The sequence below is a fragment of the Anser cygnoides genome, chromosome 12 (genome assembly GCF_040182565.1).
Source record: "Anser cygnoides isolate HZ-2024a breed goose chromosome 12, Taihu_goose_T2T_genome, whole genome shotgun sequence".
NCBI classification, from domain to species: Eukaryota; Metazoa; Chordata; class Aves; order Anseriformes; family Anatidae; genus Anser; species Anser cygnoides.
The window spans coordinates 5,722,542-5,794,630 of record NC_089884.1 but is presented as its reverse complement, the minus strand read 5'-3'; positions in this window follow the sequence as shown (position 1 = coordinate 5,794,630).

The window sequence follows — 72,089 nt, the reverse complement described above, 5'->3', positions numbered from 1 at the left end:
ATGGTGACTGTGTATTACATTTTCAATGCACATCCTCAGACATATTAGGACATGAAGTGAACCTGACAGGGAGAAGAATATTTCCTTTCTCCTCTGAGATGCCCCAGGAGGGCTTTCTGCAGGTGACCTCCTCAGACCTTGGCTCTACATTAGAGTTATTGTCCTGAGAGAAGATTCAGTTAAAACACCCAATTCATTTCATATAGTGCTCTTGAGTTTATTCTTAGTGGCAGCTAACTTGTAAAATTTTATTATAGATTCTTCTTTGGTTTGCTTGATGGAAAACAATTATTCTATCATCACGTCTAAATGCAGTTGCATGAATCTCTGATATACCTTGCTGGACCAAGCAATTTTCTTTCCATTACTATTTTCAGATGAAATGCTAATTTCACTTTAAAAGAAGTATATAAATATACTGAATTAGATTTCACATTTCTAAATGGCTGTGTTCAAATAGGTCTGATAGCCTAAAATAAGCCTTATGACTTCTGAATACAACCTGTTGACCAAATAACTGTTATTATTATTATTATCACCATTATTGTTATTATTTTAGCAGCATATTGATGTCTCTTAGAAGAGCAGAGCTCGCTGTGGTAGGCAATACACAAATGCTTGGTAGGCTTCATCTGTGCCCAAAACTGCTCCTACTATTTGCAGACAGAAAGACATAGTGCCGGAGAGTCCTGCCCTACGAAGGGGAGCTGAAGTACAGAAAAAGATGCAACTTCTGCAGAAACAAATAAGGATCTGTGAAGAAGCAGAGCTGCCTGCACAGCCTTGCACAGGCAGCAGCTCTCGCTCCAGCAGCGGCATGGACCTGTCGGTGCAGCAGTGCCCCTGCTCTACAAGCTCTGCTCTCTGAACAGGCTGATGCGGCTGTGCTGCTTACGGAGGCAGCCTATCTGGGGATCTCTGCACGTAATTACAGAGGGCAGGTGTACCCCACACGACTCGGTGGGTTTGAGAAGGGCTCTGCTGCCACCTAGAACCAAGACTACTAAATCCCAGCTGAGAACAGGAGCTCTAAGTGTACAGGTGCAGGGCTTCTTAGGGGAATTTTCTTCACAATAGCCCTGACTTTTACTTGGGGAAAGACATCCATGACAACAGAGCTAAACCCGTACCTTTTATTTACATGTATGTTTTGAGAAGATTGTGCAGCATAACTGACCTTGAGATATATTGCTCTACAGGAACTTTGGCAATGAGCTATTCTTTCCAATACAATAAAATTCTCAGTGCTGTGGCCCCAACCTAGTTTCATGGCATTGCCCTTACGCCTGCCCAAGAACAGCAACCCACCAGCTGAGGCAAGAAGCTAAAGCCACCCCTCTCTCTTCCCTTAATACCGTGAGTTCTCTAAGATAAGAGAAATAAAAGTGGATAGTATCACTGAAACTTTTTAAAACTTCCCTGGAATTAGAGAAAAAAAACAAAACCAAAACCACACACACACACGATAGCCTAGATGCTGCAGTAGGTGCACTGCCCCCGAATCAAAGGTGTTTTCAGAAATGAACAACTGTGAGTTAGACGGACCTGCTCTCTGGAAAAACCAGAGCATTTCTGTTAGCTGTTATGTGCCCTCGTGCTTCCACACAGACACACACATTAGAAGTCTGATACAGATTCAGAAATAATAGAACATTTCCCTTGCTTTCAGTGGCTCCAAGTAAGGATGGTCACTGCTCACAGGAGGCTGAACCTGAAATATCTGCAATGTTATGTAGCCCATGCAGCAAGCCTTTTCTTATAAATCTCTGGGTGACCGGCATTTAAATTGAGGCTCACCACTTATCCCAAAATTTGCTGCTTGCAAGTTGCTGTTTCTAGTAGAAGTCTCTCTTGCAAAACGATTTGCTATCTACTGAAAAATTCACAGATTCTTATAGAGCCATTATTCACGTATTTGTTACATATCAAGTGAAAAATACAAGCCACCAGAAATATTATACAGGTTCTTTAGTGTTCAACAGTCCAACTGCTCTGATGAGGTGGCAGATGCAATCTAGGAAATTGAAGTAAAGCTAGTACTGAGGATTTGTATTCAGAATCTGGCTGAAAGCACAAGGAATATTTGAAGCAGCTCTGTGCAAAGCCCATTCACAGGGATGAACCTTGTTTTGTAGCAAATATCATGGTGGGGTTAAAGTCTCTTTAAAAAAACAAAACCATTCTCCTAGAGGAGAAGGTATGGGATATGATTTTATTTAAGGCTTAGTAGAAACGCCTAGGATATCATTCATTGTTTTTCATGCTTGCATATACACTTGAACGTCAATTTAGAGGCATGTAGAATTATATGATCCCATGGAAATTAACATGGTAATGAATATTAACACGGTAATTAATAATATACTTAAGAGTGTGTCATGCAGCTGAGTGAGCCAAGAACGAACCAAATGTATTGTACCAACTAACCCCCCACAGTTACAAGACAGAAATGAACAGCATTTTGTAATTATACACAGTGACATATTTTCTCATATCTACTGCCAAAAAAAATATCACTTTCTGGAATTAAAAGAGAGAGCAGCAAATAGAAACAGCTATGTCATCAGTAATTGCAAACATGTTTTCAGCTCCAGCTTCTGATAACTATCCAAAGACGTTCTTTTAATTGGTTAAATTGACAACTGTCCAAAAACACAGGGCCATGTTCATTCCTAACAAGTCAAACAGAGAAATCAGAGTCCCGGAGAACTACCTCAAACATTTTGCAAGGAGACAGGAATTAGCAAATGAGTAGCACAACCCAAAAGTGAATGGTGTCGCTTGTAAAGGGGCACTTTAGATATTGCAAGACTCTATTAACTTTGCCCCATGGGGCCTGAGCAGGTTGCCCATGAGACGTGGAGGACAGATTGACTTACCGTATTTAAAATGTAACCACCTCTCACAGGAATGCTAAGAGGATTGCTTAAGACAAGTCTTCTTAATACAGGAGCTCTCTAGCATGCAATAAAACAAGCTGGTGAAATCCAAAACACCTTTTCAGCTGACACAGATTCGGAGAATTTGGTTCTAGAGCTTTACAATTAAAACATGTCTTTGTAGAGCATTATTCTCAGATAGGTGCAGGTAAGATCTCAGTCTGAGGTGGTGCCTCATGTGCTTCAGCAGTAGGGAGAAGCTGATGACCCCATACACAAACCCTCACCCCACTCAGAAGTAAACTGCCCAGTGAAAGTAAGATCTACAAAGTGATCCAAAGGTGGAGGGAGACTCTGCCAGATCTCCTCTGCAGCCAAAAAGATATTTCACCAGCCTGATCATGTTTGAACATTCATCCTTACTTAACAAGGATTATTGCTCGATAACATCACAGGCAAGCAGGAAAGCAAGGTCCCTTATCTGAAGAAATTTTGTCTTTCAAGTAACAAACCATATCCATGTTAAACAACAAAGCCAGAAGAAGACCAGAGATTCTGCTTCTCCTGGACTGAATAGGAATTAGGACACCGAATATTTCCAATATTCTGAGTCTAGGGAACCCAGAAACACAAAATATCTGCATTATAGATGACATACACATAACAAATAAATAAATACATAAAACAGTGATAATAGCTTTAGTTCCAGCTAGAACTGACCTAGGACAGCAAAAAAGAAAACCTCTTTACTAACCTGGTTAAACAACCAGGTATTAAAAACCTGCATGATCTATAAATGTATGTCCACTCATTACAGAAGTATGTTACATACATCCTTTATCATTATTTTGCCATTTGCTGCTGAAGGTTGTGGGAGAAGTAAGCTACAAGTGACTTTGCAGGTCCTAGCCTTTAGGTTCAAAGACATCCTCATATTCTTGCTCTGTTGAAATCAGCATTTCTCCCTATGATTAGCTGCCACCTCTCTCTCCTTGTGGTGATTAAGCTACTAAAAACACTATACTCAAAGAATGCTGAATAAAACTTTTAGGGCCCCAAGAGTTGCTGTAGAGATAGCTTTGTGTACATCTGAAAGTATGTGTAAATATATATTTGGACAGTTGTTAAAAACATGTATAATTTTTCCCAAACACCACAGCTCTTTCCAAACAGTATCGTTTAATGGCACAATGCATAGTTAAAGATTTTTAACAGCCTGTTTTATTTATGGTTATTTACTCAATAGAGTATATCAAGCCTTCACAACCTTTGTGGGCAGTTGTGAAAACTAAGTGGGCATTCACTCATTATTTTTTTTAAGTGTGTCATTTACACAGTGAATGGATCCGCAGAAATCATTGCAATCAGTAATGATTGCACTCAGAAAAAAACAAGGGTTGTGTATTACCTGGAGAGAGCTACAGTGATACTGCCACATCTACAGGGGACGATTCTGCTTTCAGGATGCTGGTGTAAATCCAAAGTATGTCCATTAAACCCGTGCTCTTACTCTGGATTTTTCTTCTTGGGAGCATAATTCCACTCTTTCTAGCCTGAAAAGAGAGAAGGAGGCAGAACCCACTGTTAGTAAGATTTCCAATAATTCATTTTTAAATATTGCATGAATAAGCATTTACTAAAGGCTGTCTGAAAATTCTGTACCTCTCTATTTTAGCTGGCTTCTTCCATATAAAACTTGACCTGAAATTTCCTTTCTCAAGTTTTACAGCATGCTCAATACAAACGTGGTGATACATGTTTGTAAAGAAAGAATCTGACAAGTAGCACACCACAAGTTCTTCCCGTATAAATTATTTTGAATCATGCTTCCCATTGAGTAGATCAGTCACAAAAATCTGGTTTCTATTTGAGGACTGTCACTACTCTGTTGGTAGTATCCAGGTCATCTCATAGTATTGCACCTCAGTTTTCTTCCTCTGCAATTTGTTTTGAGATATAATAGTGCAAAGAGTTCTCTGAAAAGTATAAATGGTTATGATCGTTTTTGGCATTGTTGCTGTTGTTAAGCAAAGGTCTTTAAATGCTTGTGCTACTCTTCTATCTTGTGCAGATACTACAATAGTATCCCAGATACTATTGCATTACAAACAAAACTGGAAAACGTTCAGAGCACTTAAGAGATTTGCAGAGACTCAGCCTGAAGAGTGTAAAGTGCATCAAATGATTTACCACAGGCCTATCTATATATCACAGATATCAAATTCAACTTTGAATGTGAGAAGGGAAAAAATGAGAGAGCTGAAATTCATATACTGTAATTAAATGGAAAACACATGCAAACTGTAGCAGAAAAATAATGGAAACATGAATCGTGAATATTGCATCTGTCTGTTATTATGGTAGGAGTGGCAATGATTAGTAGAAATAGGGTTGCAAAATGATTTCTTATATAATATCACTTCCTGTGCCCATAGGGGAACTGTAATAAAGACGACTCACCCTTAGGCAAGGGCAAAGGCAGAAGGCACAGTCCTTTCTGCTGGGAAAGAGAAGCCCTCAGTTGCACAGAAGCCTTGCCAGCCAAAGGAGGTGCTGGTTTCTCATCCTTTGAAGGTACCAGCAACCGGTCTTGGAACCGTAATCTACCCATCTGAGATAACAACACCAGTGCCAGGGACCTACAGCCTAGATGATCCCAGTCAACAAGAGTCTGCCTCAGAATTGTCAAGCACAAAGGAGGAATGTTATGTATGCTTTAAAAGCCTTAAAATGTTGACTTTTGTGGACAGCACTATGCAAATCCAATGATGCCTAAACATGTATGTTTACATATACACTGGGAACTTGCCATTATGCACACATATTGAATGGCTCCACTGAGAGCAGTGACAATATTGCCCATGCTCAGCAGAATTCATGAGTGTTGTGCCACACCTTTTAATGGATCAAGTGTGAAACACCTCGGTTAACAGACGGGGGTGTCTATCAGGGTACTAGTACATACAAAAATTCAACAGGTAGCTGTTGGCCATTAATATGTACTTGTGATGTTCTGCACTTTTGCTTTAAGATTTTAACCCCAAGGTCTTCCAGAAGTAGAACTTAACACGTTGCCTAAGAGCACAAGATAAACCAGTGGCAAGCTTGAGCTAGCAATCTGGGTGGAGGATCTCCCCCCTCCACCCAAGCCTGACTCATTGCAGCTCCCTGTAGTCAAAATATGAAGGGGCAAGATCTTTGTAGCTGGTTGATGCAAGCAATCTGTTGGCTGCCTTTACGAAGTGCTGAAATAGGGGACCTTTGTGGGGATGTCTGAAGTTTGCAGCACTGACGATCCACGTTAGGGCTTCTGTCCACCCAAAGCGAGGGTGGGCTGTGGTAGATTTGACTGGCACCCCAAGAGGGCTGTCTGTGTGGCTTTGCTTACTTCCAAAACAGTGCAAGGGAGAAGAAGATGAACTGGCTTTATGAATTCTCTGCTACCTCCTGATTCTAAGACATGCATCACCCAGGCACATCACTGCAATGCCCAGCATGTAGGTCCAGTCCTTACACGTACACTGCTATGAGCGCTGCTGCATTAACTTTACAAACATATACCCTCCTGGACTTCTTATTTGGTGTGCTGGGTTTGAAAGGTGCAAGGAAGAGGGCATTTTTCTGCAAACGGAATTTTTCTTAAGAGGAGCGGTCACCTTTTGCTATTACAAATACAAGAGCAATAACAATATATACAGGCCTGAGCAATAATGGAGATTCTGGCAGATATTTTTTCCCCGTCATAAGCACACTAGGCCTAAGGCAAGGTTTTCCTTTATTAAATAAAGAAAATGGAAAGGTAGGGAGGAAAAAAAAAACTGTGTTGCCTCTCAAATTACACAACCTGCTAAATATTTAGGATATTCTTTCCCACAAACATTTCAAATGGATGACAAAGAGGTTTGTCTTCTTGACAGTTCACATCCTCTTGCGGCCAAACTCATTCCTCTGGAAGCTCACTGAAGTCAATGATATAGCAGCAGGGATGACAGATGAAGCTCACAATCCACGTTTTAGTGGTACCTATCTGCAGTTCATACAAATCAGCTCAAAATTAAGATGCAAGTGAAGACACTAAAGGCTCAGGTTGAGTACACGACTAAGTTAGCAGAAGCAGTCTAAAATCTGTGGCAAACGTGTGTGTTTATTCCACTCCCAGTTTCTTGGCTAGAAGAGAAAGGCTTGAACTATATAACAGTAACTAACACTGTTTTTCAATGCTTGCTTACAGTGACATGTATTCCTGCCTTCTTTTTTCTTTTTGTTTTCAGTCGCTGTAGTGAATGGCAATCATGTTCTCTCATTGCATGGCTGGCTATCTTTGCTGTAAAGAGCAAAGTGACAAGTATTTACAGTTGACAAGTAATGGGTCACCCAGCAACATGTCCTAGCTTTGCAAATCATCAATCCAAAACACTTTCAACTTCCTTCAAAACACGAAGAAAACTTCTCCAGCCTTTTAAACTGGAAATAGGAAATCTGCTTTTCACAACAGGCAGGCCTCAGGTGCAGTAGCTCAATCAATCTCAGTTTATCAGCGAGCTGGAAGTTCACCTCAAGTCCAAATGAAAGCCAGTAAACCATCATCAGAACAAGTAAAAATGAAAGCAGAAAACACAAGAAGCCATAGCTGTAACCATCCACTCAGAATCAACCTACCAGCTCTCAAGAAAATAGCTGCTACATTAAAAGCTTTCTCATGTTAGGCCACTTGTTCTCATAATAATTAAGATACAATGCTTTAATAAAAGAGTTTCATTTACATTCCGATAGTCAAGCTGGCACTTAACTTGATTTGGGGCTGTTCTCAATTAAGAACTGTTTATGGCCTCCAAAATCCCTTCTTGGATGCTCTTGAGGTTCTGCACCAGAAAGAGGAGGGGAAATCTGGCAAATCATAACAGAGATGTGAGAACTGTGCTGGGGAAAAAAAAAAAAAAAAGCAGTAACTCCCTAGAATCTGGATTCTGAACCCAGTCAAAGCCAAGCTGCACTGAAACGTAAAAAGTTTGCCAACTTCCTAAATTCTAGTATCATGATTTACATTTATAGCACTTATTTTCCAGTATATATTGATTTTACATGGGGTAGAACAATCTTTTTAGGGCAAACTGAAAATTTGCAAGTTTTTCACCTGCAATTTCCCAGTCTTATCTACTACGCTAAAACTCCCCCATCCAACCTGCTGTGAGCTGGATCCCCAAGTCACACAGGTACCCTTTGAAAATCCTCTCCCTGCTCACAGCATCGCCACAGACATGCTAGCACAGTACAGATGAGCATGTTCCATGTCACACTGGCCTCCCAGCACCCTGCCTGTGTTTGCAGCGGGATCTCGCTACCTAATGACGTCTCTAAAGCCCAGCAGCATGCGGTACACACCCTGTTATATCACACTGCTCCGACTGCTTTGCAGCAGGGGAGAGGTGAGGACATGACAAAGAAGAAGCAACTGTTCTTCCTTACTTCAAAAGACAACACAATGCCACTAATAATTCTTCACACTTAAGTAATAGCCAGCTTTATAAACAGTAATTAAAGATGCCTTCTGGTGTACCTGCAAAGGAAACATTATTTTTGTTCTCCACAAGGACCACATTTTCTTAAGTGACTTTTCATTAAAGAAGACGGCCTTGAGCATAAAAGGCTTAATTTTCAGAGGGACAAGCAGCTACAGGATGTATTGTATAGTCTTCTAACAACGTCACATCAGCTAAAAGTTAAAATCTGAGATTTCAAGCAGAAAACCTCCCAGTCTTTCATCTCAGAATCCTTCTGCACACTGCTAATCAGCAACATTGAAAGAGGGGCAGGACTCATGCAGCAAAGCGGTATGAAATCTGTTAAAAATTTTTACATATACATACAAAAACACTCGCTTAATCCTCTGACATTTCATTGAGTATGCCTGCCAGGGGATGAATTAAACCAGCATTCTGAAATTGGCGAAGTGGGTTGTTCATCTGCCTGCATTTCTATTTTCCGTTTTCATCTTCGAACTGGCCGGGGCTTCTAGCACTCACCATTTACTTTCTCCAGAAATTAAGCCTTCTCTGAGTGCTAGCTGGAAGTGAAAATCGGTGACAGTTACAGCCCTGCCCACTCCAAAACCCCAGTGAAACCTGGGTGAGCCCAGAGACGCCAAGTCACCGCTCTGTCTAATTACAAACCCGAGGCAGATTAACCTTTGATGACTAAATTAATCTTCTAAATAAAATGAATATGCATCAGCCTGCAAATTAGGATTAAATGCTTAGTAGAATCTTTATGTGATCAAGCAGGTTTTGTGGTGCAGATGTTAACCATTAACATGAAGCAATAAAATCATTCTTTTTTCTTATAATAACACCTAACAATTCTAAAGCCACCTTTCATCTGAGAATCTCAAAGGGTTTCATGCACATAATTAATTAACCCTCTCAGCATCCAAGACAAGAGCATAATAATGTCCCCGTTCAACAGCTGAAGGAACAGGCGGAGGAAAGCCCTAGCTCACGTGCCTCGGCCGGTGCGCAACGGGGATGTTACACGCTTTGAAGAAAAAGGGAAGACTGGGTTTACACTGGCTTCACTTCTACCCTCACGTAGTGCTTCTGCCGGGCCTGTAGGGTGGCTTCTCCGCAAGCCCTGAAGCAGGAGCACACACCTCTCCCCAGCCCCTGAGGCCGGGCAGGGCCCCAGCAGGCCGCTGGCAGACAGCACCTGTAGGCCGCGCACCTGTAGGCCGCGCACCGCCGAGGCCGCCGGCCACGGAGCTGGCACAGCCCTCTGCTTTCCACTAGAAAAGGCAATCAAACTCATCTCAGCACTGACAAGATGAAAACAAACATTGCACTTTGTGATCTGCTACGAAATTCTGAAATAAATCATTTCGGGGGGGGGGGGGGGGGGAATCTTTTCTGAAGAAAAATTTGTTTCTTTGTGATTTTTCCCTTGGGCGCAGGAGACTACTGTGCTCTTAACACATCTGTTCCCTGCATTCTTACATCTGCGTGGAGTAAAATGCTTGCATGGTGGTGAGGAGGAGGAGATGTGGTCCTGCTTCTTTTGTGCTCTCCCAGAAGAGCAAATAGTTGCAGGGGATCAAGGTAACCTGCTGCTGTCCCCTTTCTGAGCTCCTCTTTCCAATGGAATATTCATTTCCAGGAGATTTAAAATGAGGAACTTACACAAATGCACATATCATGATTTTTCAGCCTTACTATCCCTGATTTTAATTTATAAGTTTCAAACATTGCGACTAACTAAACTGTAAAATTAAGTTTTGATTCGATCTATTCGAATAAAAAAATAATGTAAAAGTATTAATGAGGTATGGACAGCCATGTGAGACTTCATATTCACAATAACCCCATTTGTTGACATGTTTTGTTGCCCAAACATAACAGCTTCTCCTGGTATGTAAGCATTTCTTCTGATGCAAACTACCTGCCAAGGTATTTTTACTTGTTTCAAAGGGTTCTGGGTAAGTTTGTAAGGTCAGCTTAAATTTCTTGGCTTCTAAAAGGAAGCTTAAGTAGGAATACATGGTTATTTTAGAATATTGACATCACAGATATAATGTAGTCACACAACTTTCACTGTAAGTTGGACGGTTAAAGGCATTTGTTGTTTTGATACAATGGCTGCTAAAATCCATGGAAAAATTCTAAGGACTTCAATAAGCTTTGGATTGGGCACATTATTACTAAGACTGTAATTCTTGATACCCCTTGTAACATCCCAGCCTATGTGAGAAACTTAGAAAAAGCAATTAACATTCCTCCATCGACTTTTGTATTTACATTTTAAATTTACCATTTAAGACTTTAATTCTCTATAAAACTGCTTAAATATACATAACTTCAGTGTTATTTAAATGTTTTATGATCCTTCTGAAATGATCAGCTAATTAAAATCACTTACCTAATTTAGTACCTAAAATTTACCTTCCTTTATTTGGGAGGAATTGGATTTAATGTGCAGCTTTTGTTCATTTCCTTTCTCAGAAAATCTTAATTTGGAAGGAAAATCATGATTACATGCTGGGGAGGAGCATGTCTTCTAGGCTGCAAACTTAAACGAGTGGTAATCATTAGCTACCGTGTATGACATGGTGAATATAATTAAGAAATAAATTTATTACAGAAACTTGGAATTATCAATTAAAAAGTAGTCAGTGCAGTCCCACAAGGTCCGATATGATTACCTACGTTATCTGGGCTGTCACTTCCAATGTTGGTTTGAATCTCAAAGACCTCTGAGGGGTGCTCTGTGTGTCAAGTTAAATAAGTCAGACAACCTTAGTGGAAAAATGCAGCGATACAAGCGGGTGCAAACACAACTCTTTTAGAGGAAAATAAAGATGTCAGCTTCAGCTTGAGTACAATTGGCAAACTGTTTTTCCTTCCTACTGTACTTCTAAGTGTACCGACAGGACAAGTCAATCTGTGGCTGTGGCACAGTCTGTTTGATGGGTTATGAGGGGCAGAACCTCAGGGGCATTAAAGGACGCTGCGGCCTGTTATATGTTTTCCTAATTTCTGCCTTTGCAGACTGATTTTTCCCTCTTCAGAGATTTCTCAGGTTTAAGGCCAGAAAATACCATTAAATTACCTAGTTTGACCTTGTATATATGCTAGGACACTAAGCTACTCTCACTGACCCATCCTCCATGAACCCTCCTGCTCCTCTTCCCTAGGCCACCTCTCATAATACTGATCTACAAATGTATCTCAATTATGAGGCCATAAAACGGCGTGAAAAAAAATAATAGCTCCTCCTATCAGCCTTTCTCTCCAAGATCGCAACTCTAGAAAAATGATTCTGTTGCTCACTCTGAAACTGAATCAAAAAATTGGCACGCTCTGATGAACCAGATTTTGCTTCTTGTGTTGAGTGTATCACATCTCTATTGCTCTGGGCTCTAGCTCGGATGAGAAATAAAATGAATAGAAAATGCCACCTCATCATATTTTTGACCTGATCGAGGTAGATGGACCTTAAATACTTCGTGTTCAGCTATGGAGGTTGTGTACATCTATTTATGAAATCAGATGCAAACAGAACAAAGTTAAAACACAAGTTGTTTATCCACAGGCTTACAACAAAATCTTAATCTTTTCTAGCACTACATAATGTCTTTAAACCAATACACATCAAAAAACTTAACATCCTCCTCAGAACTCCAGTATCCGTCTATGCAGTAAAAATTCTGACATTTACCAAAAACAGGGGGGAAAATAACAGTCCAAAACGTATGCTACCATCATTTAGGATACAATTTGAAAACTGTCTCTTGGCTCTGAATCAAAGACTACCATAGACACAGGAATGTTGACAGATAGTGATTGTCTCCTCTTTTAAAATTGCACTGACAGCATCAACACCATTCTTCCATTTGGTATCAAGGAGTGTCAGTAAGAGTGAAATACAGCTTACCTTAACGCATCATGCAAAATACAGCATCTCTGTGTTTCCCTGGATTCACCCCCTGTGAGCATTCCAAAATGTGCTCAACAAAATCACATGAAACTCAGATGATTTCAGATCATGTTACGAAGTCAAAACACAGAACAGATTCACAGAAAGATTTGCTAAGGTTCACCAACTTGTTGAGTGAACCTGGGCCCGGTTCCAAGCAAATCTGGATTGATTAATGTTTTCTTTAAATCAACATCACCTGATGTTCTTTGCTACTGATGTGAATCTCAGCTTTTACTTTTCTCTTTGAAATTTTGGATCGGTTTAAGTCCAGAGCTGAAAACAGCACGTGGGATGCAGATCTGTCTACATACTAACTAAAGAGCATGTAGCATTGTTTTCTGCAAAGCAATGAAATATTGCAAAACCAGCTCCCTACCTACCTCATTAGTATTTTGCAATATTATTAGCCTTTTGGTGAGGACCAGGAGTATTTTTTTTCAAACTGTTCATGCATTTAAAAACAGAACAGTAAACAAACTCTTTCTATATCTCAGACATGGGACCAAATTGAGATATACTCAGCTACACAAAATAGCACCTCTTTCTACTAATGGACCCCCTGAAATCGATGGAACTACTTATGGAGTAATATACCATTACCCACTGTGAATATGAGCTACTGTGAATAAGCTTTGGAAACCATATTCCAGCTACAGTTGTGCTTGGTGGCTTGCAGTATTCCAGCACTTGCTAAATATAAATAAATGAAATAAAGTGGGAGATAGTGATACTCTGATTCCTGTTAGCACTGGCTATACATTTGTTCCAAGTGTCTGAGCAATCAGAACACTACATAAATACCTTGCCATGCCTGTGGGATCCCATGCTAAGTTATAATCCATCACTGAAGCAGGCAGCCACTCTTGGAGACATGCTAAAACATTTCTGAGGTTGAGTGTAATTCATTGCTATGCTGTCTGGTTGCATGTTTATTTCATCTTGCAGGAAGAAGTGGCTACATGTGGAGTGGTTGTGTGCTGTAAATTTCACTTAAAATTTGTGTCATATTAAACAATTATTGACCAAGGGCTCTGTAATTTATCAGCTGATTTATCTTCTCCTTTCTACAAGAACTCTTTGTCAATAACCTTTACTTTCAGTAATGCTACATTCACACATAGCTTAGCTGTATTTATATCATTATTTGAAAGCTGCAGGACTGAGCCAGGTAACACCATTCAGATTAAAAAAAAAAAAAAAAAATCTGTCCCCTTGTTTCCTTACTATATGCATGCATGCGTTTATACAAAGAAAAAAAAAAAAAAAAGGAAACTGCTTATCACATAGTTGCTTTATTTGTTTTCTTCATTTCTGACTCCTGCTTTCAGACGAACAAAAACTGAGGAAAATGTTAAAGAACTGCCAAAGTTTCTGTTGGAATAGAAAAGGAACAGCAATATTGTAAGACACACTGTTCCCTCAATTTCTTCTGGCCAATTTGTAGTCCCAGCAGACCTACACAAACTTTGAACAGGCACAGAGGCCTGGCAGCACTGACATGAGCCGAAGTCCTCTAGCCTTGTGAAATTCAACCACTGCAACTTCACAGTCAGCTTTGGCAAAATGCAGGGAAGATCAACCCAGAAGAAAAAGATATTTAAAACTGACTGGATCCTCAAGGAGAATTTTTGTCAGCAACTGAAAAAGTCCATCAAGCTCCCCATCAGGGAACTTTCCAGGAGGTTAATTTTTCCCTTACTTGCTTGTATTGCACTGGAGACCATCACCAGTGTCCCTGCTCTTTCCTGTTACTACCAGTTTAAACATTGGTGTCCACTAAGAATCTAAAAAAGGGAATCTTTAATGTTCAGGCTGTAAATATACCACTGAGTCCCAAGAGCCTAAGATATGTCAAAGGCATGAAATGATGACCATGAAAGGGAACTCCACGTTTGTGTTTGCTCAGTAGAAGAACTGCAGGGCTGACCTGTGGACTGATGTGGCTGTTTAATATGGTCCCTGCAAACCGTTCAATAACATCAGAACTGCTGTATAATCCTCTTACCGTTATCATTGACATTATTTCATGTTCTACTAATTCCAGCCCATCTGCGGGAGAAATACTTGCCTCTCTGGCAACCCAATACACAGGGCCAAATTTTTTAAAAGGCTGCAGCTAGAATCTTCCACATTCTTTCAGAACAAGATTTTTTTATTATTATTTTTTTCCATGGGAACATTTTTGTATACCACTATAATCTGAGTCTCATCTCAATTGTACTTTTATGTGTCAGGAGTAAAGGTAATGCAAGATGAGGATCAGGGACTAAAGCTCTAATAAATTGAATTTTCTGAAACAAATATACAAGCACATTTTGACACTATATATGCAAAGGTGTTCAGATGCAAAAGCCTCAATTATTTGGCTTTTGGAAGAAAAAAAAAACGTTTAAAATAGGAAGAGACAAGTGTGAGTTTTGAAAAGCTTCAGAACTGTCTGTATGTCTACTTTGCAACTTCTTGATCAGTTTATGTTCTCCCCTTTCATTTGAATTTCGTATGAAGAGCTTACATATCAAAGGACATGACCAAGTTTTTCAGATGGTGATTCCCAATTCAATGTCCACCTTTATAAAACTTACTTAAAATTACTGAAAAAGAAAGATTATTTCCCAATGACAATAAAATAATCTTTCTTATTGATTTTTCCATACATTTCCAAAGGGTCACAAAGAGTGCCGTACCTTGAAGGGGAAGGAGTCAAAGGAATGAAAACTTGCTGGCTTTGGAATGAACTAACATTTTCAGTGCTATACGATCATTCTTACCTCTCTTTGCAACCTTTTGGGAGTTATAATCCATCCACAGAGACTCACTTATTGAATGGAACAGTAAGAGCCTTGTGCTACCATTTGTGTCATGTCACTGTCTTCTGTTGGAGAACTCAAGCGGGTCTGAAACCAAAGCAGACACACAGTTGTGAATGAACTGCAAAAAAAATCATGGAGTATTTCAAAATCTGGAAGACTGTTTAACACCAATGTCCTACTCAGAGTATTACACACCACAGAAACTCGTCGAGGAAGGAATGTTTCTATATACAATACACTCAGGCTCCCACTATCACATAATCCCTCTTCCATCTATGCCAAATTCCAGCTGCAGTCCATACTCGCCTCCAAAGAACCAGAGCTAATAGCAAAGTAACAGTCATATCTATTGGCTCGTCCACCAGCATTTCACAACAGATATCACATGATTAGGTGTTAAGTGGGACTATTTGCACTTTTGCTTAAAGCACATATAATTATGTAATTCTGTATAATGCCAAAATGACTATTTAAGTAGCAGCTGCACAAAACAGAGATACTGGTTGGACAGCACAGAAAATACAATCTTAAATAAAAACAGAACAGTAACACATACATAAACATATATATATATATGTATTTATAGTCTTCAGTGGAATGTTTTTCAAATGTGGAAATACAGAATATTTTTCCAAAAGATCTAGTTAATGGCTCTTAAGCAAGATTCTGCTGCTCTTCTCACCTCTGAAAGGTTTGCCAGAGTCCTCCCAATACCAACTGTGGTTTGACAGACCCTTGAAACCTAATGGATGAAGTCCTTTGAGTTTATGATCTCATCCATCAGCTGTTGCTGGTGTTTGTCACCGAGCAGGCTGGCACTAGATGGCTCTGTCAGAGTTTTAGGTGAGGGAGCGGAGCACTTATTTGTGCTCTGGGCTTGCCAGTGCTTTCAAGCTCTGTCTGGAAAGGCACTTAGGGGTTGCTAAACGGGGGAGACTGTGTAGACAAGCTGCACAGAGTCACCCTCTGCAGAGTTCCTCTTAAGGAACCGATTTCCCAGCCATAAACAATATGGAGGAAGGTACATTCCATTTACGTTTATTATTTTTCAGAGAAAATGTGTCCCAAAGTCATGGCACGGTAACAGAGCTCCTGTGAACTTTGATTAAAGCCATCACCAAGTATCAAGGTTACTTAGGAATGCTACTATATTTTAAAATACGTCCCTCTAACCGGATGGGGAAGGTGGTGACAGTGAGAGGAGCCTGCCACTGGGGTGCTCCAGAGAGGTCAAAAGGAGATCACCATTTGTTTAGTCTAAATAAATCAATTTGTTAAACAAGGAGCTGCTGAGATTATACAGTTAGAGGGTGGAGAGCAAAGAAAGATAATTATTTTTGTTTGCATAAATCATTTTCTTATTACTTGGGGATCAGGGTGGTATTGTTTGGGTTCGAGAAAGGAGGGCAAAAGAAGATAAGTATATCAATTTGTTGATCAGGGTTACATGGGATTTTGCCGCTGGGTCTGGCAAAAGGAAAGAAGATCATTATTTTTATTTAAATAAATCAATTTGTTGTGATCAGGGATCACATGGGGTTGTGCAGTTTGCAAGGAAGGCATAGGAAATTCTCTTTTACAGATAGTGAGGTGTAGAAGAAATGTTCAAACACTCCTCTTTCAATTGGGAAAGGACCAAAAAACCCTTCAAGACCTCAAAGCTAAGTTTAGATTTCATTCCTTTTTAAGGCCCCATCTTTGGTATCCTGTATTGGTCTCCAATTTGAGTTAAATTTTTAACAAACCGAGTTAAGATCATGTATATGTATGTGTGTATGCGTGCATATAAAACAAATACATAGATAATTAAATAGATAGATAGGCCGAGAGCAGCTAGTGGGACCCGATCTTGCAAAAGCTCTTGTACTTTGAGCCAATGCCTGCTGCAACCAATGGAAAAACTGTGCCTGCCTTCCCAGGAGGTAGGATCAGTCCTCCAGTGAGGAATATTCATTGAGATCAATGGCCATTCTGTGCACAGACACTTTGAGGGCCTGGTATTCGTAGCTGCTTTTCTGAGGCAATTAATGAAGCTCTGTGTGTAATTTTAAAGGCTCTTCATGAACTAACTGGAAATCTACAGCACTGAACATCAGTGAACTCATATCCAAAACTAATAGCTTCAGTATCACTGCCAAAAATTGACTAAGCGCTCTTTGTGCCTGCAAATGGGGTTCTGTAGGCACTATCCTTCTATCTGCCTTGAAGGGATAATCTCCTCTTACAAATAAAACAATTGTTTCATTTGCTCATTGCAATGGTTGAATGAGGCTGCAGAAATGAATGTCACTGGTTTGTAATGTTTCAAAATCAATCCAGTGAGGATTTGGGGAGTGGGGTTGCTTTCAATTAACGTGTTGCTATCTGCAAAACTAGTTTAAAAAATGTAGTTTCACAGGTTTGGATGCAATTCATGCAAACTAAAAGCAAACCAAAGCAAACCAAATAAAAAATGGGTTAAATGTAGTATTAACGTAAAAAGTCTGTATATGCAGGATCAAGGTGTCCCATACATTACCTCGGAGTAAAGAGAATGAACAGTCTAGTTAGCTGGTTAACAAATGAAACAATGGTAGAGTAATTACAGAAAATAGTGGGCCTTAACCATCCCTTGGATGCTTTCAGAGCCAATGGCATAGTCCAGGGGATGAATTTGCGTCTGTAACAAGAATGATAAATCTAACTAAACATCTTTACTTTTACAGTACGTTAAAGAAGCATTTTTATTTAGTGCAGTCATATATCTCCACATTATTTTGAAGTATGCTCTTTTATTGCTTTTATGTCTTCAGAATTGCCTGAGGAAAGCATCCTTTTCTCCCTCTGTTTCATTGTTGTTACCCTTGTAGAGTATAACATGCACAAACTTGATTATGATTAATTGAGGGCTCTGGCAAATTATGTTTTTATTCCTTTCCATCTAAGTCTTCCATCTGCTCAAGGAAAAAGAAGGAAATTTTACATTTATAAGGACACGTAGGCCTTTGTGGCTAAAACATCAGAACAACATGTTCAGCAGTAATGGCTACGAGTGAAGAAAGCCTTCCTTCACTCGCATTCCTGCTCTTACATCATCCCCACATTATGCATCCCCATCCTACAAGTAAGGCAGAGACGACGATAACTAGTCAAACCGCATTTGCTCCAAAATCTTGCTGCAGAGCTGGAATTTCAAACTGAATTAAACCAGTTTAGAATATTACTCAATTAGATCTTACCACCAAAGAATCACTTAAAGCAGGTAAGTACTAGGTCTGTAAATATAAACACCTGTGTCCTTCGGCGTAATGCATGTAACGTCAGGCATGCTATTTATAAGAGGCTCTGATAAAGTTCTTACCCAAGGTGATGCAGCTGCATCTACCAGCCCCATTAAGGCTGGTGTACCACATCAGATAAGGCCCTTCCTTCAGGGTTTATGATTCAGATATATACGCTTGCCATCCCTGGAAACTGGCAAATGAGGTTGCACTTGGCAATCTGGGCTTTACTTAATAGGATGAATGACAGAAATGAGAAGTCGTGTGTAACTTGTACGAATGCGAGGGGGAAAAGGCAGTGCTTTTTCACTTAAAGAGAGCCCTGTTCTCCAGCCTTGTCAGTACCAGCATAGCTTAGAGTGGTGCCTTTGGCTAATGAGAAAGCTAAGCTATTGAGGGATCTGCTTCTCTGTGACCACAGAGTTGAAATAACAGAAACCCAAACAATTTTAGCAACCAGAATGCAGATACAGTCTTTAAAAGGCTGCTCTGGACAGCTGGTGGCATAGGGATTGGGGCTGCATATTTAAGACAAGGTCAACATCGGTGGCATTTTTCTTGCTGAGCCAATAACGTGAACTGAGCAGTTGGCTGGAGCCCAGGCCTCTGTGACGAATACCGCAGACGACTAACACCGCACCGCTCTTCCCAAACCACCAGGAAGAAGGCAGGTTCGCTCTGCACGCCTTACGCTGAAGTGAACTCTGGAGCACTGCTGTGATCTGCTGCTCCAAATCAGCTGTACAGAGGGTGACTCCAGCAGAAGGGCTAAAAATTATCACCAAAGCGTAAGCCTGGGTCTAATTGCCTGCAAAGATTATATCTGGCAAGCAGGGAAGTTGCTGCAGCGTTCAGTATCTAGGTGGACAGAGCTGAGGCTAAGTATCAAAACCAAGAAGTCTGTGGTTCAGGTGAACCAGACAAGATTTACAGGTAGATACAGAAGGTACACTTCCTCTGGCAAAGTTTGCAAAAGATCTTTGTCGAAGATGTACTGACAGCAATGCTGTAAAAGCTCTCAACAGCACGCTAAAGATTATATTCTCTGGTAGCCTCAGAGTAGATGAAGAAACCACTTTGTGTAAGAGATGTGGCTTGTGTAGCACAGTCACTTCTGTGGAAAGAAGAAAACGGATCATGAGTCCTCCTTGGAAGAGCGAACAAAGGACAGAGGTGCAGACAAGTGCCACACGGCTGGTAATAGTCACTGCCAGTACTGCGGGGAAATAGCCAGCAGTCACTGCCTAGGCAGGAAGGATGTCCTGTAAATCCAAAAGGGGGTTGTTGCCAGTTGAGCCCCCCCTAGCTGTCGGTCAAGTCACTGAAGCAGTTTGGTTTCCAGGCTCACCAAACCACCACTGCAGAAGGATCTCAGCAAGAAGAGCCACCAGAGAGCAAATCTTCAGTGATCCGCGTCCGCTTTTCCTGCTGCGGTGACACTGCTGTGCCAGAGGGGAGGGCTGTCCCATGGCTTTGCCTCTCCTAGAAGCAACCCACACCCCTCCAGGCCCAGACAGGACATCACATTGAAGATGTGGAGATTGAAGTAATCTGGTAACAAAGCTGCTGGAATCCGTGGCGAGAACCCCCGACAACGTTGTTCGAGGTCGCTCTGGGGATTAACACAAGGCTGCTGCAGCCCTCCTCCCCTCCCCTCCCTGCTCACACATCGTGTATACACAAAGGCATGGGAGTTAATTCAGTCTTCTATGGAAAGCTCCGCATGAAGCCTCTTTAATTGGGCTTTGTGTGCGTGTGCGAATATCATCCCGATACTTTCAGGGTACTCAGGGAAACATTAGAATGGCAGCACAGCAGAAATGCAAAATGCATTATCATTCATTGGCAGCAAGGAATTTATTTGATATCCGCCATTCCCCCCTTTTTTTTCCTGCTGGGTGTGTTTGTGATTGTATGTGAAATTAATTTCTGAAGAGTTTAGCTAATAATTAGTGGTGAGAAGATCCTGTCGGTCTCTCAGGATAAGCAGGAAATGGTCAGGGCTGACACTGAGTGTGTGTCACATGACTATCCTATTTTTCCGATTTAATAAAAATTAACCTTTATGTCTTTTAGGAGCATTGTGCCATATTTTTTATCTTCTGATTCGACATGGGAAATGACCAGTACATGCCAAAACTATTCCTATTATATAAAAAGACAAACTTTCCTTATTTACTTCGAGATGACATTTTTCAAATTAAAATTAATATGAGCACAGATTATATCTTCGCTTACAGAAATCTATGCAAGATGCTATTTAGGGTGTGCCTCTTTTTCTAACCACGAATTCTTCCAACATCAGATAAAAGAGATTTATTGTCACATTCCCATTTTATCTTCTAACTTTTGCCCAGTGGGAAAGCATAAAGGAGACAGGTGACCCCCCAAAAAGCCGTAGAAAATGATCTTACTTCAAGACACTTGGCAGAAACTCACACGATTGCTTGGCAGTTGCTAAATTAGCCAAAGATTTTGCCTTCAGCAAATCTCTTTCCTTCTTTTTGCCTCAGTTTCCAACTGTAAAGCAAAAGGGACGGGAAGGTCTAATAGGGTTTTCTCTTGCTTCTTCTGACTTGCCTGTTCCTATTGTAAACTCTCCGAGGCAAGTCTGATTATGCATTTAGCAGATGGGGGCTCCAAACTCAGCTGGAGCCTTTAGGCATTACTATAGTATAAATAACAATAATGATGATGGAGTGTTAAAACAGAACACGTTCTTTGTTCTCTGTAATGTGAATCAAACTGTGGCTGGACTTATATTTAACACCACCAGCCAGTTTATTTATGACAGGCTTTATAAGAAGTGGTTGAGTTTAATTTTCTCTAATTCACACTGTATGAAAAATGGCAACTGTCTGATTGTAATCTATAACCTGATGATAGGGCTTCTCAGAAATAACAAAAATACCCCGTTCAAGGTATCCAAGCAGTTAGTGCAGGACTGCAGCACAGGCTGAATACATCTGCTGCCTCCACTCCATCCTGTCCCTGCCTTGTCTCATCCAACAGTATCTGCACAGGGCAGACTCACTGAAGCAGCAGATAAATTATTAATGGTAATAAAAAGAATTTCAGGCATTCAAGTGCCTTCCTTGGCATGCTGACTCACAGAAAGAGTTAATCTTTTGTTCTTAGACTGCTCTTTTCATTTTTTAGCCAAGTGGATATGGGTTTGTTAAGCTGCCTTCCTCCTAAGAAGGGAGGAGGAGGGAGAAACTGTGAAAAAATACTGTCATTTTCAAATGGAACAAATGCGTGAAGTTAAACGTAAATGTGCATTGACAAGCTCGCAGATTATCACAGGGTGAAAAATAATAATATAAAAAAGATGGAATTTCTTCACAAACCAATAGAAGAAGGATTCAAAAGCAGGGCAATCGATACCACCCTGTGATCAACAGGAAATGCTAAGAATAACTGTATATCATGTGTGGCTTCAAATTTACAACCAGGACATATAATCTCATTGTAAGAAGAGAGTCAAGTTCAAGAACTTAGCCTCTACAGTAAAGCTCTCATTTTAACTAAAGAAGCTGAGGTCGACGGCCTCTCAAATGAAACAGATAAGGCGACATAGGGTTCTTGTCAGAAACAAATGTTATGTCTCTCCCTACTGAAAAGCTTAAAGATATTATCAGCAAAAGCCTAGTTGGGCCTGAAATGGGTCCCAGAGAAGTAATATTAACCAGGCTCCTGGCAGATCATTTATTTATCTCAAGCTAAATTCAATAAAGAGAGCCATATATAAGTGAGGGAAAATAATGCAGCTGCTAGTAATTTATCATTGGATGGAAAGTCATTGTTATCCTTATCTCTCCAATGATGTTCTATTTCCAACTGGTAATGAATTATGGGGCTTGCCACATCTTTACTATGTGACAGGTCAACACTACCTCATGGGTACTGTACTGTATTTATGCAATCAATAGGGAGTTTGCTGAGAAGATATTGGCAACCATTTTGTGAGAGTGACCTGGAGCTGTATGGCCTTATGATCACTGGTGGTGGTCAGCGGCTATAACAGCGCTTCCATACCCCTCTAAAACAAAGATTTATCTGAATGCCTTGCAAGTATTTTTCACTTTCCTCTTTATAAAGCCAAGCATGTGAAGCGCACTGCTGGACTGTTAATTGTGAAGCGCTCTGCTCATTTAAGCTGGCTCAGCCACCAAAGGGATCTTTTCTGTTCCTTTGTTGCACTTATTAAAGGGATTTATTAAATCAAACTTCAGTGCAGACTTAGCCAAAATTCTTTGTGCCTGTGGTGTTTGGGGCACAGCGGAGGCCCGAGGAGCAGAGGTCTGGGCAGGCAGCTGCTGAGATGTGAGGGCAGGCTAACGAGCAGCGCCGGGTGCCCCACAGAGCTCGCCAGCTCCGTGCAGTGTTAGGAGGAAGCGATGCCACTCAAGGCCACATTTACCTTTCTCAGGTCAACTGTGAGGGACCCTCCCGACACGGCTCTGTAAGAGAAGCAGTGAAAAATAGAGCTGTCTGATGGATGGCTTCAGGAGGAGCAGCCCCGCCATGGGGACACCTTGCAAGGGCTTCTGTTTCTGGAGCAGTCCTTTCTCTGACCCTGCTGTCCCATCCCCAAACCAGTTATGTCCATGTTTTCTCTTCCCTAGTTCATTCCACTGTATTTGGCTTTCATTATGCACAAGAAGGGATCATGTGGCCTGTAAAGTTTGGTTTTACATTAAAAAATCAGAAATACACTTTTCAAATTCTATATGGGTTTGGGAAGCGGGGTAAGTACTTCAAATGACTAAAAAAGTCAGATTTTGAAAAATATCTCTTGAAAAAGAACAAAGAAAATTTTGAAATAATACAATTTTTATGGGGAAAAAACAGGAAAGAAAAAAAAAAGGAAAAAAAAAAAGAAAGGAAAGAATTTGGAATAAGAAGACTTTTGTCATTAAAAGTTACTAAAGGGAAAGAAAACATTTTGGCCAGACCCTACTTTTAGGTTTGGCCATTTGATCTTTATGCCATTTAATTCATGGTCTCCTCTTGAGCCTTCCACTCCATGGAGAAACAAGAGACTAGCCATCTGTGACCACAGGTTGTTTCAAGAACTGAACAACCCAGAAAATCCCCTTTTGATTTTTTTTTTAGTTAAAATTTCAAAAGGTAGAAAAATTTATGTCCCCTAAGGCAGAGCAGGGACACATTTTGAAAACCAAAGGGAATGAAAGTTTTGCTGAAGAGAAGCAGCAGCCGTGTTGATAGTACAAGTCCTTACAACTCTTACAACTGGTAACTTTGCAATTTTAAGCCATGCAGCGGGATGTCCAGCTGAGGGGAGCCACCCATATTGTACTCACAGACATTCCTAAAAGAGCACAATAGGACAGGGCAACAAGAGGAAAAGTAAAGCTGTCTTTTCTCATTATTATGGGAAAAGGAAATTTGGATACTCTGGCCAGCTACAGTTCACTTAAATAATGTATTAGGTCACCTAAATGATATTAAGTAAGGTGGCAAAGATTAATCCAGATGAAAAACAAAGGTGAATAGCCCTGTCCATTGTTATATAACGAGTGTGCTTCCTGGTTACAGAGACATAGTGTGCCTTCTGGCATGCATGCATGTGTTAATATGTCTCTTTGGCTCTCTGTGTTTAGGAAAGTCTTAGTAATGGAAAAACAAGGGTGTTGTAGGTGAAGGCTGAAGTCCTTTGGCAGAGCAGCCTGTGCAAGAGCTTGACCAGAGCCTGCTGGATCGTACATTGGCCTAGCCTGTGATATCAGTCTGTCAACTCCACGAGCGTTAGCACTCATTCACAAAGACTCACAAAGTCAATAAGAGCATTACCATATCCTGGAGTAAATAATGTCGTTTTCCCATATACTGACTGAGATATAAATTCCATATGGTTTGGCTACACTAGGACGGGTCTTGCCCAGATCACATTCACGCATGAAAGCTCCAATACTCTCATAATTAGTTAACTCAAGGGGTCATCTAGTTGATGCCAAGAAGATCTTGCCTTTCTTATAATAGCTGAGGAAGTATGATGGATTTGTACAATTTAAACAAGTAATGTAGATAGCAAAAAATAAATAAAAAATATAGGTGTCATAACTCGTGTAAACCAAGATAATCCAGAGAAATAAACTCCTTGAAATCAACTATTGACTTCTGAGTCTATCATAGCCAGCAAGGAGTCTGCTACTTGTCAGATACTCTTTCTCATGTAGTTTCAAACACACTGTCAAAATTGTGCATAGCTTCTAGCTCCCAGGCCTTCTACTTACTTACTAATCACTCAGTTCACTTTCCAATTTCCACTGTTTGGGGTCCTGTCTTTTTTTTTTTTTTTAAGAAAACAAAACAAAACCAAACCACACACAACAAAACCTAAAATACTGACTCAAAACTACTTAGGTTTACAGAAGTACAGACTGGTAAGAATGATGTATGTGTTTAATAATACGTTCCCTGGCTAATAAAATACTAGATTATTTTTGGACTACAGAATTCAAATGGAAGGAAGTTTAACCATTAAGAATCTGTTTACTATTACCAAGAGAATAGCTAGTTGGCAGGTCAATAGCTATCAGCAGAAATAAAGAGCCACAGCAGCCACCTGTGCTTAAGGCTCATCCCTGTTAGGAAAAATAAATAAATGAAAGGGCAAAAACTTAAATGTAAAGCTACAGCATGATGGTGTTTTGGGTTTTTTTTTTTTGGTTTGGTTTGGTTTTTTAGGTTAAAAGAAACAAATAAAAGACATTGCTCCAGGACTACTGATTTGAGAATTTAGTTCAAATGATAGCCAGGCTATTTAAGATGAAATGGGCAGCAAATCTGTGTGTCAAACTGTTTCTCTAGATGAAGAGTTGAATCTGAAACCTGTTGAAATATCTCGGACAGCTTCTTCATGGCATGAGCATTAGTTGTAAAAGGAAGTGCGCATGCAGGGATGTTTCCCCTTCCTGTGTGAATAGTCCCACCATCGAGCCAGTTGGAGGTTGGCCACCTAGAGTTGAAAAGGCCAGAAGACACCTGTTCCAAGTGCATCCTTCCTTTAGCAGATGGAAATAGTTGGCGCCTTGAGAGAGATCTCACTTATCGTCATTTGACTGGGTCAGATATAATCACATCTGCAGAAGAGCTGCTCGGTGTGTCTCACGGACCAACAGACACGGGGTAGAATCACAGTCCTGTTCGTGTCAACGGGACTTGTGCTGCGGAACTTGAGGCTAAGGCTATCTATTGCCAGCAGTGAACATTTTCAGAGGCAATGAAATCTTGTTCCTACATAATCCAAGACATACTTCAATCCTGAAATAAAACGCAAAGGAGAAGGTTTGTTTGTTCATTTTTCCCTCTGATTTCTTATTTGCACATGAAGATGATTTTTCTCTCCTTTACCCATCAGCTGTAGTAAATATGCTCTGCAACCTGTGCCATGTGTGCATGTACCGAGCAAACAAGTCCGTGGTGAAGCATGAAATCTGAATTCTGTGTCACTGTTTCTCAACAAAGAAATGAGAGCAATGGACTCAACAAACTTTCAAAAGGGCAAGCTCGCAGAGGTTTGACCAGATAACAAAGCTCACTGTGGTCACCGTGAATTGTAAAGATCTAATTAGGCAAAGTTTGATTGCAGCACGACCAGTGTAGATTAGGATGCTTTTTCAGCACACACAATACACATGTTCATCTTTGAAAGCAAATTGTCAACTTCTAGTTCTGTGTTGGCTTGCTAAACAGCATTAATATGTTTTAACTTCACAGTTTCCCAGAATGAGGCCTCCAAGAGTATAAAGAAACACTTTAACTGCCAGAAAAATTACATCTCTGTATAACATATAGGAACTTCATTGCAAATACTTTAAAGAAAAAAAAATTCTCCTCTCAGGGTGTAGTGTTTTAATGTACAATTTCTTTGAAATTCTGAAAATATGCGTGCACTGATTTGTAAAAAATAAATTTTAATATTTGCAGTGCTTAGTCCTGCTTGAGGTAAGATGGGAATTATGGAGGGAGACACCATTATATTTTGTTTCTTCTCCTTGTAGAGCCGAAATTCTGTAAACCAGATGATTGATCCAAAAAAGCAAGCCAGGATGGGCAGTAAACTACCTAGGACAAACTCCCTGTCACTTAAGTTTTTACATCAAAGTCGAATGTATTTCTAAACTATGTGCTATAGATCTGCCACAAGCTCAATGCTGGAATCAGTAAGTGAAATCCTCTGGCTTACGGGAAACAGCCAAGATGATTATAATGGTTCCTGCTGGCCTTAAAAATCTGTAATATAGGTGAAATAGAAACTATGGGTGAAATTCATCCAAGTGCAAAGTTCTGTGATAAAATTCTGAATAGAATTTCAGCCTAAGAGCTTAGAAAGTCTAAGACCACCCTGCATCCAGTGAGATTTTCAGAGAAAACCCCCTAAAATATACATGAAGAACAGCTATGTCAAGCCTTATTAAGGCTTTGTTTTGCATATGTGAGAGGAAATAAAATGCATCACCTTCTGCCCCAGGGTTGCTGCTGGAAGAAAAAGACCGGCTGGGACCTCTTGTGGAATGCAAAGGAAGCTTAGCATTTATCTGCCTTTGCTCTCCCTGGTATTTGTTGGAGGAGCACCTTAAATGTGCATCTCCAAGAAAAAAAAAATATATATATAAGAAAAAAAAATATTAAGGAAGCTCTTTTGACCTATCAGCAAGTTTCAGAAGGGCTGGAGTCAGCGGTGGCTCTGCTACATATCCTCTGGGCTCCCAGAAAAGCCAGTCTCCGGTGAATAATGCTAAGGCGCCAGCGTAGGACACACACCTTGTAGCGTGGTACGTGAGAAACTCTGGTCTGCGAACCCGGTAACTTCTCCACCTCAATAATGTCTATTGTAGAACAAGATTTATGAAGGGAAACACTGACTCCACAGCTCACTAATATAAATCGTCTGTTGAAGGGCAAAATGTATGAAATTGCCTTGAGATTCAGAGCAGTCTTGGGAGCCCATGATTTTAGCATACCGCATTTGGCCAAGGCACATTACTGGCTCCCGAAGCGGGCAGGTGTCCGCTGCTCGTCCCGCACGGATACACAGCACCAGGTAAGTGGGCAGAAACGAGCCGCAGCTACCTGCACACAAACTGTACGGGGGAATTGGTAAACACGCAGGTTCCACCATAAAAGGATTATACGACTCTTCCCTGGCGTCTGGAATGCACATTATGTTGCCAAACAAAGGAAATTATGCACAGATAGCCCCAGAGGCAGAATAACCATGATCCGCTCATACTTGTGAACACTGGGCAAATATTTACTAGCCACAATTAATTACCTGTCTCTGCTCGTTTTGTTAAATGATCAAAGTAACCCATCCACTCCTTGCACATGAATGCCACTATTTGTACAAAATCGCATCCTTCTAGTAGTGGTGCAGGGCCAGATCCTGCAGCATTTATCACTGTTCACATGCAAGTCATCTTATCGAGGGAATTGCTTCTAATTACTTAACGTCAGGACTGCAGGAGACAGACCAACTTCTGCAATATTAAGGTGGTAAGGATGTATAGCAGAGCAAGAGTGGGATCAATTGTTCTTAGATTTCTTCTCTTCCTCATCAGCCCACCTGACACACATGAAATATTTGTGAAATCAATTTCAGAATGACCAGACAAGGCACTGGAAGTACCACAGTCCGTTCATCAGCTGGCTCTTCCAGGAACACTTCAGGAATTAGGATGGAAGCGTATTACTTCCTTTCCCACAGGATAACTGCAGTGAATACAATAACCCTTGTTCGAAGAGATACTGCCTCGCACACTGCCTCACACACTCTGTCAAACCAACATCGTTTGCTCCCTTTCAGCAACAGCTGTGCAAAAGACCATTCTATAAGCTTAAACTTTTTTTCTCTCCTCCTTTCTTCAGTAGTGTGCAGTATTTTGCATCAGCACTGAATCATGCCGAGGTCCTTCCAAGTAAGTTCTTCTGACTCCATTACTTGCACACAGTTGTATTTCCCCCTACAAAGCACATGCGGTGGGTTCACCTCTTGCACAGTGCAACCAGAACTGGGGATCTCATTCCCGAGTTTGGCCGTCTGAAACACGAGCTGTGTTATCAGCCCCTCTGGAGGGGACAGCACAGAGCAACAAGGATACTAACAGGGCTTGATTCTTGGGCCACTCAAATCCTTAGATAGTTTTCCCCTGCCCAAAGCAGGTTTTGGAAGCAGACTGCTTATTTCCATCGCAGACAATTCCATCCACGTTTACTCACAATAAGACAGCAGTTTCACAGGCCTTAGCAAAGCCAGCCCAGGGTTTCACTCTCCTTACGAGAGCTTTGCATATGCTCTCCTGGCACAGAAAAAGGACAACTTTGCAATAAAGGTAAGGAATAGGGTTCCCTAAGATTTTTGATAAAGTGCATACAAAAGAAGCTCTACTTTGTGTCAGTGCAGACCCTTTAAAACACCTACATGAATATTTATGAAGTTTCCCTTTCTTTCATGAATTGTTTGTTGCTCTATTTGATCACAGTACTTCGCTCGCTCCTAATACTTTTGGATAATGTTCTTGCCTTTATTTGTAATCACTCTTTATTCGGTGTGGAAGATGGATTTTTCCAATTTTGTGCTATTATATACCTTAGCATGGAAAGGATTAGATGGGTTTTTCTTTTTCCGTTTAGTCCTTATTTAACTGCTTGTGCGCTTCAGGGATTTATATCCCAGTAGGTCTAATTCCAGGATTATAGGTATCTTGATATCCAGTAAATCATTTAGCAGGATATAGGTTTAAGGCAACTCCAAATAACCCCTCCAGTTAGCTCTATGGCTAAAAACTGAAGTTAGTTGGAAGTACTAGATTTGCATAAGAGTTATAAAGTAACACAGACTCACCAATTTGGAGTCTGATTCTACTTCCCTTAAAGTCACTGGTAAAATTTATACCCACTTCAGTGTGAATATGGCAAGGCCTTCAAATCCTATTGCTTTAGAAGCATTCCTTCTTCCTAGCCAAATGCTAATCAAAGTCTCCTCCTCCTCTGATTTAAGGTTCAGTTCTCATTCCCATAACTACTGCATGTTTATTTAGATAAATACTGTCGGGTTGAGTTGACCCAAAATGTAGATTTATTAAAAATGAAATAAAATGAGCAACAGAAAGCTTTCTGTGTTTGTTTTTCTAAATTCCACTGAAAGCAGCTTCTTGGTTTGGACTTTAGTTTTCCTTGGCATCATCTACAACCTGAACATTGAAGCACTGTGCTTGTACATGAAAACAAAGAGGGGACAGGAAAAAAAGTGGAATTGAACTCTAGGTCTTCTTTGTTTCGGCTTAGTGAAAAGTAAGCGTGTGGTATTCAAGATCAAAAGTAAATTTGCTTTCTTACGATCTATTATTCAGAATAATCAAAAGCAACACATAGCAAAGATGAGGAAACTGATGCTTTAAACTGTCTTTTAACTTGTTCGTGTGCCTTTAAACATGGCATAGGGAGTGAGAAAGGCTTTGCCCTGGCAGAGCGCTTAGCAAAATTACACCTCTGTGCCAGTTCTCACCAGGCGTGTCTAAGGATTTGTCATTCTGTGGTGTTTTTTTTGGTTAGGTATTGTTCCAGTGGCAACTCTACCAGAAACTCTGGAGAGCTACAGGTGTTTCAAGGTCAGGTTTCTGTTTTGGTTTGAGATGCATGAGGGTGTTAAATCCGTGACTTAGTACATTTGTAGCACTGGGTGATTCTCTTCAACCTGTGTGAGAAGGTGCTGTTGTACCTGACGGTTTTCTTGCAGTAGGGAATATTATGGAGCAAGAGACTGCTAAGTGAGACAAACCACAGCGTGGAGGCCATTTACCACACACAAGGAAAGAGCCTGGTTGCTCTAACAGGGCCTGGAGGAAACCAGGACTGCATCTGGGGTGTGGTAAGGTGATAAATCTGAGCATCCCTCCCACCCTTAAGGGTAAGTGCTTGTTTAAACTTTCTTTAATATTGGGTGTGTCAGAGGTGTGAGCCTAGAGGAACTGCCATAGCCAGAATTAACGTGTTCTTCTTCTGTAGAACAGAAAAGGCCTTTCCAGACAGAGGCTTTCTGCCTGCGTGAGTGTCAACACAGAGTTCATCTGAGGCAAATTCTGTGGTGAAGAGAAAGGTAAGGTTAGGTGAGGAGCCCTTCCCATCAAACCAAACTTGACGGAAGGCCAGGACTGCAGGGCTGGATTAGGACTGGGCACATCCCGGCACATAGGGTGGTGAGTAAGATGCATCAGCTCAAGAAGGCCTCGACTTCAGTTGCAGTTGCAGTCCCCTTCCTCACAGGGGATGGGAAGGTGGGATTAGTAGTTCAGTGAATTTCTGTGCACTACCTACCATCCCATGCTCTGGCGCAGGCAAGTAGGTCAGTGAGTAAGGTGAGCAGACAACCACTGTTCTGCTCCCTCCGTGTCCATCCTGCAAAACAGCAGGTAGGCCTGTTCACTTCTGCATGCCTGAATCTGTGGTCCAGGCAACCAACAAATAGAGAAGGACAAAAAACAGGGATAAAAGAGAGTTCAGTACATTTTTCTGTCTCCTATGAAAGAAAGAAAGAAAGTCACCACGTAGCCTTTCTTTACTGACCACTCAATCTTCTCTGTAAACCATTCCCTACCTATGGCTATAGCATATTCAGCTCAATCCTTTTAAACTCGCTTGAGAGAGTTGATCGATAAATAAATGAACACCGAATATGGAGAAATAATGCATTCCATTGGTGCCATGTCATCCTGGTCCATCATACGTAAAATGTCATGTGGATCTAGACCCTGTCAACAGATCTGCCTCAAAGGGTGCGCAGGATCAGCAGTCCGCAGTTTCAGAAACAGGCAACATCTAAATCCACCACCGATTCAGTAACATCTCTGCCTGAATATGATAGATAAGGATTTCAGGAAGGCATGTCAAAGATAAAAGGAAAGCTACCCCTTGCTCTTGTTTAATTTCCCTTCCAATTTCCTAAAAGGCCTGTTGCAGGAATGACTGTCACCAGAAAGATACAGGGCCCAATTTACGGCCATTGCACAGAACTGCAATAAGCAGTTGCAGTCTATAATTTTCAAGTAACACCACATTTATGAAAACTGCAACAATCCCTTTTACCATGATTTGTGGACTCTGATGCCAGAAGAGCCAACTCCTCTCTCATGTAACAGAGAGCAAGAAGAGAGAAAGAGAGAGAAAGATGAAGAGAAACAAACTAGCTGCTGCCTCAGCATGTAGACTGCAAAATAAATAAAAAACAGTCTTAAAAAGTGTTAATAAAATATCCGCTAAGAATAGAAGGGAAGATTAGAGCTGACAAGTTGGCCATAGGGCCTTCTTCAGGCTTCCCGTTAGAACTGAGACAAGATGATGAGTTGAGAAATTTAACTGAGCTGACATGGCCTGCATTTTCATAAATTTCCTGTTCCTTTTTTTATATTAATAAAAGAAATCTATAAAATAAAAAGGATAGAATTCAACTGTAGGCCTGTAATAATGTGCAGTTCTCCTAAGCATCTTGTACCAAGCTTTGGAACAAATGCAAGAGTAACTGAAAGACCTGTAACAGAAAATGCGTTACATTTACTGAGTAATCCACTCTAATTTTTTTCACCAAGGATCCTATTTGAGTGGAAAGATGTCAGCATGAGTTGGATGAAGCCCCAGATCATCCTGCAGTTTTTAGGGAGAGCAGTGTTACTACTACAAGAATGATCCAGAAAATATAGTGGTTAGAGCTTATTATCTTTTGGTTGTTGGGTTTTTTTGTTGTTTGTTTGTTTGTGTTTCCCAAATCCTACCAAAATCAGCAGAAAAGCTTTCATTAGTTCTAATCCCTTTGTAAAAAACAGTTGAATTATTTCTGAATTGGAATAAAAATTGTGACATTTGGGAAAAAAATCATGAAGAAACCAGGGATGATTTTATAAATGACTGAAACAGCAAGCAAATGTTTTCTTCCCTTACAACTGCAAAAAGTCAAATCCAGAGTTGTACATTATTACTATTTAGCTCTGTCTGTGTCTCAGGCAACTTCAAAGTTTTGAATCTAAACTGTCTCCTTTTTCCCCAAAAAAAGCAGCTCCATAAACAAATAACAACAATGCCTTTAGTTTTGCTGTCTGGGAATTTCTTTCCCAATCTGACTTTTGGGAACTGGGAGTTTTTCTCTAAATTGCTTGGGCTAAGTAAACGTAACACGAGAGATTTTCCTATTACATCATTTTATTTTTATCAGCATCATCATCATTATTATTATTATTGTCATGATCTTTTCTTTGGTGTTTTAGTCATTACCTAACCGAAGTGTAGTGCTGCATAGCACGTAGTCTGCTTTCACATTTCAAATGAGCCCAGCCTTGCAGAGATTAGAGGTCCAACAAAGAGTTTATCATAAGTGCATCTAGTATTGTTTCTAATCAGTGAACTACACAACACCAAGTACAACAGAGCCAACGGCTGGCAGGTTACAGAGGTGTTCCTCACACAGTGAGCTCACTAATAAGGATGTTTCAGGAGAACAGGCTTTCATTAGCTTCAGTCACACATTCAGTTGCACTGCTGTCTTGACCTTCACTCCACCTTCTTTGCGGGGGCAGTAGAAGAAGTAAATCTCGACCCCTCTGAGCACAGACAGCTTTAAATACGTAGAATTTATCTGTCTTCACTATACAAGACATGGGTGGAAAGGGAGGAAGATCTTCAACAGAGACTTTATGCCTCTGTAACCTGCTTTGCAATCCTGAAGGGCAGCAGCAGAACTTCATTCATTGCTCCTTTCTGGTCACAGTTGTGTCAGCAAGTGCACTCACCTGTGGTAGAGCTGGCCTTCAAACACTGAGAATCTTCGGGATATTTGAGGAAATGTAAGAGAGCTGGACTTAGTGCCAGCGAGGTTCCCATCTTGCATTTTGAGGTTTGTGAAGACCCTGCTCACAGTCAGTTCACTTGGCCTTTCGGCCAGTTTCTGCTCAATGATGTCAAGACAGATGGTAAATGATTCTTTAAAGGCAGCCACCTACATAAAGGGGAGACCCTCTCTGCTGCGATGTTAGAGATGTCAAGGGGCAGACCAGCAATGAGTTTTGGCAGCACAGCAATGGTGAGAGGCCAGGCAGACCAGGACATAAAGAGCTCTCTTTACTCACTGGTTTTAGTCATTTTCTTACCCAAACAGCAGACAGCCAGGTGGGACTCTTAATGAAAGAAGTTATGTAAGGGCAGAAAGTTTGATTCACCAAGCCGCCACACTGGCAACACGTTTACACAACTTCTCCACCCAAAATCAAGAGGTTTAACCTGTAGGGATAATTGCACCCCTTTGGCAAGGGCGGTAGAGAGCACTTAAAGAGGCAGCCAAAGCAGAGAAAAAGGGAAAGCAACATCATTTTGGATAATTGGAGCACAGAGGTAATACATATCTCAGTGTCACAGCAGGGATTGGCCAATGCAATCTGCACTTATTCTTATCTCAGAATTGTATTTATCGAAGTAAACTGTGCTTGAGTTAAAAGGAAGCACATAAATCTTCTCTCATTGTCATCTTGCAACTCACAGCAGCTGCTAATTATATTATAGATCTTCCAGAAGTATGTACAGTAATTACCAGTTTCACCCACATTATTAGACTTGCAAATGCATTTTGCTTTTTGCAAGCCTGACAGGAGCAAAGCGTTAGACCAAAAATGGGGTAAATTAGCAAAGACTCAAGAAACCAAATGGGAATCCCTAACTGTACTGGATCTACTCTGAATTGCACTGGACAAAGACACCACCTTTAGGACATATACTTGCTGAACTCTCATTTTGGCTCGTTCACCCAAGCTACAAGTCACTTCAGGCTTTTCCAAACGTCCAGTTCCTAGAGATTACCATGGTCTGACCTAGGCCCACACTCAATGTGTTGGAACTGGTGACAGCTCTCTCTATATCTTAAAATCTTTCAGATAGAAAAATTGATGTTATTATTCTTAAAGCTGGAGTAAGTTCACGTCCTCTGGAGTTCTCAAGGAACCTTTCATACTGCATCCATCTGTGGATGAATGGAAGCATCATTTTCGCCACTTGCATAAACAGGCAAAAATGAAATTTATTTAAATAACCAGGGTGTGGTTATGCTAAACACTTTCTCCATGTACCACAGCTGAAGATAAAAAATGCTACCAGGCATAAACCTTAAGTATTATTTATATATGCATACATACATGAGAAGAACCACTTGTATTACTAATTTGTTCTATTTGTCTGGTTTTCATATCAACTGAGCACTGACTGGAATTCCTAAACCAAGAGGAATAACGTGGGCAAAGACTGAAGGGTAGTCACGTAAGGTAGAGTTTTCAAAAGCATTATGTGATTTGTGAGCTGAACTTCTGATATGAAAAGTGGGTCTTTTTGATAATTTACTCGTAAGTCCAACACATTCTTCCACAGAAAATATATTAAGACTAATATATATCTCTTCGGAAACAACCTTCCTTAAACACTACAAATCCATATGGAATCATTACTGAAATCTCTGTTTCTTAAAAAATGTGGTAGAAATTCAATAGTGGCTAAAATAATAGAGTAGGCAAATGGTTAATGTATTCTGGTGTTAGGCCAGTCGGGGCATTTAAAAATCATAATATTTTCTCACCTCAAGCACAGCCTAGTCTGTGAAGCCACAATAAGATAAAAGTATGTATTTTCTGTGGATCATAATTTGCAAAACATTTTGACATCGTTACTGGAAAGGTTTGATGTGAGCGCAAAGCCGTATTATTAATGAGAATTAGGCATAAAGGCATTTAAACAAAGACATCTTCACAGTCTTTTGCTGCTTCAGTATCTACCCTTGCAAAATGCTGCTTTTCCTCCATTCTCATTGAGAATTCAAGTTGAAATAAAAGTGGAAGACTTTCTTCTGTGCCCAGTTGGATGGGCAAGGTTTAATGTGCAACTTCCTCCATGGGAAAAGAACCTAAAGAAGAGTTTCAAGATTAATATCCAATTTCCAGGCTTTTACACAACTCGGCAATCACTCAAATCTAACAGTGAACCAAGGGAAAGATTAAAAAGCCAAAGGCCACAAACCCGTTTAAACTAGTATAGTGGGTTCAAAGTTTCCTCTGAGATCTTGGGCTATAGTTTCCAGATATCACAGAAGTACAAAACCTAGACAGCTCCACAGATAAGCTCCTATTTACTCTAGATCAACCAAAGAAATATAAGAAATCATACTTTGGACCTTGTTCTTAGTCACAATTAAAACCTGGTTATTTTGGTTACTCAGTGAAAAGTGACTTTCAGAAGTGTTTAGGAGCAAAATGAGCTCCCAAAAAGGTGAGTTGCTGCTACTGGGCAGAAGGATGGTGGGAAAATATTTATGGCCTCTTGCCAAAGTAGAAATGTATTAAAGTGCCTGCAGTTGTTGATGCTCCTGTTCTTGCTGAAAACCTAAGAGGAATCCCATTGACTTTGGAGACTGCAGGAGAAAACGCTGGCAAACAGAAGTGTATATGTGAAAGAAAGCAGAGAGAAGAAAGAATTAATAATGCAGAGACTTTATTTACCTGTGCTTGCCACCTACAATCCTCCCTGGTTGTTACACTGTCTTGACACAGGACAGGATTTAGTTCTGCTAATGGATGTGATCCATACCCTTCTGTTCAAAGTGATCCATACCCTTCTGACTTCTACCAATGGGAGTGCCAATAGGAATCCTTCCTCTCTTTTTAGCCATCTTACAGGAACAGATACGGTTCATTTGGATGGAGGCATGCCATTTAACTATTCCTTTAAATGGGCACAGTAGAAGCCCATTTTACCATGCTATAACTTAAGACTCTGAGCCTAATGAAGAGTGCATGAAGAAGGGAGAAGAATACAATCAGTGTTTATCATATTTATTTTTGGAAGCTTTTTCTCAGTCTTCCAAATATTTGGGAACTATCTGATGTCCTCAGTTGACCTGCTGAAATCCTCCTCTGCATGTTTACCAAGATCTAAACCATGACACCTTGTGTCAAATCACTTTCCTCTTGCCTACAAGCTCTTTCCTGTTAATGAGAACTATGCTTTTGATAGTTAAGGAAACCCAAATATATGTCTTCTGCAGTGAGATTCACAGGATCTCTTCTCTTGGCAGCTGATAAATAGTTGTCACAGCTGAGGGAAGGTTCAAATTCTGCAAAATGCCTGCTGAGCTTTGAAACATTAACTCTTAGGTCATCAAGAAGCTGGTTCAAAACAGGAAACAGCTCTAACACCATAAAGACTCCATATAACCATAACAGGTGCTTACAGTAAGTTCCATTATAAGGAACCTCCACCAATAGCTAGAACTGTGAGCTCTTAAAACCAGGGGGTGTGTCACTTGATCCATGACATCAAGGACATGTCTTAGAAAACGAATCTTAATGGGTGAACTGGAGGGGAGGAAGAATTACTTTAGCCAGGTCTCATCTTTTTTACAGAATTTTAATTCCACGACAGATTTTCTGTTGTATCCCATTGCACCATCTTGGAAGGAACAGCTGTTATCAGTTCTACAGGCTGGTGCTTCATTCTGTATTCTCGGGGGATCGTCACTGACCTGTCCTCCCTGGTCTGGCTGAGCCATCCAGGTAAACAGCCACTACCTTTCCCTACGAGCGGCTCTTGCTGGCAGCTACTCCCAGTTCTGGAAAACAAATTGCAGACCATTATCAGCTCTTCTGGTAATTGCTGCAGGATGGAAACTGAGAGTGCAATAAATCACAACATCATTATACAAAGGCCCAAATGGTCTGGCATATTTTAGCTTGAGATGGTTAATACAGAAGTGATGTAGACTGCAATGGTAGATAAAAATATCCTATATTGACTAGCTTGCATTTGAGCTTTTCTATATTTTTTTCATATTATTCACAATATATTTTAAATTTAAAAAGAAAACATCTTTAGCTATAACAGCAACATTTTGCTTTTTAACCTGGTGGGAAGAATATCCCTCAGCCTTTAAATACATGAGCCTTGAACTCTGCACAAGGCATTATATTTATTACAGAGATACCACACATGATGATTGTGGGCTAAAGGTTGGTGTATTTTCATTGTTTGTATTCTGTCTTTAAGGCAAATGTCCAGTGACCCATTGTAACTCCGTATTCACATGAGCATGGCATAGTTTGCAGTAAAATTTTTCATGCCCAGGCAAAAACAAGTTACCTGGGTTGAAGCAAACTTCTCCAAAGGCCAATATAATACCTGCACTTTAAAACTCAGACGTTAAAAGAAAGAAGCTGAAAGAACAGGCACTTTCAAACAAGCATTAGGTCATGTGAACAGAAGTTGTTTGACGGGATCTCCCTTGGGATATTCCAAGAACATGTACAATCCCAGGCATGGAGCCAAGAGGATCCAGGCATATCAGTGAGGTGCAAGACAGGGAGGAGTTAGCAGTCATGTTCAAAAATATGCTTTTAATGTTCAGCCAAGGAGCAATATTAACAGCACTTGCATATTTGCCAAGTGCCCAGAGAAAAGTGTAAGGATGGAGTGGAGAGAAAGGAAATAAATAAAGCTGGAGAGGGAAAATTATCTATAACAGAATTTTGTTTCTCCCTCCAGTTCCAGACCAACTCATCAAAGCCAAAAGGTAATTCCACTCATTGCAGTATCTTCCATCTTGTTCAGATTTCATCCATGAATAAGCAACTGGATTTCTACCAGACAACTGGAAACCTACCAAAAGCACAATCTTCTGACGTGCTAGCAAAGCTGGAATTAGATAAAACATTCATGAGAAAGACCCATAGATTTAGTGGATGTTATTTTCGTAAACGCTGGTGTTCAGAAAGAGCAGCTTTATAGAAAACATTTGCCCTTAGTTTAAAGAGTCTCTGCTGAAATGAGTTTAAACTACCTCAGTATCAACTGAAGTTTTATTTTTTTTCCGTTTTTGATGATGGCATTGTTAGTATTTTCATTCAGTTAGAAAAGTAAAATAAAATAAAAGGCTCTACAGGGCTTGTATTAAACAGGTTAGGATTATTATAATCAAATTTTGATTGAAATACTATCAATCAACAGTCCTGTGAATATAAAGTATCATTTCTGGGTTGATAGCATCTTTGTGATGGAAAGCATATTTTTTTTAATTGGATTCTTGGAGAAAGTACTGTAAAGCTTATTCAGTTTATGTTTTAATCCAGGCTGCCCTGTGCACATGTACATGGCTGCAAATACTCACTTATGTTCATGACTATGCACTTCACAGAGAAAAAGAAATGGATGGAGCAGCAGGTGAGGCAATCTGCCTCCTTTCAGCCAAGATCATGAGAACGCTACTAGATGCTACCAAGACCAGCAGTAAACCTGAGGCAGAGGCCGCAGCATCATCACTACCAGACACACCTCCCCTGGGTCACCAGTGTTGAACTAGGCTGTTTCCTCCCTGCACTTCAGCCAGTGTTTTTTTCTGACCCTTGTACAGCAATACATCTCAGCCAGAGCAAAAGGTACGAGGCATTTTCTCTCCTGTTCATATTCACTGTGCTGTGTGCATTGAAAAGAACAGGTACAAGCAGCACGCTCTGGGCAGCACTACGCACGTTCAGGAGTTGCTCTGGCACTGAAAACAATAGGCTCACTTATCTGAAAGGTACGGCAAAGCACTGTTATGAAGCCATCCCGATTTAATTGAGAGCTGACAGCTATTTACATCACCGAGGATTTAGTTGCACTGCTGTTATGATGAGCCATGCAGCTCTGAACAGTGGACGGTTTGCTTCCAAATCTGTTATGCCTTGACAGCCTCCCTGATCACTCAGCAAATAAACTGCGGAAGTTCCTCAATGGTGTTTCCAGAAATGACAGCTTTACTGCTACCATCTTACAGCAGCTACTCCAGGGCGACTGTGACTTCAGAGGCCTTTTTAATTATTTAAAGAGAGAGAGAGAGAAGGAGAAAGAAAAATAGAAAGGGAGGGAGGGAGGAAGAAAGGAAAAGGACGGGAGGGAGAGAGGGAGGGAGGGAGGGAGGGAAGGAAGGAAGGAAGGAAGGAAGGAAGGAAGGAAGGAAGGAAGGAAGGAAGGAAGGAAGGAAGGAAGGGAGGGGAGGAAGGAAGGAAGAGTAAAAAACTACTTATGGAATAGTCAGCACTGGTGGCTCTTATGCTGCTATCTACCTATGTACGTGCAACTTCTGTTGCTGGTGAGACAGAAGATAATATATTCAAACGCAAACTACTTGCTACCACTTTCACATTATTTCAGTGTTACCAAATTGCTGAAATTAAATGAAAGCACCCTAATCAAAGCAGAGTAAAATGTCACATCCAGTCTGAATTTATGATATGAGAGAAAAATTTACAGAAGCACACAATTCACAGATCTTCTCTTTTTACAAAACATTTTACTGATTGCAATTACGTCAATAAAAATGAAATTCTTATTTACCAGAGTGGATATTGGCAGAGGAAATGCTAAAACAGCTTTGCTAATTCCAACACCGTCAGATATTCCCGTTTGCCAAATACCTGCATTGATTCCTGAGTGTCTCCCTCCAGCATCACTGTCTCTTATGGGGAACATTCTTACCCCTCGTATTATTGCCGAAAAACACCTTATGACAACACAGCTAAAATCACCAGGGTCTTTAGGCACGGTAGCATTTCCTCAACCCATTCACATTCCTCAGCCATGCCCCCAGTTCCACTCCAGGCCCAAATCCCCACAGATATCACAACCTAATCCTCTTGCTCATCTTACTGTGGGAAAGAACCCAGGTGCTCGTGCTGGAAGGGAATTCCAATGGATGCCTGAGGCACTCGGATCTCCTGGCACACCCCCACCTGTGCGGCCCTTGCAACACAGTCTCAGATATGATAGCGATAAGCGCTGCGGAAGAACCAGAGCACATCAGCACCCAGCACAGCACTGGTGAAGTTGTGGCACTGGAAGGAGCTGGACAGATGGGATGAAACCTCTAGCGGCCATTTCGTTCCACTTTCCTCCCCGAGCACAAGGCTGTTGCCAACAGCAGACCAGAGCAGCTGTGGCATCACGTGTCCATGACCTCAAAGCCTCCCTGGATGCAGGTTCCAAGCTTTCCTGGGTTACCTGCTCTGGAGCCACACTGCCCTCTTAAATGTACAGGAGGAGCTGGGTAGGTCAGGAGTGTTCCTAGAACCAGGCTTCTTGGAGACAATCTGAACGCATACACTTAGAACTGCAACCAGCTAATAAAAGATTTCTAATCTCTGAGCTGCATAAGAGGCCCAATATTCCACTGACAGTGATTGAATAATTTATCACTTTATCACTTGTTTTCCTCGCTGAAGGGAATCATTTATCTGCAATGTCACCTGGAGAACGGTGGGTGTTGTCAGAGGATCAAAGTCCAGCGTCAGGGTATGCAACAAATATTAACCACTTCATCCCACTTCACCGGGCACTGTTTTAATTTCATTTTTATTGAGTCTGCTTATCACTTTACAACAGCCTGTACGTTATAGAAGATGTAAACCTAGATCACCTCCTACAGGCCAAAGAGAGAGAAGTCCTCTTTCCTTTTTCCTTTTTCCTTTTTCCAGCAAGAACATCGCTGTTCCTGACCTGCTGTACCTTAAAGAGTTGAGTAGACTGTTCTAGCTATGCCCAACTGTGATTATTTATGGTAGCATTAGGTCATTATGGAAGATTATCTTCTAGTACTCTGAATTTTGGGGTTCATAGCAGGCTTCCCCACCTATGCACATCAGCCAGTACAACAGGATGCTTCAGGAAATCAAATAAAGGGACCAATTTGATGTCTGCCCACTTTACACAACCAGAAACAACTTCTGCACTTGAATCAAGATTTTTTTTATTCTTTGAAATGCTTTCTTGCAAAATGGGGCTTCTGCAGTAAAATACTGTGAGGGAAAGAGCATATTATAAGTATAATATATTCTTTTTACTGATCACGATCTGAGAGTTAAAGTGTGTTTGAAATGTTGTGTTTTGCAATCCGGTCTGCGTGATGAGTGATAAGTTATATGGCCATAATAAACAGTAGCGATACATAAAATGTATTACATTCTGTACAGCCCTATTTGCATTGCAAAAAAAATCTCCATTTAGATTACAATGAACTCTAAATTACAGAGTAAACAAGTTTTGGTGATACGGTGAGGCCCGGCAGGGAGGAAGGTATCGTTTGCCACCCCAGCAGAGGAATGCTGTTTACATCCAGAGGAACTGCACTTGGAGACTTCGCAGCTTTAACACACAGGGGGCTGCAACCAGACCCCTCAGCCTCTGCTTAGTGGCTTTCATTGCATGGCTATAGGCTCCCTGCTCAACACCAGAAGCTTTCAGCAGTGCTTAACTTTCCCAAAAGTGGTTAGGCCTCGGGGGATTAAGCTGAATAGCCTACCTTTGAGTCTGTTTGCTGGGCAGCAGACGGCAGGGTCACTGAAATGAAACACTATTGTGTGCTTTCATAAGGAAACAAGCCTGTGACTTGGTTCTGGACTAGTAGGAGGCAAGTGGCAACGGGATATTTGCTTTAAATTTTCTCTTGTCTTTCCCCTTACTGAAAACGCAGCTAAATGGCTCGCTGCGCTGCAGGGGCTCAGACCACCTTGACCTCTGTCAACCTGTGTGCCAGCATGGCCATGGGACAGGCCACGCTAACTGCTTGGTTGATGATCTATTCTGAGAGGGTACAAAGAAAAGAGAGATGTTCACTCTCAGATATCCAAATATTAGCAGGTCACCTGTACGTACTTGACACCCTTATCGACTTCTGTGCTCTAAATGCATCTTTTACAAAGTTTCAGCTTTATGCTTCCTTTCATTAAATGCACATGCAAGGCTACTAGGAGTGAGATAACGTCAGTCCCAGTGATGTCAGGATGAAAACCGTCTTTTTTTTTTTGACCTGAAAGTGGCATAGATTGAGAACAGCAGACAAGGAGGGAGCACATTCACATCTGCTCCAGATATAGAAAGCTGGCTGCCACCTAGTTTCACAACTTACAAAACCTGATAAGATCCCCAGCTTCTTCTGGACAACCAGTTTCCCACTGCCTTTATTCGCTTGCCTCCACCAACACTGACATAAGACACTTTTCTTTCCCCTTGGCTACCATGACTCATGTTTCGCGCAATGATCTGTTGGGATTCCCATCCTGAAGTCATCCAGAAACTGAAGGTTGTGCAAAAGGCATCAATTCTCTTAGCAGCTCTAGGTCCCTTTGTAGACCCAGACCCTACCAGACCAGCAACTTATCACCTGCAGCACTCAGTCGTGAGCTCTGTCACTACAGAGAGCTACAACACTTACCACCCAAAACACTCGAGCTGCAGCCCACTCTGTACTTAAGACTAGGATCTTCACTGTCCTTTGAAGATATTTGACATATGAATTGATTCTCTCCCCTTTGTCCAAAGTAGCTCAAATTAGTTATTCTTCCAGATGCTCTGCAATTTAATTTACTTATTTATTTTGAGGAAAGCAAAAGAGGCAAGGGTGTCTTCCAAAAAGGAGTTGTTAGGCAGGGCAGGGTTGTTAGTTTTTTACTTTGGTGTATACTGTTGATATGACTGCTACGTTTTGTGCTTAACTTCAAATCACGGTTGGTAAGGTAGAACTGGGCTTCCAACACTTGTTATAAATCATCCAGTACAACTTAGATTTATGAGGCTAACATCCAATATTCATTTTTTCTACAGATAATCTTCATAAAAATTGGAGCCTGGACAAAAGTGTGACTGAGCAGCAATGATTGTGTTCTTTGGAATGATGTAAGGCACTCCACCTCTCACCTGTGTGCCCGTGGTGGCTTTCTTCTGCAACCTCCCATTTACTGTTTGGATTGGGATCTGAAGCGCAGGAGAGGCCTCAGTACATGAACACAACCAGTTAAAAAAAAAAAAAGAAAGCACAAACCAAAACAAAATGAAACAGGTTTGATGCATAAACTGAGGTGTGTCTGTGCAATAAGCAGGCCCCAGAATCTTCTGGTTCAGGTGACAACAGAAAAAGGAAAACAACTTGTTAAAACATTTCCCGAAGCAGAAGTTTCTAACTCTGTGCCAGGTGTGGTACATGCTTGAGCAACTCCTCTCAATTAAGCTATCATCCCAGAGATCCCTCGTGGGTGGTAAGGCTCCGTACTGTCCCCAATGTGGGCTAGATGCTCTACCACATCACTTTGTGCTAATTATTATCTTTGCTGTCGTGTGTGTTCATCAGCAGCCATGCTTCATCCTCATGGCTCCAGTGAGGCAGGAGTGGAACTGGATGTGGAGCTGGGTGCCTCGGTGGCATGAACAGCCAAAGCAGGTAGATAGGCTTACCACAGCATGGGCTTTGTGTCTGAACTTCCCAAGGTTTCGAGATTCCCTCATGAAGTTGGTATGTGCCACCAGTGATTTTATAAAAAAGAAGTTCCCAATTAAAAAATAAAAATAAAATCTATGCATTAGATTTGCAGAGTCAAGGACTGAATTTCTTAGCTACTCCTGTACTCCTTGGCTACTAATTCTACATCTACTGAAGTCAACGGCAAAGTAACAGACAAAGTAACAGACACATTTGTCTTGGAAAACAGGAAGACTTCCTGGTTGAATTAGCTTTTCTCTGCTGTCTCTAGAAACAGAACTCTCTAAAAAAAACAACAACAAATCAACTTTGCTTCTCTTCAGCAGAGAGCAAGGAATTATCTTTTCTGATTTCAACCCCCTTCCAGTGTCACAAAGCCATCAGGCCAACTAATCTCAGAAGAACTTACCATATGGTCAAATTGGAACCTGAAAATGGGCTTATTTTCTGCTTAGTCTGTGGCCAAAGCCACGGGATGAAGTTTATGTTCAAGGTACCTGAAGCTGGAACCTCTCAAAAAGTGAAGGGTTTAGGTCTGTACTTGGAGCTTTGTTTTCTGTTCTATTTCTAATAAAAAATAACTTTTAAAGTAAGGATTAACAATTTATGGGGTAGTAAGCTATAAAAAGCTCTGCATTCAAGGTATTAGAAAGCAATATAAATTCTTTTGTGGAAATGTAAACGGTATTTAAATGTAAGTAGGTATTATACCCAGTTGGTTAGATGGGGGCAGCGAGAAGTCTCTGGCTGGCTTTTCTGGGAATCAGATAGGTCCCTAAATCATTAACTTGGTATTAAATCATCTTAAAGATATAAATAAATTGAGGGACTTATCCAGGGATGTCTAGCAGAACTTAAGTAATTTCTAGGTGAGTGACTCATAAGATCAAAGTCAGGGAAGACACCCATTTAATTAGGGAGGAAAGTCTTGAGCAAACTCTAACAACAGCTCTGCCAGGGACAGAACTTTTCTTGTGTGCACTCCAGTTCCATCCAGCTGTTCTGGAACACAATTGCCCCCAAACTATCCTACAAACATTGAAATGAAGCTGAGAAGCAGCTGATCTAGGAAGCCACCTACTGATTCCAGAACACTGCTACCACCAATAAATATTCAGGTTTTTCTGCAGCGCAAATTATCCAACGGAACAGGTTTGCAATCCCGATCCAGCTTTACGCAAGGCACCCTTTAAATTCCATGACAACTTCCCCAGCTCTCCCCTTCAGCTGGCAAAATGGCTCAGTTCATTGCCGTAATTGCACGGTTGCTTTTATCACAGATGATCTCTGTCTGGCATGGTGTATTTTCTCATGACATAATCAATCATGCCATTAAGGAACAACTCATCCTTGATGGCTTGTTCAGAGCTAACCAGAAACCACAGATTTTTTTCACCATTCAAATATATGCAGCACTTTCTTTCTTCTCCAGACAGCCAACGTATTTTAGCTGATATCTGAGGCAGGGCAGTTAGAATCACTTTCCAATGGATGTTCAGAAATTAAAAAAAAAAAAATACATATGTATTAAAGTCAACATCAAAAAAAAATCACCTTTGTACTTCTGTATTTGCATGAACTAGGAAGTCTGGTATGTCAGCAAGGAGAAAATATTATTCACTCTATGAGCTAATGTTTCCTCTGTGGTAGTAATGAATTGGTAGGTGTGTCTCGGTTATGGAGTGGAAAAATCATGGTCCTACACATTTTACAGCACGCTTTATTTTTGCACCAGCTGACCTTATTTCAGTTATTTATAAATGCATTTCAAAGTCATTGTTACTGCTGGTTTTAGTACTTTTAGCATTTTTTTAATGTTTTTAGTAATTGAGAAGTGACTATTATCACTGCTGAGTTCTCTACATGCATGTACACTGTCCATTTTGTTCACCCCTTGTTGTAACCCAAGATCTTGTTTTCCTGATCACCCACCCTGCATCCACGCTGGGCTGTCTCTGGGTCTTTTCTGGAGAAGAACAACCAGACTCTGCCTAAATCTCTGCACTGATTTAGTTCTTTGATCTAGCAAAATACAGAAGAGACGAGCACAGTTGCTATACTGTGCTGCTTTATAACTGGATAGCACTAAATTAATCTGTGAATCTGTTGAAAAAGCTGAAGTTCAACAATTAACTGTAATTTGTCAACATTTAGGGCATGACTGCGTATAAAAGGACTATCTTCCTTGAGTTTGGCTGCTAGCAATGCTTTGAAATCTATTGTTTCAATGTGAAGAAAACACTAATGTAAACTTAATTGTCACTGTCCTATAATCCAACTAATTTTGTCAAGCAATATACACGGTTTTGTTTCCCTAAAGCTGCAGAAATTAACTAAGGATAGACGGTTTATATGGTCATACTTTGAAGATCTTTTCCAGGCAGCACTTAGCTCAAAAACTCCCTCTCGGTAATAATGACAAACAAGAGACTTGCACTGAGAAATCACCCAAGACGCATGTGGTACAGCAGAAGAGGGTAATTATTTCTGCTCCGTTTGGTGAAATCACAGGATTGCTGTATGGCCCCTCTCCTGCTCCCGTTCACATTGACCAGTGTTTTCTTTCATTTAGGAAATGTGCAAGTTACCCTCACCTAAAAATTGGCAAACACAAAAATCTCTCTCACTGGCTTTTCCTTTAAAAATATCATTTACCACAATACCCCAACATCCTTCACTAGAAAAGCATTCCACAAATATAAAAGAGAGAAGGAAAAATAGTTTTCTGTTCTCCTAATTTAAGGTACGCAATTAGTAAAGCTGTAATGCAAACACTTTCTCTGCTCAAGTCACTGTGGCTGTATGTATGTATGACATATCTAATAAGAAGCTGAGCATCCAGCTACTAAGATGCTCCTATAAGCTGTACCGCAATCCTCTTAAGGATTTAGGGAAATCGGAGGCTCAGCTTTGCCATCTGTGGCTTAATAAATATTTTCTTCGGAGGCTTTGTGCCTTGTTTTAGGGACCAAGAAAATAGTCCTACAGTAATTTCTGAGTCACGGCATTAACACAGGGCTCCTTTTTCTCTTTCTCTTTCTCCGCAGTCACCATCTCTTTCCTCTAAGTGGACAACCTGTGGTAGGTCACCGCGTGACCCAACGAGGCTACGTTAGATCAAGGGCTTCTGTACAATCTGAATCTCTCTATCTTTGGGAGAAAACTCAAAGGATGAAAAGTAATCCCTCCCTTTTTCGCTCAGTGGCAATAGAAACACTATTTTTACCAGTGTTATTTAAGCAGCATCAGAAGACCCCTGAGGCATTTCTATAGTTTTGTAGTTTCTTCACTATATTCAGTGGTGGGGCCTCATCCAGTACTACCACCTCTGAGGAACTCAATTTTTTCTTGCTCCGACTGTGCTACCCATATCCCCAAGCTCTGAAGCTTCAGAACTATTCAAATCTAGCTCAGAACAAAGAAAATCAGAAGAAGTTGGCCAGTGTCTAAAGAAGGACAAATTAAGGAAATAAAGATGAATAGCTTTTCCCTCTGGAGCCTTAGATGAAGACAAAGAGGGCTTGCACAGGCCAAAGGATGTTAGCATAAAAGGTGCTGGGTTTTAAGTAGACGTAAAAATATCTCCTAAGAAATTCAAGAAAAGGACAATAATTTCTTACATCTTCATAAGAACCTGGAAAAAGAGGGAGAATAATACAGAAATAAATATACAATAACATATGGAAACAATATGTTATTGCATTGGAATGGTGGTAAAGGCAAAAGACTGAGAGCCAGAAGACCTGGTTCTCAGTGCTGACATTGCCACCGACTTGGTGTATGGCACACTTTGTTGGCAAAGTTACTCTCTTTACAGATTTCCTTCACACGTGTGCTTTACATGTAACCAAGCTGAAGAGTCTCTCTTCTTACTTATGTTTCATATTTTCAGGGATTTCTATTTCTGCTGCAGCCTGAAGCTTTTAAGTTACGACATAAAAATAAAAGCAAAACAGAATGGAAACTCTAAAATGTAGTTCACTGTTTTGTTTTGATTTTTTAACTGCTTCAAGAGTGATAGTAATCATATTATTGCTCTGTTTTCAGAGTCGGATCCTGGGCCTGTGCACAGTGCAGTTTTAGCAAATGCTTCCATCAGAGCACCACGCACGAGGAGGCTGTATTTTAACTTGGAAGCAGACTGGGGATGGTGTTCAACGTACTGCACTTAGCACATGCAAATCTTAACAAGCACATTCACAACAGTTTCAAGCAATGTTCTGAGAGTAGAACTGCACACACATAAATTGCCGCCCATATGATATTTCAGAAGTCTTTTCTGAAAAGCCATGTCCTGGATTCCTTTGTACTACCTTACATCAAAGGGAAGGAAAAAAAAAAAATTCCTTTGAATAATTTGTTCTAGGAGAAGGTCTATCCTTGTCAGACGAACGCACCTCAGTCTGCAGTTGTTAATTTTAAGGACTGATTGAGAGATGCCATTTAGTGAAACTGAAGCAAGTACAGCTCTGGAAAGCAGGCCACAAGCAGGGGCAGATTTGCAAATCAGCCAGCCGAACCAACGCATGTGAACAACAACAGCGTGTGCACTTTACATCAGCCAACAGAGAACTCTGACAGTTTTTATGTGCAGTTATGTGAACTACACACGTGATCATGGTAATTGCATGCAGAAATTGAATGCAAACTGCACAGCTAATTTGTTTTTTAGAAAGGGGTAATCTTGCAACACTGTATACAAAGGAGTCAAACAATAATTACAACATGCTTTTCAAACCTCTTAGAAAAAATTCAGTGTTTCCATGCAGTTGTGCTAAAATATTTTCCAGCTGTCACTGTGCCTCCACGCTGATAGGACGAAACTTTTTTAAAACTCACGGGGAGAGATGGATGAATTTCATTTGTTTGACAGAACGCTGTACAGTATTTCTTAACGAACAGTATCAACAGCAGCTTATATTGCCGGTAGAAGGAGTGTGGGTCTGTAGCAGAGCTCTTATCAGATCCATAAATGCATTAGAGAACGTGGTGAGAAGTCAATGGAGTCAGAGCAGTTTGCTAGGAAGGCCTCAGCTGAGACTGGGCATTTTGCCTGGGATGGCAAACTGAGGATTAAGGGCTTTATGGGACATGTGAACTGCACTCAAATGCAAACATAAGCATGATTAAAATTTAGCAAACTATGATGTACAAGCCCTTGGGCAAAATCCAGTAGACACAGCTGTATTTATAGGTTGATACAAAGAAGATCTGTTAGGCCTAAGAGCAATTCAGCAGCACAGAGAACAGAGAGGAGTTTGAGATCTCTCACAGCTCCGCGGGGCTATGAAGCTCCATCTAATGCAGCGTATCTTTCCCTTAACTACTCCCTCTGGCAGCTTTGACCATACAGTTACTATGCGGGCCCATTTTTTCTATGGATCAATGCATTAGCAACTATAATTAGACTCATAGGAGAAAACTACATCATTCTTTCAAAGACCAGGTGTCTACGCAGCTATTTAGATCGTTTTAAGATCTTGGCTGAGGGCTGCACTTCATTGGTCTGTGCTGACAAAGAGAACAAAAGAAATTTGGAAACAATAAGGAAGATTAATGGACAGAAGGCACTACAATCCAGCATGGCTGCAGAGCATCACGTACAATGAAACACTTCGCCAGTAGTGAAAGCACTGAAGGAAGTGGAAACGAGGAGTTAGCATCACCCAGGAAAATCCGAACTTCTGCAGCACGGCAAAACCTGTAACTTCAGTCTCTGGGGACAAAAAGAGTTGAGACTCACTGGTTATGAAACCTTCCCCGTTTTCTCTAAGTGAATCCACTTTATTGCATTGCTAATGCTCTAAGGAAAGGCAGGAAAGACACTCAGGAATAATGACAGACAGTACCTTTGTGACAGCGAATCTGAGCTACCTCTGCCAGACAGAAAGCCTTTGTTGGAGGGCCCTTGCTCTGAGGTAGTCACGGAAAATGAGCAACCTCAGTGCTGCATGTACAAAAAAAGCACGGGTTTCTCAGAACTGTGCTTCAGATCCAGTTGTACATCCCCATGCTGCTACAGCCTCGTGGAGCTAAACTCTTTTCATGAGACATATGACTTCTTATTTAAGTGGGATAAAGAGCTTTTGGGTTGGCCATAAAGAGTAACACGCTGGAGCACTCAGACGTCCCCTTGAGTAGCACCGGCTGGACCAGGAATGTGTCTGATCTCTGCTTCACCTCTCCACAGCAGCCCTTGATAAACCCAACACTTAAACTGTCATCTGTCCTGTCAGCTAACTCACAAGAGCTTCTTTAGGATGTAGCACATGACGAAGTAATTCAGGCACCTCAAATGTGCAAGAAAGCTGCTGCATTAGCCATTAATCCATTCTCTTGGTTTCCTTTTACATTTGTTCTTTGTCCTTCTGAGATTTTCCTGCCTGATAATGTTGGGTGGTAGGCAGGCTCATGCTCTGCCCTGAGCGTAGATGACTGCAGGACAGCTAGGAGCAGCCAGGTTCCCAGTAGTCCAAATAGCACTTTGCCACATCTGGCTTGCATGTGCTCCCCAGAAAGTGATATCGATGCCTCTCTTTCCCCTCTGACTGAGAAAGACGATCAGGAAAAGGCCAATTATTCCAATTTCAATACTAACAAGTCCTTAGCATCTCCACACACTGCGGGGGCTGAACATGCTGCAGGAAAAGAGGAATTGTGGAAGTCTCCCTGCCTCCTGCTGAGTCTCAGACAGGAGCAGATATTCACCTGTCCTGGAGTGGCACCAAGACGCAGCTTTTTCCCTGAGATAGAGGGCTGCGAAACACTGGATTACGTGGTTGTCATCACTGCTTGCTGGCTTTTGTTCCTCTCACACAGTGAGGCAGCAGTGAGAGGGGTGCCACTGTGTTGCGCTGGGATCTCTGAGAACAAACTCATTGTTCATTTAGTGTAAAAAGGCATTAAAAATAGGAAAAAAAGTTAAAAAGAAAAAAAGTAGAGCAGCTCTCCTCTTGGAGCATCAGAAACCAGGTGCAAAGCTACTAAAAATGATGACAAACAAGTACTGGAAATACTTTGAATTTCACCTAGGAATAACGTTCAGGTTGGATTCAAGTGTCCTTGCTGGTACAGAGCAGCATCCCACAGTTCGCTTGGAACCAGCGGCGTGCCCATGGAGTGACACGTTTTTACACTGTAAAAATATAACTATCAGTAATATTAGAGGCCAGATTCTTGCATTCTCACTTATGTAGATTAGCACATACAGCAGTAGAAGCTTTATTTCTTGCAGCGAGGTTTCTCAGAGAGTAAGGAAAACCCAGAGAGAAATTAGAGTGGCAAAACCTAGCCTCCATGTACAATACCTAGGATTGTGTGGCATTATCTCACTATGCCTAACTTGGTATTACCCTCCCCTTTTGGTACATGAAAATCCCAGGTTAAAGACTTCATACTAAAATCGAGTCGTGTATTTTTTCTAGAACATGCAGCATCCTGTATACAGCAAACATTCTGCATATTCTAAAGCACAGTAGAGTACATTCTTATAAAAAGAGAAATTCAGAGGCTGCAACAGTAATCACCAAATTATACTAAGTAATAAAAACTATACCAGATAGTCAAAACAAAACCAAGATAAGAAAAAGGTTGAAAGGATGAAGTACAGTATACACCTTTATCAAACAGGGTAACTATGGCAACTCGTGCCACTTCCACCTGAATCTTCTACCAAAGAAAACTTCCTGCGTTTTCCCTGCTTAGGTGAAGTTTGGGATTTTGTGTGTGTGTGAAAGCAGCAGTGAGAGGTTAATCTAGTCGTAAGAACTGCCTGTGAGGCACTAGCTGGGGAGAAAGGAAGCCCTCCTTTATTTGGGGGCTACATATCCCACGAAGCGGTCCCTGTAAAAGCCCAGAGTCTGGGACAGCTACAGATGAGGCAACAGCAATAAAAAAGTTAAGGCATGCATCAGAGAACCTGAGAAGTCCCCATCCTTGGCAGCTAGGTTGCAGTGCTCAGCTTCCAGCTGAAGAGGCACTTCCTCACCTGCAGCAGGGCTCCCAGCCCCGGAGCTCCTGCAGTGCCCTCAGCCCCACGCAGGACTCAAGGGCAACTCGCCCAGGCTGAGCCCTCATCCTTCTGGAAAGCAGAAACATGTTGCTGTGATGCACATAATTATAACTGTATCTTGTGTACAAGCACTTCATCATGCAGCTTTTATAGGGTCTCATTCTGCATTTTTTGCTGTTTCATTCTATTCATTTGTGTGTTGTTATTTTTTTAAGTATATTGAATAAGCTTCAGAGGCTGACTTATTTGTAAGGGAAACAGAGCCAAAGAGACTCTCCCTCTCCAGTTTCAGTGTGAGCCAGATGGCCACACTTTAACCATTTCCCTTAAATCAAAAAACAATTGCAAGTCAAAAAACATTGGGACAGGCATGTCAGCTGGTGCAAAGAGCCCTAGCTCCACTGACTTCGGGGAGGCAGGCAAATTTACAGCGGGTGAGCCACTCCTCCCACTCTGTGTTGCAACCTCTAGTGATTTTATTGACCCTCGCAATAGCTAATGTTTTTTTAAAGTGTGGCTTAAATCAAGAGACTGCATGAGAACCTAAGCTTCGGCGATTTCTGTGTTTTTTCTTAAGCTTGAATTTCTAGTCCATATGGCTGTAGAGAAAAACTGGAAAACGTTAGGTGAGCACTATGATGTAAAAAGAGCCATCGACTTTAAAAAATCTCAAAATCATGGCTCTTTTTATTCCCATTGTATGTTTTTTATTTGCGAGAGGTAAACAAATACTAAATGCAAATGGAACAAACAATGAAGAAATCTCTAAAAACATTTTCCTAACTCTCTCAAAGTAACAAAACTCAGAGAGTGTTGGCAAAGTGCTTTTTCAGGGTCAATTTCACTACAAGTAGCAGGGCTGGAAAGGTAGCGAGGGTATAGCAGTAAGACCTGTCCTTCTTTTAATAAAGGAAGAGAATGTTTTTCCCATGCTTCACAAAGATCGCGTTACCTTCTTGTCCTGGTGCTTGTGCTGTGCAGATGGGATACGGGCAGGCAGGTGTTCTGCTTAATCTTTGCAGCTTCTTAAATCCCAGCAATACTTAAATGGAAACGAATTAAGAATGGGAAGGGCAGCATTTGAAAACTGATTAGCTGAAATGCATAGGAGCTGCAAGAAAACATGTTCAGGTTGTTCTGCTTATGAGCTCTCCTGCAAGGACAATGCTTAAAATAAGATTGGAAGTTCCTCAGGCAGTGATCACCTCAATCCCTTTTTGTTGTTTTTACCCCTTCCTTACTGATGATAGAGAGACTTGTGCAGTGGAGAACTCAAGGACTGGGGATCAAAGTATTAATATAATTCACATGCAATACGTGGATGAAATTCACTGATGCACACAAACTGAGAGCACGCTTAAAACACGCCAGCATAGCACATAACAGGCTGAAAGAGAAACTTGCTCTTTCCCAGCCTGATACCTTTTTCAGAACACAAAGTTAAAATGGTAGAAAACAATGCTCCTTTCTCCCCTAAAAACACACAGCGCATAATAAAAAAGCAGTGTGCAATCAGCCTCTTGATGTTTTTAAGGTAGTAGCAGGAACTGATACTGCCCAGAGCAGCAGCGAGTTTCTGCATCCCACACACGGTAAGAGGAACTGAAACAAGGGATGCATGGAAAATCCATTAGCAGAAACCTACGTGGAGACAGAACATTTTGGTTTTCGCCAGATCTCCAGAGGTCCAAGCACAGCATGCTAATGTTTATGATAGAAGTCAGTCAGTCTCCAAGCTTATGTTATTTTGTTTTGGTAAAAGAATATGAGATGTTAGAATAATCACTTGTGTTTTTACTGACTAACTCTCTTTAGTAGCTTCTCTCAAGCATAGCTGGTTTTAATTTGTAGAATGAGGGTGGGCACGGCTTAACATTTCTAAAGTCCTAATTGAGAGCATTTCCCTAGCAGAGAACAATAACATGACATTTATTTCTTAGAAGTTTTTCAATTAGATGTTTTGATTTTAGTGGGCAAATTTCTGCACTGGCTTTTATTTTTTTCTTTCTTTCTAAGTCCTTTGCTTTTACAGTACGACTAAATCCAAAATGTTTGTACCATTAAGATGACAGATGACACGGCCCAAAGGCAAACACACGGGATCATCTATCAGGTGCGGGGCTCTGCTGGTGGTGTGCTGTGTGCTTTGCCAGCAAGTCTCAGCACCTTTGTGTGCTTCTGTTTCCTTACCTGCAAAATTGAGATAATGACACTTTACCCTCTTTGCTAAAAGCTCTGACATCTTTTGTGTACAAAAGTGCTACACGCAGGACTGAAATATGAATGTAAATGCCTAGATAACCCTATCTCACTAGAAATAAAGGAGAGTCGATAGGGAGAGAAATAGTAACCTTTGTCTCAAGGGATCTGGGGTTGTTTTTGCTTTCTAGTCTCTATTCATTTCTTTCTACCTTCCAGAACTGTCTGAAACATCTGCTGAATTGGCACAATTTGAATGGAGAGATTTCACCTCATCCTAATTTTGTCCTGATGCAAAACTGTCAATGTCTGGTGTTTTCAAAGGAAACAATTTTTTCTGAGAGCAGTGCCAGGAATAATCTCTGCTCTTTGACTCAGCCTGTAAGCCCACAGGGTCATGTATTTATTTACTTATTTATTTTGATGTCTCCAAAAAAAGTAATGCACGTTGCTCTACCAGACTGCATGCTGTAAAACAGTGGAAGCAAATAAACTGCAATTGTTCATGTTAATTGGCCTTACTTTACCATGTCATTTCCAATTTTTTTCAAGATGGAGATTAAAAAGTGTTGGAGAAAAACCTGTGATTTTGTCATAAGCAATCCAGCTAGCAGAGTGATCTGAAGGGATTTGATTGTTCAGAGCTCTGCACAACCAACGAACCGCACAAATTCCCATTAATCTGTCCGTCCACACGCCCTCGGCCGTGCCTGCAGCACCCTGTGTTTCTACACGTAGCAGTCCCGTAGGGCTCTCGGTCTCTACACCCACGCGCAGAAGGGCCACGCTCTCCAGAGTACTTCGTCCCACGCACCCACCGCACAGGCCTTCGAAAACGTGCACGGGGAAATTTCTGCACCTCAGGGAGGCCTCACACTGCTTTGGCCAAATGGTGAAGAAAGTTTTGACTTTTCACTGATAGCTGATACGGGGCGTGCTTGGTGGAAGACTTTGAGGAGTGAAAACCCGGTAAGCACAGGATCTTGTAGCCCCGAGAAGTTCACACAAACTGCAAACCAGCCCATCTCACCTACCCTCCAGCACGAAGGCAGCACGAAGTGCACCCCCACAGCACGGCGCTGAGTGCGTTCCCCAAACTGGATTTAAAAGCCCCAGGGGAGAATGCTCCAGCCTCAATGACCTCATCCATTCAGGATGTTTTCACTAATAGCCCGCTTCAATTTTCCAGTCGATAGTTTCGGTTGTATTATTCTTAGCAATCCCTTAACAAAACCCTGTAACTTTTTGCCTAATGTCATGGTGTTTATGCCTTTTGCATTCCTCCATGCAGTCACTGCTCATTCACATCCCTGCCCCTGGTTTCAGCAGCTCTCAGAGGCTGAGCCACTGTCACTTGTGCGCACATAAACACAGCCCCACATGTGCTGATTTCCTCTGAATTTCCACTCAGTGGAGTCTCAAGGATGGAACACACCATCCTGGGCAAAGTCTTATCAGAGAGGGGTTGAAGAAGAGGGTTTCCTACAACCCCGCTCTGATAACCTCAAGAAATGCCTGCCTCTGCTCCCCATGCCATCTGGCACTGTCTTCTTCCATGTCATCGCACCACAAACATATTACATATATTTATTTTTTTGTCATCAATCACCTCAGGTCTCTGTCAGCAAAAAGTTCTTCTAGGTTTTTCCCCCCGAAGGAGGTTTTCCTCATGTATTAGCTTTAAATTTTCCATATTGTATCATATGGTGGTGCTTTCTGTCTGCCTGCCCATCCTCTATAGCTCTACGTGGACATATCTGGGCAGCTTCACTGTCCACTCAACGTCTAAAGACTTTATTCGTACAGCTTCCTCTCAAACCACAGTAGCTAAGTATCCACATAAACCCCATCTTGCTGCCAAGCTCTGCTAAAGACCTCCCCAAAACAAGACACGTTGCTGTTAATAATTATCCTCCAGCCAGTTTGCAGTCCTTACGACACAATGTTTATACCCAACCCAATGTGTAAACTTGTTTTGCAAGTGGGAATGTCATGAGAAACCACATCAAATGCACTACTAAAATTCAAATCATCAGTAGATCCAGCAAGTTGCCTTTTATCCACTGATTTTGTAATTCTGTTTTCCAAAAGAAGTTTGGAAATTCTAGTTTCTATTCTTTCTTTGCTACTAAGGCTCATTTTTTCCTTCTCCTGTTTAAAAAAAAAAAAAAAAAAAAGTTCCACAGTCGTTCCCTTTTTCCACTCCTGTACTCCTTTTCTCAAGCTATTCCCAAGGCCTTTCATTAATTAGTTAAGAAGATGAGATTTGTCATAGTTTACCCTGCATCACAAAAGCCGATGATAAATTCACTGCTTGGTGCAGCTGCGGAGCAGATGTGGGTCCTGAGCTCGGAGGTTTTTGTTCCCTCTGTGCAACGTGGGTCAGAATTTTTAGGCAAATGTATATGCCACCAGTTATCAGTGCGATACCTGAAATGCCTCAGCATTTGTCTTTTGGGGGAAGAGGATTTAGCTACAGTATCTCAGATAGCGGACGGTGACAGGGGAAGGGAGTTTTACCATTTGCTCTTGCTGCTGGCTGCAAGTTACAGAGCAGTGCTCGGATCCTGACCTCGGAGCCCAGCACTGGACACCAGCTTCCCTAGAACTGGAAAGGGCTTCTGGCACAGCTGGGATGGAAGTCAGACACCACAAAGGCACCCTGAGTTTCCAAGGTACTAGGCGTCTGAATACTAAGGGAAGAAAACCGAATTATTGACAGCTTAAACTCTTTCGGCTCCATGTGCAGAGCAGGAGACTACAAAACTCCCAAGTGACGATGTGACTGCAGGAGCAGAACGGCCAGAGATTGCCTGTTCAGGTCATTCAAGACCACCCGCGTTGTCCTATTTGCTGGAAAAAAATAACCTGTGATTGCAGGAGAGGAGGAAAAAAGGTAGGAAGTTCTCAGGTCTGGAACTGGGTAAAACAAAGGTTGCATACTGTGCTAGAGAAGACTCTAGCTCCCAAACCCACTAGAAGTAAAGTTTACGGCACCTTTGAAACATGTGGACCTCTGCCTAGAAATCCAGTACGGAGAAATGGAAAAAGGATATGCACAGACAGCACGTTCATGTGGCCGACACATGGGAATCAAATGGAATAGCTACTGTTTTTTAAGTTCCACGAGAACAATGAATTGAAGAAGGGCAAAAGACCTCTTTCTCATTTAGTTTATTTCCCTTAATACCCCACTGCTTCCCAGCCCTCACGGCATGTGTAGCACTTACTGCGTTTTTCAGCTGTTTCCCACTTTTAACTCCTCAGAAGCCTCAGATAGTTCCCTACGCACTCTATCTACGTTCCTGCAGGAAAGTAAACCACATGAAGAAGTAGCAGATGAAAGGCAACAGAAGGATTGGCACGCAGGTTCCCGCAAAAATCCCTGCAGCACCCTCACCGTCATCACTGGGCTCGTCCTTACAGCCCGATGGGATGAGCAGCACGTGAGCATTGCTGTGCACACACATCCGATGTGTTTATTTAACCACACACAGAAAATCCTGTTGAAGTCAAAACATATCTTAATCCTAGGCAAAACATATTAATCCTTAATCCTAGGGAAACATATTTTCCTCATTAATACATTGTATGATGTACCAACAACCATGACATACTCCTGTGGCATGTTTTTTTCTTCTCTTTGTGTGAACATCTGTACATTTCCCCAGAAGCCGAATTTGACACATGTGATGCAGGAACAGAAATGCGTTTTCAGTGCAAGTCTAAAGCAAACAGATGTGTCAAGCATCTGCCAACAAGTTATGAGGAAGTTGCTTCTGCTCCAGGACATAATAACCTATGCACCTCTCCTTAGAAGAACGCTTGTCTTTTGTGGAAAAGGCGACTCCATACTAGGAGACTTATTTCCAAATGGATGGAAAATACTCACAAAATCACAGAATCAAGGGTTTGTAAGGAACCTGTAAAGACCTTCTCGTCAACCCCTCTGCTCAAGCCAGGTCAGCTACAGCAGGTTCTCTGCAGCATGTCCAGTGGAGTTCTGAATTTCTCCAAGGATGGAGACTCCACAGTCTCTGAGTAACCGGCTGAAGTGTCTGACCACCATCACACTGAAAAAAATAATTTTATATTTAAACAGAATTTTCTGTATTTCGATTTTTGCAGCACTGAGAAGAGTCAGGCTCTGTCTCCGTTACTGCCACCAAGAGATGCTGATACAAACTGGTGAGAAATCCCTGGAGTCTTCTTTTCTCCAGGCTGAAAACCTGGAGAAACCTCAGTTCTCTTTCCCTCTCTACAAGTCAGATTCTTCTGTCCCTTAATCATCTCTGTGGCTCTTCACTGTTCTCTTTGGGATGTTCATATCTTCCTCGTACTGGGTGCCCAGAAGCAGACACAGCACTGCAGATACGTCCCCCAGGTGCTGAGCAGAGGGGAATATTTACCTGCATCAGCCTTCTGGCAATGCTCCTCCTAATGCAGCCCAGGATGCTGCTGGTTTCTTTACTACAGAGGCATAAAGCTGACTGATGTTCGGTTTGTCACCTACCCAGGTCCTTCTGCGAGGCTTCTGCCTTCTGGGTACCTCTGGCATACGTGGACTTCATTTTCAAATCTGCATATCTAATCCCAGGCACACAAATCCATGTTGGGCATCAAAATAAAAGCAGGTTGCTATTCCAAGGCACTGCACACCTACAGCTCCCAATGGAGAAACGTGGAAGTGTTATGATTAAAGCCCTATTTCATGTTTCCAGGTTGCCTGTAGCACAGCCTTCATCATCAAATTGTGTATAAACAGCCTCTGTAAGATGCTACATTTCAACTAAGCTCTAACGAGAACCACTCAAGAGAAAAGTGCATTTCCTTCTGCTTTATTCCTTTGGTTTCAATTGTGATAAGTTACAAACCTATTGTAAGATAGATGCCATGCAACACAGGGGCATGCAGCTCAGAGATAACTCATCCTAAAACAGTGATCTATATGGCAGGTTAGATCATGCTGCATTATACATGAGTATCAGTTTCTCTGTGAACAGACCCCCACTGCCATGTGCTGGGAGGTATGAATTAGACATGATGAACATAATAACACCAGGACGGCAGTGTTTAGGGTATCTTTTTATAAAGCACTTGCACTTAGAATAGTTATCTGCCTCCATTCCTTTATTAGCCATCACAAACCTTCATTCTTGAACTCTCTTGCTAAGGTGAACAGCAAAAAAAGGGAAAAATAAGATCTTACTGCTCGAGCCCAATTCCTGGCCCCTAGGGTGCCTAGTTGTACAAGATGGTTGCAGAATGTAAATGCTGAAATGAGCGCTACAGAAATGCTTATGGATGAGGAAACAATATCATGAATTGTGTTATGTCAAGTGAGACCCTATTTATAAACAGACAAAAAGCTTCTTGATGTGTAAGTAAGTGATGGGAGGCAGGAGATTGTTCATTGTACAAATGAGTGCAAAATATGATAAAAAGGAACCACGGGGCTCTCAGGAAGAATAATGCATGCGTCGTTATCATTTTGACTCGGAGGACGCTAGCACATTCGTTGGTATGGAGTTACAGTGAACCTCTGCCTACCCTTTGTGAGTCCTGTGGGAGGTCCGGTACTTGGTGTGGTTTTGGGGTAGGTCTTTGGAAGATTCTGGTGCGCCTCATCGACAGCATGATCAAAGCCTGGCGCTTGTATACGCTGAGGGAGGTTTGGCAGAGAGGCAGCAACTCACTAGAGTCTTGATCTGAATGTGCCAGCTCTTGCTGTCTGCATGGCAGAGATGTTTTACGTGCTCACATTGCCTCAAAAGCCGTGGTTGGAAAGGCACAAGAAGGCTGCAGGCAGGCAGTGGGCAGTTTCAGAGAGCAGCAGTAGCTTAAGCAGGATACGGGGAAGCTATCTGCATGCAAACAGAACAAGGCAGAGACTCTGCATGGAAGATGCCTATTATTTTTCCAGTGGTTTTTAACACTGTCTCCTTTATCCCCCAGGCAGATGCAGTGATGTGTCACACTGATCCTTTATTCATTTCCCTCCCACTTCCTTCAGGACACACCTTGGACAGGACTCTCAAAAGGGAAGCAGTCAAGCAGAGCTGTCTGTCTGCAAACACGGGGTGAGTGGCAGCTTTCAAGATGTGACAGAAAGCTGCAAGACTACAGGCGGTGTCCGGAGTCAGCTGAGACTCTGCAGGCTTTGAAACCCCAGCTTGCTGAGAGCAGCGCTGTAGTTGACTGGCTGCTGCCACAGTCACTCGCAGAACTGGGGTGCTGGTGCTTTCTGGCACGAGGCATTTCAGCCTACAACCCACACAACACCCTAGTGCTTTAAGGGAACCCAAGGCCAGCTCTGTTGCATCAAGCTAGACACACGTCACGGTGGCTGCACCTTCCCATTGCCGAGGAGCAGCTATTGTTTGGAGGCTGAAAAACACTTGCAGAGGGAGGGAATACCCAAGAAAGAATCAAAGTCGGGTTACTCTGACAGCCTGCAGTGCCCTCACCTCTGCTGTACAACACCTACACACCGAGTTTAACTTTTCCAAGGGCACGGATGGGACTTGGAAACCAAATCCCATTCAGAAGGTATGCTCCAGGAAGGGACTGCGACTGTAGTGCTGCACCGACCGCTCCAGACAAGATGCAAACAAGGGACGGCGGGTAAGACGCTGAGGTTGCAATGCTAAATATATTGGTTGCTCTCTGCCGTTGCTTTAACAGGAGCCACTCTAAAGACAGTGTTCAGAGTCACCGATTTTTTCCTGTAGCCCTTTCCTAACCTTGCCAATCTCAGAGTTCGGGCTCATAGCAGTGAGTGGTTTATCTCTTCTGAAGAAGTAACAAAATGCCAGGCTTTCAGACCTCTTATCTTGCAGACCCTTATCTTTTTTACTTCCAATTGTGCCTGGGGAAAGGATGAGGAGCAGACGAACACCCAGGAATTTAGCACATTGTTAGTATTTTTTTTTAACCCAGGGGCAAGGAAGAGAACAAGCAGCTAAGTGCTGTGAAGTACAGCGCTAAAGTTTGTCTCCAGATCTCCGAACCCGGCACATTAAAGGCTGGGGCTGCCGTTTGATACCTGCTGCTGCTAAGAGAATGCATAATGATAAAACCACCAGCTAAGCTCTTACATCATTTTACAATCAGGCATCTCAAAAACTGTTTATCTGATCAGCACCAAATTCTGTCAGAGCGTTGACATGTGCATTTCTAAATAATTTCAGTATGTCAACCTGAATAGACACCCAGAATCAGAGAGTTAATTATCTTTGACAACTTTGCCAGCTAATTTCCTATTTATATGTACCAAACTAGGGGCCTCTTTTATCCTTCCTTGTCACAAAGAGTTTATCAATCAAATCAAAGCCTAAAATTGGCTGCCAAGGCGGGCTGCCATCCCAAAGGGGAGTTTATCCGTTTGAAATCTTTCCGACTACCTAATGACAGCAACATTGACATGAAACATAACAGGCATTGTTTTCTCCTTGCTCCTTCTCCCCCCGTTTTTCTCCTTACACTCGGAGCAGACCTCGCCTCCTCGGGACGAGGTGCAGCTCGGGCTGGGGCCTGCCCTGCCCTCCTTGGGCTCCCCACGTCCCGAAGACGCCGGCGTCTGGGCGCAGCTGTCAGGAGCGGGCTGTGGCGGCACGCAGCTCGCCCCCGGATGCGAGCTGACAGGACCTGCCCGTGTCAACTCCATCCTTGTCTCCGCCAATTCAAGCGCGTTCGCTGAGGAATATGAACAATGTTAAAAACTACCCGCTGCTGCTGACAGGCATTAGATGGCGGCGCTTGCCGCGCATGTTGTCAGTACTTTTCTCTGACAGGCGGTTATGTTTTACTCTAATAGCCATATAGCTCCTCTCCGCTTCCCTCTGACTGGGTGCGGTTTCACAAGGACGCCACGGGGCTGTCACGCGGTGGCGCACGCCGGTGCTGGCCCTCATCGGGGAGCTCCCCCTTACCTGTGCCACGTAAAAACGCAGCCACGTCCGTGGTGAAGGTAGCAAAAAGAACCGTGGGCCCTCCTGAGACCGTGCAGGGACCTGCTGTCCCACCCCAGGCGGAAAGGCCAAGCACTCAGGGGCTGAACCCTACTGGCCAGCTGAAACCGTGGAGCCAAGTTCTGTCATGAAATTATGACAGAAGGAAATTTCCTCTAGGAGCAGGATGACACAGCAGCCCTTCTTCTCAGATACAGCTGGAAGGGGCTAGATTCACCACGCATGGTGCTGGCGATCAATCGTGCCACCCTGAGCAGTTAAAACTAAATCAATTAAAAATATAGAACTCTCTAAAAACATTGAGCTGTTGCTTAGAGAGTCACCGCTCCCGGGCCAGGCCACAGAGGGAAAATTCATTTCATATGGAAGAGTGTCATTTGCACTGTTAGAGATGGGACCACTTCTTCCCCACCAGTGCCCACTACAACCCTGCAGCCCCGAAGTGGAAGACGCTCAGCACCCTGCCTCACTTGCACTGTAGATAAGAAGAGACAAAGCTCTCCCTGAGCTCTGCATCTCAAGCTGCTTGTATATCCAGGTTCCTTCCCCTGAAGTCAGCCAAAGAGAGCTATAATCACAGTTTTTATAACACTACTGACCTCTTAAACCTGCGGGTATTTTCTGTCTTTAGGAAATGGCTCCCTTTCTAAGTCATCCCCAAAAGCTCCCTCTTCAATCCACTGGAGTCTGAGAACACGGTGGACACTGTCTAAGCCAGTACCCTTGGCTGGAAGAAGAGTACCAGACTTGTATTCTTTCTGTAGACAAAGTAAGCTTTCAAGATATGCATCCTACCCCCTCCAGGACGAGGCTTCCCAGAAGGTACAAAGCATCTGGAACGAAGTGCCTCATTGTAATGAGGTCTTGAAAGCAGATTTTATTATTTTACTACTTACTATCTAAAGGAAGAGGCGAGACAGGGGGAAAATGACTGGCAGATTCTTTAATGTCACCCAAAAGCCTCAAGGGCCCAATTAATCAGGAAATACATTTGGCTTTTGGACTTCAGTTGCCCATTCCCTGGGGCTTCTGCAGTGCGGGGGCTGGACATATGTTACTTGCTCACACTCTATGAAATTATATTTGCATGGGGAGTGATACCTGCTAGTCCAGAATTAAGATGTCAAGACCTTCTCTCATTCAAATGCCAGCACTCTCAGCTGGAATGTGTCTGGAGAGGGCCCCCAATCCAGGAGAACAGCTTGGTTCGTAACCTTCGCCATTCCCACAAGAGTCTGCGTGAGGATCCAGCTGTTTGGGTAACGCAGAGGAATAGGAAATAGGAGAACGTGCATTCTTACACCCTCCCGGATTCTCAATGAAGAGTGTAAAGCAACTCACCACCAAATAACTCAGATAAGAGAAAGGATTTCATGAGCTCATGAAACTGATACTGATTCAAAGTCCTTCAAACCCGCTGAGTCAAGGGGAAACCCCTTTCGCTTTTGAAATCAATGACAAAAGTACAGTAGGAAAAAAATTTCACCCTAAATGCACAAGCCAAGAATGGCCTTAAGCAGCTTAAGCTGAGCTGGGTTCTTTGGAAACAATTGACGTCAACTTAGAAGTTTATGAAGCTTTCTCATCTGGGTTCCCTGTCCTGAAGGTTTGCACTTTTTCAAAGGTGCCACAGACACTCTACAGTGCCATTATAGCACCAGTAAAGGCCAGCTGTATTCACAGAAAACACTCTGGAAGCCCAGAAGTACCTTTTGTTTATTTATTCCAGGATGCATAAATAAACTTACAATCTGCTCCGTGTTCCGAGGAACTGGTGAAACCCCACGGCTGCTGGATTGCTTTGATCTGCTGAGGAATCGCAGCAAATCCCTGCGGCACGCTCCCACTGCCCGCAGAACGGCGTGTTTTCGGCAGGCGCATACAGCCACAGGTGTGCTCAGAAATATTCCCTGTGCTCTAGGAGACTTACGGTGACAGATCTCACGCTAACTCCAGCAGCAGAAAGAATGGCTCATGACACAGCTAGGGGAGCGATAATGTGGGTTAATGTTGTTTTGCAAGGGCTATCATTTTTATTTTCCTGTCTCCGGAAGATGAACACTCACAAATATTTTTAAATAGGGAGTGAAACGACCATGTCCAGGCCCCAGAGAACAATCCTCAGTGATTAATACTGATGCCCTGGGTGCCAGTAGCCCTGTTAGTGCTGCGAAGGGCTCCTCACAGTTAGTGAAGGATTGCTGAGGTTTCACCGAATGCACACAAAAGTTGCCGGGCAGGAAACACTGAGAAGTGAAGTTCTCCTCTTTCCACTGCATTAATAAAGCTGCTGGAGCAATAGTGCCAGGTCTCAGGGACCAGACAACCAATTCTCGGCAGGGAACTCACATAAAAAGGAGGGGATTACTTCTGGATGCTGCCTTTGCCGAGACTCCCAGCACAATCCGTCGGTGATGCGGATGCTTATCCAGTAGAAGCTGGGCAGAGATCAGCAATTCATTTCACATTAGCTGGTATTGAACACCCGTCATTACAGCCAGCACGGTCCAGATTTGAGCCAGTGACCTCCGGGTGAAAGGCTGCAGCTTCCCAAGCCAGCAATCATTACGTTTTGACACAACCAATTATTCACAAACAGTCACTCGGAGCTCAATTAAAAATTCGGGAACTTAACCTTTTCTTTGCTTCTCCTCTGTCTCTGGCACGTCGTGCTCCCCAGCCTAAGTGAAGTGCACACTCCGTCTCTGCACCGGGTAATCCTGCAGGAGAACTGGCAGGACCTCCCGACAGGCACTGCTGACAGCACCAAGCACCTGCAGTGAGGCAAATTCCTTCTGACAGCACTCACTCAGCAGGCTGAAAACTAAAGAGGGATACAGATTTGGTTTAGTTACCTTGCCTGTGTGAGAGATGTTATAATTAACTCTCTGTCTAATGCTGAGAAGCTATTGTTAAGTTTCATGGCCTTTGAAGATTCGCATTTGTAAGAGCAAACCTCTCAAATGAACACATTTAGCAATGACTGCATTTTTCAGTGATTTCTTAATGTTGCCAAACAGCAGCGCTGAATATTTATAGAGTTTCTCTTAAAAAATTACACGTATCATTGCTTGTTTTTGCTTTGATCTAGGATTTATTGTCTATGAAGTAAAAAAAGACAGCAACCCCCCCTTGTACACCTCCGGTGCGTGTTGACGGCTTAAGACACTGCGTAGAGAGAGGCAGGTCATCTCTGACTCGAGAACAAATCTAATTAAATTAATGCAACCTCTTGGACAACACAGGATCATTATTGCTGCAACCGTTCTAACATTTATCACATCTCCGCAGCCATCAATCAGAAGGGAAACGCTTAGCCTCCCGCTCTGCTCACCGCAACGCATCCCGCTGCGGTCTCGCTCTCCAGCAAGAGCAAATTATTACGGACAGAGCCCTGATCGGACTCGACATCCACATGTCCACCTGCCCTGCCGCCAGCAGGGTTGCAATGCACTTCAGCAGGTAGCTCTGGGAGCTTCCTGGCAAACAGCAAACACTCCTCTAGCTGTCGGGAGCGGTAAAGGGCACGGACCAACACGAGGTCCCAGGGACGCCGCCGAAGGTGAGGAGTGTGGCTGGGTAAATGACCAGCTCGGAAACGGCTCGAGCCACAAGGACTCAGCCTCCACGTGTTCTGCAGGGAGGATGTGTGAAAAGCAGCTAGTAAGAGGGGGGAATTTTGTGTCCAAGTCTCCACTCACAGCTGCCTTTACTTCCATCGATTTAGAGATCCCTCCACGCTCCTACCAACGTATAATTTGCAACGGCTTAGATTTCACCTTTGCGTTTGGCCCAGTAGGTAACTTTCTAACAGGGTCATGGGTTTCTCTGTTCTCTGAGAATGCATGGGGATAAAGCAACTCTTGGCACGCTTTTCACACCGCTATGTTTGTGAAAGGCAGCCCTTATCACAATGCCACTGACAGAAAATAGCTAAAAATCCCCTCTACACATGCCAATACTGCCGTATCAACAGCTCTTCCTTCCATCGCTTCCTCGAACAGGGATGAAATCAGTTATTTTGGACTTTCACGCGCTAGAAAATGACAATGAACTAAACAAAAGAGCTCCAAAGATTACGACTGCTACCAGGACCCCACACAGAATAGCAGAATTTGGTCTTTCAGGCAGACACGGGGAACTCAGCAATCACAGCACTCCTTACTCCACGTGGCACAATTGTTTCAGCACCAGCAGGATGTGACGAAAGCAACCGTGTAGCTGGCAACTTGAGATTTGTGATTTCGAAAGTAAAGGAAAAAATAAATTGCAGTTGGAATTCCCACTGCCAGCTCTTCCCCTGGTATTACCATTGTGTCTTCAAATCTTTTCCATGATTAACTCCACAATACTCTCATCTTCATTAGCTCGCCAGACTATCTAAGGTTTTTAATCGCTCCAGTGACAAAAACAAAGACAGCCACCCTGCCTCAGGGAGATGATGGTCTGGCATTTTAAACATTTTGACCACACACTCCACATATTTCCTATAGAGCTACTTAGAGTATGAACAGAAAGGATAATTAGTTATTTAAATTATCTTTCTTCTTCTACCATAATGATTTTTTGTTTAATCCAGAGATTGATTTTACATGAAAACCTGTCACTACCCTTTTAGCAGAAAGCTATCTATGATGGTTTGTTTTAATAATTATTACAGTCCTCTAGACTATCTTAAGCACAGAATACACGTGTTCTGATGAAATATAACCCAAGACTGATGTCGGAGTTGACATTCTCTTGTGTTGTGGATAGGTGAGACGCTGTCATTTGGATTACAAATGTGGCACTGGAGCTGAATATCCGTATTACCCCAGTAAGTACTGGGCCATGTTTCTGCTGAGAACTATTTCTTTGGAGCTTTATTCTGTAACTTGCTCGTAAACTTTTGCTTGAAGTTTGGTGGAGAAGTTGAAGAGAACGTTAATTTTAAATAATAATAATAAAACACTTTAGCTTCTTTAAACTACAAGAGTATTAAGAAAACACAAGTTAAGCAGTTTACGAAGCTTAAATTTTCATGACTGTTCTGGAGTATTGGTATAATACTCAGAGTTCTTCTTTCAATGTACATTTCCGTAAAATGCATAACAATACCTGCTTAAATTCAAATCTACCCAGGAGACCAGAACATCTTTGAATTGCTCATCTGCTTTATCATGCAAATTTTTTATTTATCCTACAAATATACTTAGGGATAAATAATATACATTTTAAAATTATATATTATTCTTTAAATATATGTGCAAAGGAAGAGAATAAAGACTGCGGATTAAGTTTTCTAGGCCAGTATAAACTGAGAGACTTCATTCACTCCAATAACATTTTTTCAGACGTACAGTGGTATCTCTAAGATAGGACGGTGGATTCTTTACAGATTACGGTAGAAGTGTTCATTATATCCTTTCTAGGATGCAATTTATTGCTATGCATTGCGTTTGGTCTAAAAATGCTGCATTAAAACTTGGTGCTTTTAGTAGGTCTCTGCCTCAGAAATAACTGGAGCAGTGTCCAGCAGCTGCTTCCTACCTGTTTTACACACGAGTGTCTCCTGAGAGGAGGAGATTCCCTGCTTGGAGCCTAGGGATGACCAGTCTATGGCCTCTTGGCACAAGAGACAGAATGCAGTGAAGAATCTATCTAAACATCTGGAATTTGGGAAAGGGATTTGGGGAAACAAGAAACCAAAGCAGGAATAAGGAACCCAGAAGATCGTGCCTTTAGGCTCCTAGCAGCACATCACTGCTAAGCCAAGTCCTACCGGTAGTGCATACACAGGCCTCCCACTTCCAGTGTCTCCTTTGCTGGAATAGAGGATAAAAACCACATCATTTCTAAGTAACTCGGCTGTTGAGTCAAGCAGCATCCTGCTATGCTTCCAGAAAGGATCTGTGACACTCTGCCCACTCCCATTCTATATCTAGTCCATACTTCAGCTTCTACTCTGTGCCCTATTGCTACTTAAGTGTATATAATTAATAACAGAATTCATTTTTGGAAGATCATAATAATACTCAGCTTTTCTGTTCACTGTTCCTAGGTGGACACCTATGCCATCCCCTCCAAATTACCTTTGTCCTAAGAGAAGAGCTTCAGAACTTTAGATGTAGTCTCTAAGTGAAAGCGTCACAAACTCACATGCCATGGAAAGCTGACACAGACAGTAGGTTAAGGGCAGTCACGGAGAAGTAGGATTCTTCTCTTCCGGAAATACCAGCTTTTTCCTGTCTGGTAAGTGCAGATGTAGAGGCAAAAGGAAAGGAGAATAGGTATCAAACTAGCAGGGAAGCCACACAGAGCAGACGAGCACCTTGGAGAATGTAAAGTGGCTCCGATACTGATTTGCTTGCTTGAACCAGCCTTCCAAGCAGCTTCGCTCGAATGCAGACTTCTAACTCCTTGCAACCTTTGGAACCAGAGCGGTTTCTTTTTAATAATAATAACCAACAGCAATAAACAACATTGTTCACAATCCTAACTCCCAGATGACCAACACCAAATACGACCATGAAATCTGACTTCAGGAACATTTCAGAATAGCTCTATATCTACCAGGAGAGTTGCACTGGTTTTTTATCACCTACCAATCTGACCGTTGTAACGCAATATACACAAAGGAAATCTAACATTATATCAGATAACTGGTTAACCAGCCCTTTGTTTTTCTCTCTGATATCCTGCCTCTTCAATTGCTGCAAGCAATTAAATGCCCACCACTTGTTTGAACAACCAAACCGAAATAATTACAAATGCATGTTGCACTACAACAATTGCATATTAACAAAGGCTTGGGGCCAATTAATCATTACACCATCAATATCTAATTTGCATAAAACTATTCTCTTTAAAGACTCCATGTTTGGGGTGACAGGGTTACCTCATTGATTATGCAAATTCCCCATCAAGCTTTGCAGAAGCAGTCAGAAGAAATAAAAAGGCTTGTCTGTTGCCAGCTAAGTCAACATCCCACAGCTATGAAGCAAGACAAAATTGAAAAGAGAAAGAGAAAGAGAAAGAGAAAGAGAAAGAGAAAGAGAAAGAGAAAGAGAAAGAGAAGAGAAGAGAAGAGAAGAGAAGAGAAGAGAAGAGAAGAGAAGAGAAGAGAAGAGAAGAGAAGAGAAGAGAAGAGAAGAGAAGAGAAGAGAAGAGAAGAGAAGAGAAGAGAAGAGAAGAGAAGAGAAGAGAAGAGAAGAGAAGAGAAGAGAAGAGAAGAGAAGAGAAAAGACACAACACTACATAGACTTAAGTTTTAAAAGGCCAGGCTATAGTTCAGGCTTCAGAGCATAAAGCTGCAAAGAACGAATTCAGACCACACCAATTAACCAGGCAATGGTGGACTGAATTCTTTACAGCCGTGCCATGCTAAACCCCCCAGTAAAACAGCTCAAAAACAGTGTTAACATTTTCCATTTTACCTAGAGCTTCCTCAAGGTGCATCCTAAGAGGAGATCTATGCCTCTTGAAAGAAGCCAAAGTCCCACAGATGAGCCCACCAATAACACAATGCGTTCCCCTTACAATCCGGGATATTCATTTTCCTGGAGGTTTTCTCCGGCAGAACGCTGGCTTCTTAAATTACCAGTTTTCTCCTTGAGCCACACGAAGAACTCTCACACTGACCGTGGACAACAATTCTAATTGCAGTATTTTTCCACATGGGATCTCGCACAACTGGACTGCGAATTAAAGACGCCACAAGCTCCAATGACTCCTGCGTGGCTCCGCAGCAGAAGCCAGGCTCCTGCTCTCCTGGGGCACACACGGGATGTGGCACAGCTCGGTGGCACACGTCGGCTGCTGGGACACGGCCGGCGAGAGGAGCAGAGGGCTGCCTGCTTGTGCACCTCCTGCCCCCGCAGAAATGAGGCATCTCCTGCCTCCAGTTTGGGGCTAACACAAGGCAAATGAGACTCACCTTTTTTTCTGCGCAAAATGGGAAGTGCTGTGTGTTATCTTGGAGGAATCTTTTTCCCCTCAGTGACTGGTATCTAATAGTCACGATATAAACAGGCTTCCTGCAGGATAATTAAAGCCTTTTCCTAGGGTAAGAGAAAGGCACAGCGGGCAGATTCGTCCTGTCCCAGAGTTAGGGAACAAGCCTCTAACAAGAAAACACAAAACCCTCATCTCCAAAAGCTAGTATTAACTCCGGATGCATGCTTTTAATGCTGCAATTGGGAGAACAAGATATAAAACAGCTAGACTACGTCTCACACCATCCAAAGTACACATACCTACGGAAGAAATTAAATATTTGGAAATTCCAAATTGTAAGAGTCCAAGCAACACGGCCACCAAGTAGGGAAAGCAGAAGGCTTCCTATGGCATGTACTGCAAAAACGTGATAGAGGGTAGCATATATCATACCTGCAACAAACTTCATGCTCTATTCTCCACAGAGAGCTTTTCAACACCAAAATGGGGGACAAGGTGAAGAGAGGGGAGTTTAAAGTGCAAGCTGCACTCTCTGCTCCAAAAAGCACACTATGCTGATTCAAAAAAAACATTTCCAAAAATGCCTGTGGGTAAATTTGAGCTGCCCACAGCTCCCCAGGGGCAGTCAAACTTGCTGTCGAGCCATTTATGTGGATTTCAGTCAAATTCTAATTTTAGTGTTCATTAAACATGGGTAATTCCCAAGCCAATCACTGCATCACCTAGTATACATAATACCTCTACAATATAGGTCATCCTAGCTTAGAAAACATATACAGACATCAAAGTGCAACCATTTCATTATAAGTATTAACTTTATAAATAATTATGAACTTCATAATTCTTTACAAGATGCTGTATAATCACAAATGTTTAAAAAACATTACAATAGGTAGAGGGGAGGGTGGATGTGGTGTATAGGTACATTTACGTATATAACCCTTACACACATATAGATTAGAAAAAGGAGAAAGGTTTGAATATGCATGTGTGTATCTACGTGAGGCAGAAGGAAGGATGTTTTCCTGACATGTAGGCTGTTGAGAAGAAGTTCTGGTCTCAGCTTCAGCACAAAGAAAGCTCCAAACCCGCTGTCCTAACAGGGGTTCTCAGCTGCTCCATGTTCTCTAGACAGCTCTTCTGTGCAAGGAGGCCCTAACCAGTCAGGACACTGAGGTAGTGAGCATCCTGCATCCAAGTTTAGCTGATGGAGACTCTCCGCGGAGATGTACGAAGTACAGCCACATCCTTCCTCCCCCTTCCCTTTACCATTGCTATCCATGTGGCATAGCCGCTGCAGGAGAGATGCTCTGCTCTGTGCTTGTACAAAAACGTAGCACTTTTGTGTGTTGCAAAAGGAGCCCATGTTTTTATGTATTTGGTACATACTGTAACTGAGGCATACAGAGACTTGTGCTTTCAGAAGCTGCCCTGGATGGGATCGCTCCATGTCTGCACCAGAATGAAATGGAACAGAGATACCTCAGCAGGGTGCTAGATTATGCCAGAAACCATAAAATAATTAAAACTGGACAACTATGTCAGATCAGGAGAGCCTGAAACACAAAGCAAGGAGGAAGTTTTAACACTGGAAGTAGAGAGTGTACTGAAATGAAGCCTACAACAGGATGTACGTCCCAAAGGACATCGACATATCATTTAGTATTAAATGCTGATTTTGTAACACGAGCATGGACATCTCAGGTGAGCTTCAGAGAACTACAAAGATGCTATCCTGAAGCCAGATGGTGGTTGAGTTGGGACCAAACAGATCTCAGAGCAATAATGAAACCCAGTCCATTTTTTGACATCTTAACAGTGGCACTTACAGCCTGGGCACCTGCATCACACAGCCGCCCCGCTGCCGGCGGCTGGTCCGACGCTGTCTCACCGACCTGCAGGAGTCCGGCTCCCAGCCACCCTACACGGACCTGTGGGTGTGCTCAAGCCCAGCTACTTCTTCAGATGGCCCCAAAGAAGCCTCCTCCAAAATAACTCCCAGGAAGAACCAATTATTGTTTCCTTTGAGCAATATCTGCTACCAGGCTAATAGTAGCGTTTTAACTATGCACCCTCACACAGCATTAATGTGAGAAAGTGGGTTAAATATAGTTTGGTTGCTTGCATTTTAACAGCTCCATAGCCACTGTTGTTTATGGTCTGTTGTTTGTTTATTAACTTATATTGATTTGAAGCACTCAGAAAAGCAAAGGCTTTCTAGATGGAGCTA